The sequence below is a fragment of the Aplidium turbinatum genome, chromosome 1, assembly GCF_918807975.1.
Source record: "Aplidium turbinatum chromosome 1, kaAplTurb1.1, whole genome shotgun sequence".
Lineage (NCBI taxonomy): Eukaryota > Metazoa > Chordata > Ascidiacea > Aplousobranchia > Polyclinidae > Aplidium > Aplidium turbinatum.
In genome coordinates this window covers 36,562,377-36,634,465 of record NC_137472.1, presented here as the reverse complement: position 1 = coordinate 36,634,465, position 72,089 = coordinate 36,562,377, and the positions used below count along the sequence as shown (strand labels likewise).

Below are 72,089 nucleotides of genomic sequence, written 5' to 3'. Positions count from 1 at the left end.
AAAATAAAAATACGAAACGTTTGCAACTAAATGTGTTGTAGCTATCTAATTTCTGCTCGCATTTTAATTTTTACAATAAAAGTACCAATCTAACGCAACTGCAAAGAGTATGTCTTGCTTTATGCTCCTGAAAAGTTTCAGGTTTATATCTTATCTACAAAACGAGCAATCGTCGTTCAAACTTAACCGCCCAGGAAAGCTTTTTTCCAATGCACTGTAATGCGGGGTTCACACTGAGCTTGCCTAGCATTTAGCATATAGCGGGTGGGCGTGTTTTCATGTCTGGCGTGTTTCGGCTTTATGATTTGCGCTGACATGTTCACACTGGTTTCCATAGAAACAAGACGTTAAGCGTGTGGAAGCCATTGACTGAGTAAGCTTGTTCATATATCCGTTGACAAACTTTCAAAGTTATAACAAAACCCGACATTGCATTTATATCCACTCTGATGCTTCGTCAACAAGAAAACTTAGCATTTTTTTAAAAAGTAGCCTATGCAAGATTAGCCTACTTGCAAATAACAATAAAGTTTTTCTTCTGGCATAGACCTAGGCTACTTTTAAAAAAGTTTGTTTATTGTTCTTTACAAGTAGACCTAGTCTAAGCCTACTCCACTTCGTGGCTGATTAACCAACAAAACAAACTGAAGACGGTATTTATAATAACTTTTTCACAAAACATTTATATGGTTGGTGCGGACCAGATTTCAAAGAAGGGATGACCTGGGAGAACAAAATCTTGTGACATAATTGAGGAATGCTTCCATCGTTAGTTTAGAATGAGTAGTAGGCTAGTAGGTCTACCTTAGATGTTTTCTTGACAAAACGTGACAGATCCGCTTTGTCGCTTCTACCCTTTTTTAGACCTCTGCTATGTTTGCCATATATTATTTTTCGTTGTGATGGTCAGAACAAAAACAAACTGCAAGCGCAGGTTACTTTTATTTCAGCGATGTTGGGAAATACAATTGGTCATGAATTTAAGCGGCCCATTTGTGAAATTTCATTTGGAATCTTGTGTTAACTTCTCCGCTTCTCTTACAAGTTTTATGGTTTGCCCTTAATCAAGACGGTCTTGCCTTAACATATCTCCGCATCACGACTGTCCAAAAAGTATTGGCTGTGGCTGACATCAGATGCTCTGAAAACATCAACACTCAACAGTCATCATATAAGACTGGCAATATAGGCTACAGCTACACGCGTCGGGCTCTTCTTTGCTCTAAAAACTACCAAACCAAGCACGGATGTACCGAAGCAAGCAACTACGGGGTACCAGTAACTTATATTGTAAGGCTTCGAAGTTGAGGAAAACGAAAATTGACGATAACTACAACGTAACAAACGAAAAAATATGTAGTATGAGTCAAGCCGCAGATAGTGTAGCTACATTCGTATCTACACTGGGCAAATAGGCCTAGCATAAGGCTTAGGCAAGACCTAAGCCTTATGCATAAGCCTAAGCCTAAGCATGAAACCAAGACCTGAACATACACTGCAATATTGAATCCTTCGAAAAAGAACCTACACCAATCATCACTTAAACTCAGTCTACTCTAACGACCAGAAAGATTCATATGATAAGTGATATCAATCATACCAGTGGCAGTAAACGCTCTAAACACTGATTGAACCAAGTAACACAACGAATGATTACTATAGCCAGTAATAAGCTAATCTGGCATAAGCGTGAAAATGACGGTACAGACAGTGCATATACGTATATAAGTCCACAGATCATTGTGAATGCACATTGCACAGCCCACATATTAGCAGACAATAAGCACTTTTATCAGCCACACATATTAAAGTAAACTAGATACAGTATAAGTTACAAATTCAAATAATTGCCAACAATATACAGAACAACATATACTGTATACTGTAACCAGGGCTGTGGAGTCGGAGAAATTTTGCTGGCAAATGCTTGAATTGTTTGCGCCAGCATATGGTTAGGGATTGCGTTCATGCAAACAACTGTCGTCAATGTGGCCCTAACAACGATAGGAAGCACTATTTTCTTCTGCATGATTTTTATGTGACGTCACGTGATTCTCTGGATTTGGTCGGTAAAGATGATGTTGGTGCCAGAGTTCCTGTGCATAATGTTAAGATTGGAAATGTTAAAGCAGCCTTTAACCGCATTACTGCTGCTCGTGTTTTGAATCCAATGACTGGCAAATCGAAGTTGGTGTATTGTCAGCATGATCCTGGTTCGCAGTTGACTTTTGTTTCGAGTGATTTGGTCTGCGAACTTGACGTTAAACCGTATGACAAAGTGTCGTTTAAAATGGATACTCTGGCTGGTCAGAAACCTACTTGTGCTGACCTTGTTAAACTCAACATTCAGTCGTTAGAGACGAATGAACTGTTTCGTGATATAACTTCGGTGGTTAACCCAGCTTGGGCTGACAATGTTAAAACTTTACCACATAAGCAGGATTTAAGTAGTTTCCATCATTTTCATGACGTGAATATGTTTCATTTGAATGATTGTAGTACTGTAGATGTACTGATTGGAAACGACAACGCTTATTTGATGTGTGCTAAAGAAGAGCGTGTTGGTGAGAATCGTAGTGAACCACATGCTTTGCTCACTCCTCTCGGTTGGTTGGCTTGTGGTGGTAAGTCACCCTTAGATGAAAGCGTTGCTAACGTGTGCAGAGTGCAAACGTCTTCAGAGTCGGATGTCATCTCTAGCTTTCAGCGTAAAATTGAGTCTCGTGATATGGAAATAGCAGACCTGAATAAAGTCATTCAGGATTTGACCTTGCAAAATGAAACCTGTGAATTGTCTCGCACAACTGCGCATAGGAAACCCTTTTTTGATTGCGGCTTAGACTATCTTGGACCATTGACCTTTGTTAAAGGTAGGAGTCACAAAAAAGCTTGGGGACTCTTGTTCACATGTATGGCATCTCGCGCTATTCATGTTGAGCTGGTTACGTCATTGTCGCTGAGTGATTTTTTACTTGCCTTTACAAGATTTACAGATTTACGTGGGCAGGTTAATGCTATCTATTCCGATAATGGAAGCACCTTTCAGGCAGCATCTAAGAAGTTACCCGAGTTGATAGAATCAGCTGAATTTCACAACGCCCTGAGACAGAGAGAGATAAACTGGGAATTTATACCTCCGTATGCTCCGGCGCAAGGTGGCGCCTGGGAGGCAATGGTAAAACAATTTAAAATTGCATTTTTTCACATTTTGGACTCTTCAATACGTAAGCCCAATTTTATTGAACTGCTTACGTACACCAGCAGTGCCGTTCGGATCGTGAACGAACGCCCTTTGGTACCTTTGAGTGACGACCCTAGGGATTTTACTGTCATCACCCCTGCCTCACTTTTAACCCCATACTTAGACCCATACTGTGCTGTTGGGCAGCCACATGATCGTGACCAACTAAGGAGGGACTATCGGTTCAATTTGTCACTTTCTCAGCAGTTTTGGAGTAAATGGATCGATTTTTACCTGCCAGGGCTTCAGGGCCGGAAAAAATGGCTAAAAATGGCCGAGAATTTGGAGCCTGGTCAACTTGTAGTGGTGGGTTCTCTCCAAGACATTGGTAAACGTGGGAAGTATCAACTTTGGAGGGTGCATGAGGTAGTTCCACAAATTAGGAAAGGGAAGCCTGTGGTTCGTAGAGCTAAAGTTGCCGCCTGCAACTATGATGAGAGTACGGGGAAAGTGAAAGTAGACTACGTGTTGAGGGATATTTCATGCCTCGCCCCCGTAAAGAACACCTAAGTGTTATGGTTTGAGCCTGGTTTAGTCTGCGGTGGCCGACCCTTGTCTGAGCCCAGAACAGTCGGTTATTGTCGCAACCATTGTATATAGCGTTATTTTAGCGTGTACCTATGGTACCAATTTCATGTATCGTCGTGTATTATTCGTATTGTTGTTCATTCTTTGCATGCCCTTTGTATTTACGTGTTAACATAAACGTGAGTGATTCAAACAATTTGTGTATCGTGTGTTTTTATTCATTGGCTCACAATTGTCGTCAATTCTTTTTTAGTTATGCCATGTCAGACTGTCATAACTAGGGGCCGCTATGTTCCCGACAATTTTCACCAAATCAAACGTCATATAAAAACCGTTATGGTCTACTTAACCTAGCTGGCATCTTACGTCATGGAAATTGCTAGAAAATGTCCAAATATTGCACCATCGTTCGTAAGACCTTATGAAATATTGCATCAGCCGCTTTAAACAACTGTTTGAATGACTTCATAATTGTCTTTCATTATTGCGTCACAGTACTGCGTACGTGAGTTTGAGATATTGCAAATCATTCTGGTTATTCTTAAAATTGTTTGTTGGAAGTCAGTCGCATATTTAACTGTTTGCTTGGTGCTTACTAGCTAGACAAACTTTCCGTCTTTTATCTAAGTAATCTGTTCTGTAGTGACAAGTTTTAGTGGTGTACGGCGTTACATCCAATTTCGACAGCCAGGTGGCTAATTTTACAAAAATACAAATTTGAATAGACGTTTCGAAGGAGTGTTTCTTTTTCGGTCATTACATGCAGACGAACGGATTCGGAAATCTTACGTTACAATTTTCCCACGAAGAGATTATGGTTTACCGCTGTGACCAGCTGTCAATATATAAAATCATTTCAATAAGCAGATAAAGATTAAGGGTTGTCAACTAAGCTGCAAGCTCATTTGAAACTAAAATTTATAATAAAAGTTACTCACGAAAGGTTTCAGTTTATTTGTCATGCAACATAAACACAAGAATAATAAGAGATATGCTATAGACTGGTATGTGCCATAGGACATAGTCGGCAGCAGTGGCCTAGTGGTTAGCGCATTGGGCTCGCAGTCGAGAGCCTGCATGTTCGACTCCAGCCACCCGCACTTGCTGTTGTTTCTCTGGGCAAGAAACTTTACGATAATTGCCTCTACTCAGTGATCGATTTCGAGTAATGGGTAGTACCAAATTTAAGTCATAAGTAGAGTAGATAACCGGTGTAGCAGTCCAAGAGTTACTGCATGCCAAAAGTTACAAGAGTTGCCAAATATTTCATTTAAATTTTATTTAATTTTGTTTTGAAAAGTAATTAAATTTTTAACCTCTCAAAAGGTCAGATTAATAATTATAAGTATTTTGTAATGTTGATTGAAAAGCTTGCATTAGTTTGAGAGCAAGGAATTCATTACACTTAGTTAAAACAATTTTCGCTTTTCTATCGATTGCGAAAACGCCGGGCACCGCTGGTAACTTTTGGACTGGCAGTAACTTCCAGACTGCAACGCCGCAGAAGCAGTCCAAAAGTTACTGCTATTGTAAGTGGGTGTGCTTTTTTGAAATTCTTTTGGGAAAACTTGTAAATGGACTGAAACTTCACTTGGTCAGTAGATTAAACCCTCTGCAAGTGTGCGAAAGATGAATCCCAAGGATAAACATTCTCACCACGAAACCATAATTCTAGACTTTAAGTTTCGTGCCACGTGTTTTCGATGGGAGTCCAACAGAAATTCATTGGAATCTCAAAGTGTTCAGCACTTTCGTAAAAGCTAAAGCCTTCCCCGCGTGTGAGACTGTGATAGCCTACTCACTGAAGGTTGATGGCGTTTTGACTACCCGTTGGCCTACATGTAGCCTAAGTTACTTTATATTTCTTCAAAACGGTAGTTATGAAAAACCAGACCAAAAATAGGCTTAGTGCTTCATTCACATGAAAACTTTGGTTTTAACTTTCATGAAATAGGCCTACATAAAATTTAGTCAAAGACTATGTTCGTCAACTACAACTCAAGACCAGCGGCTAACAAGTCAGCCTTCAAATGCAAACTTTGCACGATATATTAAGGCCTGTAGCTTATTAAATGCCACCGATTCACGTATAGCCACGATTTAAACTTTGAAATGTTTGGAGCGATGATCAGTTAAATTATTTGTTTCAACAGAACCATATACAGTAGAATTCGCCTATAGTGACTTTGGCTGTAGTGACACTTCGCCTATAGTGACACCTGTTGCAAAGTCCCGTTTGCATACGCAACAGTTGAGTAGAATTCGGCTATAGTGACACTTCGGTTATGGTGACACTTTTTCCGCGGTCCCTTCAGGTGTCACTATAGGCGAATTGTACTGTAGCCTACAATGAGTCAATAAAACACTCATAATAGGCTACTAGCCTACATTGTGAATCGTAGCTTGCATTATAGCACAATCAGGATGACAGCAAAAGACTATAGGCTAAGTGGTCATCTAGTCAATCACCTCCCCATGCAAATTTATTTGCCAACGCACGTAAGGCACGGACACGACTTCAAATGGTATAATAAAAACAAATCAGGTTAAAATGATAGCCTACGTAAATTGTTAGGTTACAAATTCAAATTTCATTCCAATACAGCAAAAATTTCTGGTACAAAACTCATCTTTTAACTTTCATCTTATTTTCGCTTCATTTCCAATTACGTTTCTGCTGTAAATCATGCTGTTAAGATGCAATGGTGGACAAGTCTTCAAGTTCAACATGTTTCCAATGTTGAAATCATTTATACTAATCTGCTGCAGGCGTCAAATCTGAAAACCCTGTTTTAGTAACTTCTGGACTGGCAGTAACTTTCAGACCGCGTATACGCGGTCCAGAAGTTACGGTAACTTTCAGACCGCAGTAACTCCTGGACCGTTACACCGGAAACAGACATTGCCGTCGGCTGCAGCGTGGGTCAGGTGTACGTTGGAAGGCGTACACCGATGCATAGCGCTCAAGTCCGCTTTCCCGCAATCCAGGATAAAGATAATAAAACAAACAAACAAAACGAGGAAACAGCAAAAACACAAGTTGTTTATCGAGTCAGCTGCCACCTTATGATAAATGATAAAAATAACATACACATTAAATATGATTTATAAACACAAAAAAAAGAAAAAAAAACACAAAAAAGAAAAAATTTAAGATGACAATAATTGTATTGACAATAATTGTATTGACATTGTATTGACGATGTATTGACAATAATTGTAGCCTAATAGGTAAAAAATAATGCATTGGTCAGTATTAGAAATTGGGTGGTTTTTCTAAGTTTTTCTACCTGCCTTTATTTATAACTATTGTTGGCCTAAACATGGTTGAAATACTTCTGTTTTGTGAGACCCTGGCTAAAATTAGCGCTGACGCTGACGTCGTCAATTTCTTTAAGAGCTGACGCAGTAGGCTACTTTACGCCGTAAAGTTTTTAGGCAATTCGCGCCGACGCTGACGCCGTCAGTTTATTTCACTTACACGTACAACTCTGACTATAGGCCTATACAGTGGCGCTGGCAGGGGGGGGGCAGGCGGGGCAGCTGCCCCTCCCAATGTTTTGGGCAACATCTTTTTAATTTTTTTATTTTTTATTAATACGTTACATATTAATATTATTTTTTTAATATTTGGATCCCAACCTCAAGTACGTCAACTCAAGTTGCAAGGGGGGGGGGAGGGGGGGGAGGTAAAAGCTCTCTCTTTAAAAAAAAGTATGGAAAACCTTGATGACTAAATTGTACAGTAGATAAAAAGATTTTCTACAGAAGCAAAGATATAGACTTTTTAAAGTTTTAACTAACGTCACATTGATGTAGAAAAATAACAACCTGTTAAATTTTTGATACCTCACACTCCCATGACTTCTTCTGCGCGCATTTTGGCATTGGTTGCTTGCAGTGATTCTTTCACTTAAACAAAACGTTTTGTTTCAGCAGTTTTGAGTTGTTCGATTCTTAAGTTGTAAAGGAGACTCAATTTCTCCAATATTTATCATTTATGTTTCTTCTTTAATCTCAGCAGAGTATAAAACTTGTAAAAGTTTTTCATCCATACGACGTCATGCATGAAATTATATCTCAAATCGGCGTAATGACGTTGTAAGATTATGACGTCACACCAAATGTTTGTTGTGATTATTATTCATTGTGAAACCTCTTCGTGTCACTTAGCATTTGTGTAGTAAGGTCAAGATTATAGTTGAGCTTCGTTACTGCTGTTAGTTGATTGTCCTATCTGATTAGTCAAGTTCGTTCATTAATAAAAGTAACTACAGCTTAGGGCCAGTGGTTATCTTATATGGCGCTGCGAACAAACAATTTGAATTAGGCTACAGTTGTATTTGAAGCTGAAAGGTTGTAAATCATGCAAAGTCCCTTATGCTAGACACGTTCCTATCATTAATAAAAGTAACTACAGCTTAGGGCCAGTGGTTATCTTATATGGCGCTGCGAGCAAACAATTTGAATTAGGCTACAGTTGTATTTGAAGCTGAAAGGTTGTAAATCATGCAAAGTCCCTTATGCTAGACACGTTCCTATGGCTTACAAAGCAAAATTGAAAGACGAACTGGATGAATTAGTTAAGGAAGGTATCATTTCTCCAGTTACAAAGCCAACAGATTGGTGCAGCCCTATTGTCGTTACTACCAAAAAGAACTCGGACAAAATTCGTTTGTGTGTTGATTTTAGACAGCTAAATCAGCCAGTCTCACGAGAACTCTATCCAACAAAATCGGTTTTGGAAGCATGTCAGAGCATAGAACGAGAAGAATCGGGGATTTTTTCAAAATTCGATGCTGTAAAGGGGTACCATCAAATTCCGTTGGATGAAGAGAGCAAGGATTTAACCACGTTTATTACGCCATTCGGCAGATACAGATATGAGAGAGCTCCGATTGGCATCTGCAGTATTTCAGAGCACTACGAGCGTCGAATGGACGAGAGCCTAGAAAACTTGACTAACGTTGTAAAGTTGTAGACGACAATTGTATTTACTCAAAAAATATAAAGGATCACTTAAATCATGTTCGTTCGTTTTTGCAACGTTGCAGAGAAAAAGGAATTAGACTCTTAAAAGAAAAGTTTGTATTTGGTCAGAAAGAAATCGAGTTTGCTGGAGCAGTGTTATCAATAGATGGCTATAGCCAAAGATGCAGCCCAAAATTTATGAAGCCATTCAAAGTTACTCTTTTGCAAAAAATTTGACTGAAATGAGGTCATTTTACGGCATGGCAAATCAGCTTGCTCCATTTAATGAAGGTTTGACAAAAGCTCTTTTTCCGCTGAGACCATTGCTAAAAAATAGACGCTGACTATCTTATCGATGAGAAACGACAGCAAGCGTTTGACAACGCGAAGAAGATCCTGAGTTCTAATAAAACCCTTGTATTTTATTGTCAAGGCAGGCCACTAAGACTATTTACAGATGCTTCAAATATTCATGGATTAGGCTGTGTTTTGCAACAAATGCAAATCGATGAATCGTGGAAACCTATTCAGGTGGCATCTAGATCATTATTGGATGCAGAAACTCGCTACCACCCAATTGAGTTGAAGCTACAGTGTATCGCGTGGGCAACTAGAAAATGTCGCACATTTCTACTCGGAAATCGTTTCATTTGTTACACTGATTACCAACCTTTGATAAACATTTGGAATAAGAAAAGACTAGATGAGATGCTTAACAACAGAATTTTAAAATGCCTTATGAAGTTCTCAGATTATGACTTCAAGATGGAACGGATTCCTGGAGCAGAAAATAAAATTGCAGATGCATTAAATAGGAATCCATCCTCAAAGCCTGATGAGAACGAGATGCAGGAGTCTGAAGAAGATTCAAAACAACAGACTATTTTCTTTAATCAATGCTTGTGCTCAAGAAGCTGAATGCTCTTTCAGATTAGAAAAGGTTAAAATGGTTGCTGATGAAGATATTGAGTATCAATTGCTAAAGCAACAGATCCTTACTGGGTTCCCAAATGCGAAAAGTAAACTGAATGAAATACTTCAACCATTTTGGCAAGTCAGGAATAATCTCTCTATAAGTGATGACGGCTTTATTCTGTTTGGTTCACGACTATTCATTCCAAAATTTTTAAGGAAGCAAGTATTGGAAGATCTTCATTCGTCACATAGAGGGATCGAAGGAACACAAGCAAGAGCAAGGCTGATTGTTTATTGGCCATCTATTGATCGGCAAATTGCACAAAAATGTCAAAGCTGTCAAAAAGGTTGTCAAGAAGACAGACCATCCAATCCTAGAGAGCCCATGCGACATTTTCCGATTCCAACAAGAGCATTTGAAATTGTATCTGCTGATTGGTTTGAATTAAATGGTATGAAGTTTATTTGCTATACAGACTGGTACACTGGTTGGTTTACCACAGCTAAAACTGTAGCCTACATGCGGGTTCAAATTTTCTCAAAGATTTTCTTAGAGCAGTCTTTGTTGATACTGCTGTGCCCGATCAAATATGGAGTGATCAAGGTCCTCCATTCGGATCTGAAGATATGAAAGCGTTTTATGATTCTTGGTCCATTAAGTGGGTACCAAGTAGTCCGGAATATCCACAAGCGAACTGTTATGCTGAATTAGCAGTCAAAAACGCTAAACGTTTAGCTCGTAAATGCATGAATGGCAAAGTGATCGACATGAATGCATGGACCACAGGTCTATTGCAAATCAGAAACACCCCTCATAAAGCTACTGGGCTCAGCCCTTCCGTTTTACTCTACGGTCATCCGGTGCAAGACTGTGTCCCAGCACACCGAAAAAACTTTGAGCGGTGCTGGTACGACAAAGTGGGTGAATATGATCGAAAAATGTATGAGGCTAAGATTCGTAGTGAAAAATACTATAATACCTTGAAGCCCAAAGAGTTGTCTTCTGTTAGGGTCGGTGATGAAGTGGTTGTGCAAAACACAAAATCTAAGCGATTTGATCGTTGTGGTGTTATAAAAGAATGTGGTGATAACCGTCGCTATTTGGTGCAATTGCCTAGTGGTATGATTTTAGAGAGGAACAGGAGATTCCTCCGAGCTTTCAAAAAACCAATTGATGGTGGTGTCGAATCACCCAAAAACTTGTCGCAAAGTTATTTAAATGTCAGCTGTGATGAAGCACCACTCATATCAAAGAATGTTATTGATCTACCTGTTTTTGATCCATGTGATAATATGTTGAACAGTTCAAATAACAGTGATGTTGGAAATTCCGACATTGCTTGTAATCACATAAATGAACAAAACTCTTGTCTCCCTGAACTTATTCAGATAAACTTACGCAGAAGTTGTAAAACACGTAAACCACCTAACCGTCTTAATTTGTAAAAAGGGGATGTAAGATTATGACGTCACACCAAGTGTTTGTTGTGATTATTATTCATTGTGAAACCTTTTCGTGTCACTTAGCATTTGTGTAGTAAGGTCAAGATTATAGTTGAGCTTCGTTACTGCTGTTAGTTGATTGTCCTATCTGATTAGTCAAGTTCGTTCATTAATAAAAGTAACTACAGCTTAGGGCCAGTGGTTATCTTATAGACGTGACATCATCTAAACATTTTACCGAATAATAAATTAACAAATTCGATCGTCAAAAGTGGTTTGGTGGTGGTAAATATTACGTAATGAAAAAAATGTGATATGGTTGGAAGACATTACGTCATGTATTTTCAATACAAATATGAAGTTTAAAATTTATTCTGTTGTTCATAGTCGTAATCCACCTTCAAAGCGGTACTACAAAAAACAATTTTCGATAAGGGGGGCATCAAGAAGAAGTCGACATGACTTTTAACCCTTAGAAGGTTGTGCTCCTGGAGTTTTGCTCAGTTTGGGGGGGGGGCTGTCAATTCTTCTTATGCTTTAGGAGTGATATCTCTGTTATTTTGGCACGGTTTCAAAATTTGGGATTCACTTTGTAAAATTATTCACGCTGAGCATATCCGAAAATTAAAACTATGTGAATTTTAGAACTGCTCATATACGTTGAAATGTTGAGGTCACTTATGAGTGTAATTTGTAGCGTGAGTTCACACATTATTTTTTGGTAGAGTAATGAAGAACGTGCATAGTAATGTTGTGATTAATTTTTTTTACATTGTTTTACATACAGCCAATGCCCTTCACGCTGTGAAACAGTTAGGATTAACGAGACATGGGCCAAATTAATTACTTTCATCCAGCTGGTGGGAAAATGTTTCACAATAGAATATGAAATATTTCAGAGGATGTGCTGAGAAATGCCTTATATCTTTCAATTTATAACCTTTATTCGCTCAAAATTTCAGCTCAATAGAGGTGAATAAAAGTTAGGAAAAGTCAAGAAATCTCGTAGTCGCAGCCTCAGTGGTTTTAGAGATACAACTGTTGATACAAAAAAGTTGAATTGACAGCCCCCCCCCCCCCCCAACCTTTAAAAGGTTTGCATTGAGTCAACAGATCTATGCCTTAAGGTTTACGTCAGCTCCGGAGATCAGTAAAATATAAGGTTGTCATCTTCAGTGCAACAAGACCATTGATTGATTGGTTTAATGAGGATTCGTAGTCCCATTGCTTTCATTTTGAGTGATCATACTGATTTTCAATATATTCCTACAAGACGTTACGTAATGAAAAAATATATAACTAAGGTTGGAAGACATTACGTCATGTATTTTCATTTCAAAATGAAGTTTAAAATTTATTCTTTTGTTCATAGTCGTAACCCTCCTTCAAAGCGGTATTACAAAGAACAATTTTCGATAAGGGGGGCATCAAGAATATGTCGACATAACTTTTAAGGTTTACGTCAGCTCCGGAGATCAGTAAAATATAAGGTTCTCATTATCGTGATTGTAAGCCGCGGGAAATTTTTTTTCTAAAAACAGATTCCCGGGAAGCTAAACATTTTTTCCGGCCCTGGTAGAAAACAAGAGAAATTAAATAATATTCCACTGTCTTGCATGTTTTGCACCAGTGGCGTAGCCAAGGGAGGGGGGTTCGGGGGTTTCAACCTTTCAAATTGAATTTACGGATGTTAATACATTGTTTACAAAAAAAGGTTTAGCCTATGATGTAATTTTTCGTCAAACTGTGCAAGGATGCAAGCCATCTGCAACTGCTGAGATCGCTTGTTCGATCTAGATTAACATCTAAACATCTATTCGTTATACAAAACTTGAATATATCAGAAATACCCTAAAGTAACTTCATTGTCTCAAAGCTTTTTGTTTGACACTCATCAAGATGTATAACGTCTATCTATGACGTTACATTTTCTAAACTTTGGGTTGACTTCAGAGCATAAAAGTTAGTGACTTACCGGAATAAGATCGTTTTTTGAATCAACCAAGGAGAAAATTGATAAATAATAAAACTGTAATAATCTCGCAAAAAAAAGCAATCAACCTATGTCTCTAAAACAAAGTTGGCCTAATTTTAAACGAAACTGCATTAAAAGAGCGAGTTTTGCCAATACCAATATATCGGCAGCAGTGGCCGAGTGGTTGGCTCGTTGGGCTCGCAGTCGAGAGCTTGCATGTTCGACTCCAGCCACCCGCACTTGCTGTTGTTTCTTTGAGCAAGAAACTTTACGATAATTGCCTCTACCCAGTGATCGATTTCGAGTAATGGGTAGTACCAAATTTAAGTCATAAGTAGATAACCGGAAACAGACATATTGCAGTCGGCTGCAGCGTGGGTCAGGTGTACGTCGGAAGGCGTACACCGATGCACAGCGCTCAAGTCCGCTTTCCCGCAATGCAGGATAAAGATAACAAAACAAACAAAAACAAAACAAACCAAACATTCAAATATCTCAGTCTGGAATTAGCAACAAGAAAACATAGAGACTTAGCTTTATTTCTGAAAAATGCGGAAGAAAACATGATCTTATCCTTCTGCTATGCCAACGGACATCACCATTTTACAGAAATATTCATACCCACAATTTTGTTGAAAATGCTCTCATAGTGCACCAAACTAAAAGTAATTTTTCAAAATTTTCTGGGGGTGGCCCTCAGACCCCCCGCCGCTAAGTGTGGCCTTCGGCGAACACGCCATCGGGCTTCGCCCGCCGGCTGTCAACATCTCCCCTTTCAAAATTTTTGACTATGTTACTGTCTTGCACTGTCAATATTTTGCCCCCCATTGTTGAAGGTCTGGCGGCGCCACTGGGCCTATATCTCTTTCTCAAACAAGTGGGACGTTTATGTCATTTGAAGCAGTCGAGTTGCTTGTTGGCTTGAAAGAATCTGAATTCAGTAGCTCATGTGTCTTTTTATTTTCGAATATATTTCCGTGACAAAAGATAGGCTTTTGTAATTACGCCATCAACCGGGAAGTTGCATTCCCTGACTGCATCTCCAATGCTATAGCACACTCAGCAATTTTTCTAAATAATTGTTGCACGAAGACGAAATAGGCTACATTACAAAATAAGAGAAATATGCTACCTCTTACCCTGATGATGACCACCCTTTCTCTCACTAAACTTTTATTGAAAATAACAAAGATAAGATATCCTTTTTCACACGACCTTTGTTTGGCTTGGATGACGGAATACACAGAATTAGCTCAGTAAGATCAGTGGTTGCGCGCTCGCTCAATGGCACTGAGTGGAAGAAATAATTCCCCGACAACAAGATTTCAACAATCAAAAACTTCACTCTGTCAATCTCGGTGACCGGCTCTGTGTCAAAAGCCTTTACAAGTGTGCAAAACTACCAGGAATCCAATCAAAGGCTTTGTCAGTTCGAGAATAAAAATTCAAAAACTAAACCAAAAACCAAATCAATAGGCCTGGCCCTGGTTAAAAGGATACTAAAGGAAAAACCTGACTTGGTTATTTTCCACGTTCTTTCTGTTTAAAACATGCTACCATAAAACGATTTTCAATAAAATTTTGCCCCATTGCGATCTGACCACCATTGCGCGCGTGCTTTTGTCAGAGCTTTCAAAACGAGATTGGACTTGAGCAGCGAAGCGTGCGACTGTACAGTTTGCGTCACTAGAGACTAGCAATCAGCTGATCTCGCAATAATTGTTACTGCGGGTGATTTGACTGTAGGCTATGTATGTAGGCTACATGGCCACCTAAAGATACGGCCTGATTTGTCACAATTTGCAGAAATTTCCAAGTTTTTCTAGTTTTGGGCAAACGTTTAAATAAATTTTTCTAAAAATTAGATTTTTACGCTTTCTTTATTCTTTTCCCCAGATGACACAATAGGTTTTAACATTCTCACATGTTCAAAAACAAAGAAAATTTGATTTCGTAGATTTTAGTCAGACTGTTAATTTTCTTTTTGCGTTTTTCAACTTACTTTTTCTCATTTGCTACTACTTCCCCAAGGCAACAAAAAAGTTTTATGTCATTAGGAAACCGCAAAAAGTAAAAACATCTCAAAAAGTGTCAGTCAAGCACCAGCAGTAGCTGTAATCAAAACCTGCAAAATGTGACAAATCAGGCCACATCTCCAGGTGGCCATGGTATGTATGTACAATTGTACATCAAAACATCAGATTTCAAAATCAAAACATCAGACAGTTTGCTCAAAACATCAGATGTGGTAACATGGCTGTCTTTTGTGACGTATTCTCGAGCAGTGTTTGCACTTTTGGTTATTTTGAAAAAAAATTGAAAATAAATGAAACATTGGACTTTGGGCCTTGCCAGCGCCATTGAAAACATTTGTTTTTCGCTAAGTTTTCTTGAAATGTATTCTTGAATGTTCAGTTTACGCATTTTCATGCTTAATTTCCGTTCGAAATTTTCATTTAGTAGGCCTTTAAGCGCTTTGCTTGGGCGCAATTTCTCATTCTTTAGCTTTCTTTGAAGTGCATTCAACCAGCTAAAAATAATAGGCTAATAACGTTATGGTATATTTATTGTCGCTCTGCAACTGCTGAGGTCCTTTAAGGACAAGGTTTTCTTGGATTTTTTCATCACATTATTAGCCTACCCGACTTATTCTCACTGCGTTACGGTATGCAAGAAAGAATATAAACGGTAGGCCTACCGTTTTCAAAGTCTTCAGTTTGACCCGACTTGGAATCGATCTCAAGTCTACCAGCTCAAGAGCCGAAGAAAAAACCACTCGCCTGTTCTGGTCATATTCAGGAGCTGGTCATATTCAATCAACGAACGCTGTCACTGATCTAGAAGAAAATGAACGAGATTACGACACACAATCTCTGAATCTCATAAACGTAAAACGTGCTTCACTTTGGTAACGCCTAGAACATCACACGGCCAGGGCGAATAAGAAAATTGAATTGAGTCCTGTCTTTGTCATGAGTTACCATGGGGGGTGAGGGGGACAGGTTATACCAGGGACTGGTATATAAGTCCCCCCACCCCCTTGGTAACTCATGACACAGACAGGACTCAATTCAATTTTCTCTTTCGCCCTGACCGTGTGATGTTCTAGCTTTTTCCTTTCGCTTTAGGCACTGTTCGGGCAATCGAAAAAGTTTCCAGTCACAAGCCACAATGTAGAAAGACATTCAAAAGCACCTATATGCTGCAAGCTACAACCGACAATAACTATTTTTTTTTACCTGCTTGGTAACTCATGACAAAGACAGGACTCAATTCAATTTTCTCTTTCGCCCTGACCGTGTGATGTTCTAGCTTTTTCCCTTCACTTTAGGCACTGTTCGGGCAATCGAAAAAGTTTCCAGTCACAAGCCACAATGTAGAAAGACATTCAAAAGCACCTATATGCTGCAAGCTACAACCGACAATAACTAATTTTTTTACCTGCATTAGGCAATAGTTTAGTAATCAATGAGTCAAACAACCTCGTGAGAAGGTGGTTTGTGTTTTCAACGCTGTTTTTGATGGACACACGTCGCGCATTTGTCCAGGACACACCACAAGCATGATGTAGTCCGCCAGGTGCGTTTTTTTTCTTTTTGTAATATTTCAGGGCGATAAAAAGGTTTTATTGTAAACATTACTGAACTAAACGTGGTAGCGTACACTTAAGAGCGAGATGTAATAAACTAATCAGTTGACTGAATCCTTTTTTGTAATAAAGTGCCAAACCAAAGTCATAACTTTTTCAAACTTTGGAAATGTTGTTGTCTGCCAGCGGCAGCGCTTCCAGTCAGTGTTGTCAGATTGGGCGATTTATCTGCAATTGGGCTACTTTTAGTTGGGCTTGGCGCCAAAAAATGTTGGTTTGCGACTTGCGCTTTTTTGGGCTACTTTTAGTCTCTGATTTGGCGCGAGACGGCGCCTAAATTTGGCAGAATTTTAAGTTGTTTGACAGTGAATTTTGAGTTGGCAGTACTGAATAATTGGTAGAATCCGACCAGCCTTTGAAAATGTGGGTAAAGTTTCGGTTTATTACGGAAAAAATGACGTTATTTTTTTGATTCGGCATGAGGATTGATTTTACTGCTGACCATTAGCAGCTTTGACTGTTGTTACAGCAATGCTGTATTCATTTTCATCCGGGAGAATGGAAGGACTGACTGGCGAGTGGTGAAAGCGAAATTGCACTTGTATCGAATATCGGAAATTATAGGGTAGTTATGATCTTGGTTTAGTACGGTACCGTACCATAATTTTTGAAGCTTTTATTGGTGTCTAAGCTATAAATTAAAGTGGGAAAAATTGAATGTCAGTGGAGAAACTTACTGAATGTAAACTAGTCTTCCTTATATATATGATTGAAAAACAATGATAGATTCTTGTATTTTTTGTACCAAGGTGTACGAGTTTAGAAATGCTGCAGGGGAGTATAAATTTAGAGAAGTTGCTCAATTGGCACTAACAATGTAGCCTATACCAATCAGCAATGCATTACGGTAGTTGAGCGAGCCTTTTCGAGAGTTTCTGCAATCAAAACCAAACTGCGAAATGGTATCGGACTTCAATTTTTGTCAGCGATTGTGAGGATCAGAACTTTGCTGCAACAATTGGAAAAATGCTGTTTGATCCCCGGTCATCAATGCGGAAGCATGACAGCTCTATATATGAAAATGAAGCTTCAGCAGTTGATGATAGAATTTTGTTGGGTGTTGGTTTTTGGTAGTTCATCTGAGTTGACGGGCTTATGCTATGCATTAGCATCTACTATGGAACCATTTGTATCTTGAATTTGAAAATAGGAATTTGTATGAAGTTTGTATAGCATTGGCTCGTCTAAGTTTTTTTCTATTGAACAATGCTTGATTCAATATTGAACATTGTACTTATTGTATGTTGTATTAATGTATGTATTTTGTATCTACACAATCAGCATGATGGACAAAGATGTTGCTTTGTCCATGACTCTTGGGGGCATGCCCAAAAACCCCCCTAGAAAGCCTGCGCCTTCGTTGCTCAACCGTCGACGTCGCGACGGCAAATTGGGCTACTTTTAAGTTGCTTTGGCGCATTTTTGGGCTCTTTTTTAAAAAAAAATCTGGCAACACTGCTTCCAGTTCCACTGTAGTGTCTTGGTGGTAGTTACTGCAACTGTGGAATTTTTATCATGCTTGTGGTCGTCGTCGTCTGAGCTTCTGGGGCCGAGGGTCTATCCTTTTACCACCCCAGATTCACGATGTTCCCGGACTACACTGGAAGGCTGCTAGAGAGCAGCCAGTCTTTAGTTTCATCATCCATGACGCGCAGACCTTCCACTCCGTTAGGTGGCTTGAAGATGGTACAGTCATTGATGATGTGGTCTGCGGTCTGTTCCTCGGCACCACATTCACAGGAGGAGGAAGAAGCCATTCCCCATTGGTGCATGGTTGAGCGGAAAAGGCCGACACCCGTACGGAGACGGTTGAGGCGCACCCACGCCCGTCTCTGTAGTGTCAGGCCGATTGGGCGTGTGTCGGCGTCGGGGATGAATGAATGGAGTCTGGTGGTGTTTGGCCTCCATTCAGAATTCCATTTATGGTCCGCCCAACTTGAAGATGGTGAGTAATGCTTGTGGTAAAAATGTGGTAATGAAAAATTTTTGGTGGTTTAGTGGTAATATGGAAATTTTGTGTGGAAATGTTGCCAAGATGTGGAAATTATAAATTTTGAAAATTTGACATAAAATACTATCAATAAATAAGAGCATTTGAACTGCATGTTCCGCTGTTTTTGGTTTGATTTTGGAATGCGTCCTGACTTTTGACTTGAACGTAGGGTGACCATGTGATCATATTCATAGTCAAAATGTCTTTCAGATTCTAGCTGTGGTGTCAAGTACTTTGCTTACTTATTTTGGACGTTTTAATAACTGTTACGGTAATAACCGGTACATTATTTTACACTATATAGTGTAAATATAACCAAATAATAGCATTGCCATAAGGAATTCTGTCCTAATTTGAGAAAAGTTTAAAGCTGTTGAAAACAAAATCTTGCATTTTGGAATTTTTTTTTTAGTTCTGGGTAGAGATCAAAACCCTAACCTTATTCCTAAGTCTAACCCTTACCTTAACCCTTCCGAACTTTAATCCTAACTCTGGCAACACCTGATTGTAATCATGGCAACAAGTGGGTAAAAGTAGCCACTTTGTTAATGTAAAAGTAAGTCAAAATACGGTTAAAATCGGGAAGAAAATCACAGTAAAAAATGTGGTAATCTGAGGACAAATGTGGTACAGACGAAGTCGATTAATCAAATCACCTATTTGCCAGACGTTTTGATAGGATTACCATATACGATTGATTCGTTTAACCAATTTACTAAAAAAGGTTTATTGTGAATGGGCATAATTGTTGAGAAGATGTCTGTGCTGACTAGGCTGCAACGCACATTACAACTGATACTTCCTACAACTGTTTACAATTCTGGTTAAACTTTAAAGAGTTTACTAGTTTTGTGTTAAATTTCACTATGCTGTATGCCCTTTTTATATTGATTTATCGTCTGCAGACGTTGAAACAGTGTAAAGAAGACCAGCTTTGCTGACTGGGAGAGGATTTACAATCAAAGCATTTTTCTGCAAACTGTGGCAATCGGACTTCTTTTAATCTCACCAATCTTTGTGAGGTCACAACGCTAACTTTGAGGGCAACACTAAAATGCGGAAACGCGGAAATAAGCAGAAATAACTTTAGAATTAAAACAGTCATAGTATTTAATGACCTCACAATTGCTTCTAGGGTCATTCCATTATATTTCAGGTCAAAATTAGAGGAAATGCCACCCACCCTCTCCGATTTGGTTGATTTTGACATATGTGAGAGATGGCAACCCACTGAGCTCAACAAACAAAAAATTTTCAAAATTGGTCAAGGGGTTTTAAAGTTACACTATTTTCAATTTTAACCGCATGGTGGCAGTATTTCAGCTCCAAAGAGTAAAAATGCCCCAATATCTGTTATACCGAAGCTAAGAAGTTGATGAAAATATGTAGAATACCATTTTCGGGGATGAGGAATCCAAATTTGCAAACAGAATATAAGAAAAACATGTAGTTTTGGAGTAATTTGATTATAAATATTTTTTGAGGTATATATTTTGGGGAGAAATTTGCCCATGTAGCCGAAGAAAAAAAAAACATTTTTTTTGGAGGGGATGTTAAGTTGGACTTATATTTTGATAAACACACTCCAATTTTGTTGTTCCATATTGTTCCTTGCCTGGACTGGTGGTCAAAATTCTTTATAAAATTTTGCAAATTTTAAATGCCTTTTCAACATTGTACAGTGGGGCATTCCATTTATAATTATCAGATTTTTTCAAATTTTGTAACCACTAGTCACAAATTTTGCTTATTTTGACATATTTTGTACATACATACTAAAAAATGATGACAGTAGCAAAAAAAATTTTTGAAGTATCTTAATTGGGGGCCGAGATAGAGCACTTTGAATTTTTGGCCACTAGTAGGATTTTTGAAGCTGAGCACAGCCATTTTTTTGATTTTGCGCCTTCATTTTTTGACAATAACTTTACCTTGAACGACTTTCGCACTGAAAACATGCATTTTACCAATTTAAGATCCAAGGAATTCATTTAAATTGCAATTAAAAATATGCCAAGATGAACATATCAAATGATAATTTAGTTATTTAGGTTTAAAGTTTTTCTTAATTTATTTTTGATACGCTAAGTTTGGGGGAATATTTCAGAGCGTTGAGAAAAAGATCGCAAAAAAAATTTCTTTTTCTAACAAAGCAATTAAGTATAATATTTTCACGAAATTTGATTGATGTAAGTTTTGCATAAACCAAAATATTCAACTTAGAAATATCAACCCATATATATCGAAAAAATGAAAATAATTGAAAAATAACTGATGCTTTGTCACAATATTTGCAGGGTTCAGCCATATTATGGTCCATTTCTTTAAGAATTGTTTTATGTGTCAAACTACCAATGTTTTATTATTCAGCTGATATCACACAGCTAGTCTGATCAAGATTTTGCTACCGTTTCTTATCAAACCAGCACATGCACCCTTATCATTTCTGAACTAACTTTTCATTGAAGTAGAAAACTGCCTGGCTATGATGTTTTTATTATTCAGCAGGAAAGGAGTTGTTAAACAGTTTGGTTTGGAAAAGACGATATATGCTGGATGCCACCCACTTCTGCACTTTTGAAACTAACTCCACCTTCTACATCCAATGGTAGAAGTTACACTTTTAGCTCAGAACTGAACAAACTTGAAAAACTTTTTAACTAGACTGATGTGCAATTTGGTGTATTTTTTATAACTTGATGCTCACTCAATAATTTCTAAACTGTACCTATGGGATTTAATAATACTTTTAACTTTTTTGATCATATGGATTGAAACAAATCACTGTCAGATGACAGACATTGCAATTTGCTGTTTCAAAAATGCCAAAACTTCATGTCAAATAAATTGGAATTTTGCCAAACTGAGTATCAGTTTTAAACTGCAATTCCTCTCAAAAAACACATGGAACAACTAAAATAACTCATCATAAAGACATAACATGAACAGGTAAATAATTTCAGGGAAAAAAATTTTGAGTTTGGTCATGGCTACATGGCCAAAGCACCCCCCAAAGTTATCCCCCCCAAAATTTTTGAAACGTTGTTTTCATCTATAAATGATATCTTTTCACCAATTTTGACGGGAAATTCAGATTCCTTGCCTCCAAAAATGGTATTCTACATATTTTGGTTGTTTTTTTAGCTATAAATTACGAGATATTAGCAAAATTTGAATTTTGGGAGGGCACGATGCCCCGGTCGCGTGGTGAATTTCAAACTCCCACAACTTCTAAACCACTTGGTCAATTTCAAAAAATTTTTTTTGGTGTGCTCAGTTAATGATTGTGAACTAACTGCCAAAGTATGAAACATTTCCAAGAGTATTGGTTTTTTCATGACCTGAAATATAATGGAATGATAATATCTTTCAATGATATTTCAACATAAGAAAATGTTCGGTATTGAGTTGTTGCTAAAAATCGCATTTCCGCCTTTTTTCATGTTGTAACATTTCATTCTTTCATGATGAAGTTATCGCTATGTTAAACAATATGGACGCCAAGATCGTATTTCCGCGTTTTCTACATTGGCATTAAATCGCTCCTTCTGCGGACAATACGCCATTTCACGCCCGGCTTATTTCCGCGTTCCGCATTTCCGCCTTTTAGTGTTGCCCTAACTTTGACGTTTAAGTTTTTGATTTAAGCATGCTATTTTTAGCTTCGTACCAGCTGTGTAGTTTTGAGTATGGAACGTGGCTTACGAAAATAGTGGTATGGTAGAAAAACATGGCTCACACTTATTGTTTGTTTTGAAATCGCAGAAGTTTTTTTTTCAAGTCTTTTGCACTGTCTGGTAAAATAATTAATTTGCAATGTTCTTCAACTGAACAAAACTGCACAAATGAAATTATGCACTACATTTCACAACAGTAGGCTACTTTTTTTCAGCAATTTAAAAAAAAAATTCTCCAAAGTTTTCTGGTTTAAACTTTTAGACATGCTTTCCAACACTTCCCTCTCAAGCCGAAATAATTTGTCCATTCCTTGGAAGGCCAGTCGTCTACGGATGACATCAAAAGCAGTTAAACTTCTTTATTGGGAAGTGTGATTATTCCTTTTGTGTGCTCTTCTGTTTTAATGAAGCCCAGCTGTGCAAAAATTGGTTCTTTGTAGTGCGAAGTCTAGCACATAAGATTATTACAGACACTTGTCTTTGTTTTGATCGCATGCGTCTGTCTCACCTTTGCTTCATTTCGCCTTTGAACATTGCAGACAATTATGCGAAGCAAAAAAGAGACATTCTCTTTTCGCTACCAGGTACAATTATACAATTAAATGAATGAAGTATGCAAACTAGAAGCAAATCATGATGCTTTTATCCGACTTATTCTTTTAAGCGGTATACACTTAACCGATGTTTTTACTTAACATTAGATTGATTTTGGTTTGGGATTTCAGGTTTTGATTCAAATAAACGATTAATATGTTTAAGCAGTATACTATTAACCGATTTCGTCTGTAATACAAGGGGTAATTTAGCTTTGTAAAAGTGCAAGCACTGGCCAGCGCAGCCAGCCAAGCAAGCACAAGCTTTCTTGGAGGAGATGCTTTGTAGCCTAATAAGCAAAAGTGTTCAGGAGCTGAAGTCTAAATTTTGCGGCAAAAATAGGAGCCGGATTGAAGCAGGAGTCTGAATTTTTTCCTAGTTGATGCTTTTAGCATACAAATAGTCTACACTGATATGGATTTTGGTTTACATATAGTTTGCGTTCAGAATCGGAATGGAGTTTGAAGTCAATATTCCAAAATACTTGTAGTCAGAATGGAGTATTGGAGTAGGAGTCCAGAAAATCTGACTTCGTACACCTCTGCTGGTAAGTTGGTGGTTTTTGCACACTTGAGAAAAAATGATGCTTAATAAAAAATGTATAAAGTAATGATAAAACATAAACTAGGCCTATCAAATTTTTGTGATGGTAGAATTCTCCTTTTAGGCATAAAAATCTAATGTTGAGTCGATCACAAACCCTGATTTTTAAAGTTTTATTTTGATAACTAATAACTATTGATGAAACCTCAGAGGCCATGATTGTTGTAACAACACATTTTTTAGAATCAAAGTCTGCAAGTAAACAGCTTAGGCCTATCTATCTTGTGTGAATTGTAGTACCGGTATGAGTTAGGATATATTTTGTATTGTGTACAAAATTTCATCATTTGAACATTAGTGTCACAGGTGCTTACTAATTTTATATTTTTGTCACAAATTGCATATTGTTTGAACTTTCTCATTTGTCAGTTGTTTTGGATTGTTAGTTGGTTATTTTTATATTTTGTTCTACCCAGGCTTGAGTAGGTGGTTGAAGATTTAGATTAAGTTGACCGGAAGACAAGTAAGCCAAGTAATAGTTAAATTGGTAGTTAAATTATAATTAGTTAATGTAGACATTTTGTGTGGTGAGTGCTGGGTTTTTCACTGAGACTTTTTGGTCATTTGTCCGAAATGACTTGAAAAATTCGGTCAATATTATTTATTTCGGTCAATTTTAGTCATTTTTGGTCATATATAGTCAATTAACTACATCAAATCAAATAAATCAAATACAGTTATTACTATCTGAATTCTTAACAGCCTGTTTCACCTCAAACGGATCATCAGAAATAGTTTTCATTGTCAATTAACTATATATTTTTTCGGACATTTTGACCAAATTGACTATATTTTTTTCGGACATTTTGCTAAAAAATCGGTCAATGACCGATAAATGACCAAAAAAAAACCAGGGTGAGTGTGAAGTAATTCCGCAGTTAATGACAGTCAAGCCTAGTAGGAGTAGCTAGCTAAAATATTAAAAAAAAGTAATGAGGTCACGCAATGTAGCGCAATGTAGGTCACGCAAAAAATAATGAGACATAGCGCTCGAAGGTAGTGTATATTAAAGACATGTAGCTAGGAAGCTGATTTACTACGTCCCACGAATTACTTGAATTACCAATACACAGAATTACCATGCTGTCCATTTCTAATATTTGTCATAGTTTTGATAAGCAGTGTTTTAAAAAAAAATCCATGGTATTTAATTCTAAAAAACGTAGAATTCATGTGCGTATTTGTGACTATCGACGTAATTGCATCCACTTTACAAATTTGTAAATATTTTGCAATAAAAAACAATTTGACAGAAAAAATATTAACTGTTTATTTATCAATAATGTTATCACAACTTGTGTAAGTTTTATTTTATTATACCAACTGTGTGACTTTTTTTTGGTTGTCAAATTACTTTTTTAGAAAGATTCTATGTTTTATAAAAATACATAAAAAAATGGCATCTTGACTTTCATGTAGCATAAAAATAAATAAGTTAACGAAAAGTGCTGACATTAGGGTCTGTGTGTTGTTGCTGTCATCGCTTTCTTTACGATGCTTTATAAGGCGGAATGCTCAGAATTATTTTGCTAGAATGCCAATAACAGTGGATGCATTTCGGAATTAGAACAGCAACCACACGCTATTGTAATTTTAATACACACAACAATACCACCAAATTATTTCATGCTTAAAAGTATGAAAATATCTTTCTAATGAAAAAAGTATAACTGTTTGAGTTAACAAATACGATTTTCAGATGTCCTTGAATAAAATAGTCACAAATACACACATGGACTGATGCCCTGTAAAATTTAAAACTTGATCATAGCAACCCTAACTTTTTTTGGAAGTGAGGCTTGGTGTACAAAGCTTAAATATGAAGTTTCAGCAAAATTAAATAAGGTCTAGGGCAGTGGTTCCCAACCTGGGGGTCGCGACCCCCAAGGGGGTTGCAGAGCATTTTATAGGGGGTCTCGAAGCTGTTGCTCATGCAACAACAAAAGTGAATGTAAGTAGGACGAGGGACCGGTCCGCTAGTAGTATGTGCCTTAGGCTACGTTTACACGACGTTTCATTGCGCCTGAAGTGAGATTCGTGGCGGTCTGGATTTCATGTCGGTAGTTTCAACAGAAGTAAAACCGAAATGAAGCGGTTGCGGGTGATGTAAACACACCGCAATGAGATCCTAGCAACGAGATTAGCCCTAGTGCTAGTAGTTTGTGGTCTGTTTAAGTATTTATTTGTAGTGTAGTAGGAAGGGAGAACTTCCGTTTCTATGGATGCAAGTGGCATTCCTGATGAAATACAAGATCAATATTTTGATCTTAAGAATGCCTCATCTGTTCGCATTCTCTACCATGAAAAGTCACTCTCTCAGTTTTGGTGTGAAATGTATGATTCATACCCACAGATTTCTAAGCTGGCTTTTCAAGTATTACTGCCCTTCGCTACGACGTATCTAAGTGAGAGTAGTTTTTCAGCTCTTCTGCATATGAAAACGAAGGAAAGAAATAGAATGGATGTGGAAGACGACATGAGACTGGCTCTGTCTAGCACGCAACCTCGAATTTCATGGTTAGCTGCAGACCTACAAGGTCAACCATCGCATTGATTTGTCAATAAATGCAAGAAAAACATTTTTAGTGCTGCCTTTTGTTGTATTATTTGTTAATAGTATACTTGCATTTAGGAAAGAATATAAGTGGGGGTCGCGGTATCTACGAAATTTTTTAAAGGGGGTCACCAAGACAAAAAGGTTGGGAACCACTGGTCTAGGGGGTCCAGATTGCAATCAAACTTTTATAGGATTATCGATTTTTTCAAATTTCAATTTTGACAATAAATTAAGTGATTTATGTTGAAAAAAATGTGAGTGATTTTTATATGCTCATGTGATACCAGCTAATTTTTGTAAATCATTGCAAATTATAGTTTTTATGCTGTGAACAGCAACTTAGGTTTCACTTAGAACCAGTGTGTCAATTTAGGGGTAATTTTGCATACTTTGTGCCACGGAATTTCTGAAATTTTGCAGAATTATGGCAAACTCTCCGAGTTTAGGCAAAATCTGTGGAGCGTACTTTGCAAAAAATTTCAAAAATGGTGTCTTCGGATTGCAGATTCTTTGAATGAATAGCCTACCCTGTTCAGAACATATCATGACACTTCAAAATCAGTGTTTTATACTTTTAATGCCATTTACCACAGCGCTGTGTAGGCTTTAGCCATAATAAATTTAATTTAAGCACTCCTTTGTTGCTTTTAAGTTAAAATTACAAAGTGATATTCTAACATTTGTGTTTTAGTACTCTATGATACATAATTACATATCATTTCACCACAGGTTTTCATCCTAAAAAGAATTACTTCACCCACATGGTGCCTACACGCAGCCTAAAGAAAAGAGCGACCTATATCTTCTTGAAGTTGTATACAAGCACCAGTTTTATGCCCTGTATTACAGGTTGTTGTGTCAAAAATAAGAGATGTAACAAAATCTTTGCAATGCCAGTCTTCAAGCAACTGCGTAGTAACTTTGGACACAAGTGCTCCAGTTGTTTCTGTTGAATGGGTTGGAATTATTGGAACACCCAACAATTTAATGCCACCGATGCCAGATATCAAAACTCGGAGCCTTTCATCTTACTTCTACTTGCTGGTTAAAGTCTCCAGAAGCTTTCCATCCCAATGTAAAGCACCAGCAGCAGGTGGTGACCAGATGGAAAGAATATTTTCTAAAATATGTTGCACTGTTTCAACTCTGTATCTGTGTGATTGAGATGGATGGAGATTTAGCTTCGAAGCATCTCCAGAACAGGCTTGAATAGAATGGAGAGTAACAGATAAGGCAGTTGGTGGAATGCTGTTTCTGATTGCTGCAGAGACGAATCCTGGAGATTTCATTACGTCATGAGGATTGAGGAATGAAGATGGCTGTTCCTGTTTTTGATCTTCTTTCATGAGAGCGTTTTTGCTCTATCTCACAAATCATTGAAGATGTACATGGCTCATTGTCCACGTCATCCTTAGCTTTTATATCAATAGCATTGTCTATGTCATTAACTCGGGCCTCCTCCTTTTCTACTGGTCTATCTTGCTGTTGTCGCCTGGTACTGATCTTTTTAACTTTTGCTTCTAACACTTTACCTTCTCCAGTCATACTTGCTTCCTGGTTGCCTTGTATCCTGATAAGGAATAGCATGTCTTCTTCATTGTGATTTGTTTCCATTACATTGCGTGGCCAGAAAGAAAAGGTTTCGCTAAGCTTTTTCTGAAATTCCTTTATACTTTTTAGTGGTTTGCCTTTGTCACGTAATCTTCATTTGAAATTCTTGCTGGTAAAAAGAAATTATTTTTTCTGTTATTTTTTGCTTTGTAACTGTAGAAATGATAGCCCACAAGTAAAACGTAAAAACTTGCTCAACTGTACTGTAATTACCTGCCTTCCTGATAACCTTGTTTGAATTAATTTGAAAATCACTTGCTTGTAGGTTGGCAACTTGCTACGTTTGATATCTTGATCTGCTTTTGTGGGAACCATAGCAAGTAGAACATACCGAGGGTCATGTTCCATTGTGCGTAAGAAGACATAGCCTAGCTAACTTTTTTCGATTAAATAGCCTACTAACTGAATACAAACTACACGTCTTGATTCTGATTTGCAATCAATAAATACGATTCTATGAATGTTTTATCACATAGCATACTAAATGTCTAAGGTAATTCACCATTTCAATTGTCTAAGTTGTCACAATTAAAATGGTTAGGAGCTTTGTCTTGATATAGGAGAAGTGCTCTGTAACGACTCCTTACACTTAACCTTATTCTGAACCTGGGAACAATGCTTTAGAAATGATCTGCACTTACTAGACTGAAACTGGAGGTATTTGACTGAGCTAAATAGTGGAAATTCATTTTGAAGGTATTATGACATCACAGAGGCATGTTTTCACTTTTAGCGATTCTCAAGGTAAAGCTGACAAGTTGTGACCAGGAAGATTTCAGTCACTCACATTTAATAAAAGACAAGTTGTGTGTTATACTGGTTAATACACAGACTATGTTGTTCTACTGCTTAATACTTGCATTTTCCAGCAATTACATCAAGCATATTTTGCAATAGGTTGTCACATTACTTCTCAAAATAGTGTTTGCTTGCAAAATCCTACTTGTTAAAAAATAGTATGGAACATAATAATGTGTCAAACATTGCAACTGTGGAGCCTAGATGACCTTAAATACAGAGTTTACCATGATAAATGAAGGATTATGTAGCACTGTAAAACTACTCGATTAAGCACCAAATTTCTCAATTTTTAATTCAAGTCTGGACCTCCTAAACATTAATAGATTGGTCTTAAACTTCATAAATATTGTTTTTCTACCAAGTGTCACCTATAAAAAAGTTAGGGTGTTTTGCTTCAGGTCGGGGCATCAGCCGCACCCTAATGGACTATAGCCTACTGATTTTGGAAACAGCATATTTTCGCTATAAAGCAGGAGCCACTGGCATAAAGCTCGGCAGCTCTAGAGGTAGACTCCTGAGCCACTGATGCAAAATCTGACAGCTCCAGAGCCACTTGTGAAAACCATGACAGCTGGAGTCAGATCTCTTATACCGGTATATCAGCTTTGCAGCCCTGGTAATGAGTGCTTGTAATTATGTACCAACAACTTATTGGTTGGCATTGGGCTGTTGAATATCAGTTTTATAAAAGGCATATTATCCCAGCCAAAAGCTCTGCCTGGAGTTACAACTTTGTAGTTGTAACATTTTGCTTCCGGCCAATAGGCTAGCTTATCATCATTACAACTAAAGATTAACAAGTAAAGAATGCTCAGGATTTCATATACTGATCACATCACAAACGCAGAAGTTTTAAACCAGGTACATCAAGATAAGGAACTATTGAACGACATAACTCAAAGTCAACTCAAATTTCTCGGTAAACATCATCAGAAAAGAAGAATTCGAAATGCTTTGTCTAAGCGGCCGCCTTCTCAGGAGATGTGCTCGTGGCAGGCAACGAACAACATTTGTATCTAATTTTCCACGAAATACATCAATCAGCCAACCAAGAACACTTTGGGACACTGCACGACACAGGAAACGTTGGAAGAATTTACAAACTGAGCATCTAGTTCATCAAAGGCCGCATCGGCTATGATACTGTAGTAGTAGTTTCACTATATAACAGCAAGTCCTAAAAGTGTCATTTTTATTCACATGTTCTTGTTTATGCAAAAGAATCGTTTGCATAGGCTAATGCTTATCTGTTTCGAAATCAAAAGTCGGCAGCAGTGGCCGAGTGGTTAGCGCGTTGGGCTCGCAGTCGAGAGCCTGCATGTTCGACTCCAGCCACCCGCACTTGCTGTTGTTTCTCTGAGCAAGAAACTTTACGATAATTGCCTCTACCCAGTGATCGATTTCGAGTAATGGGTAGTACCAAATTTAGTCATAAGTAGAGTAGACAACCGGAAACAGACTTTGCCGTCGGCTGCAGCGTGGGTCAGGTGTACGTCGGAAGGCGTACACCGATGCATAGCGCTCAAGTCCGCTTTCCCGCAATGCAGGATAAATATATGAAAAACAAACAAACAAAACAGAAAAAACAAAATGATCATACTTTGGAAGTTTACATTCGATATGTTCGGTGGGTAAAATTGGTTTTTGGTTTAGTTTTTGAATCTTTATTCTCGAACTGACAAAGCCTTTGATAGGATTCCTGGTAGTTTTGCACGCTTGTAAAGGCTTATGATGCAGAGCCGGTCACCGAGATTTTGATGGTACAGTAGTGTTTATATACTGTACCATCACATGTATTAGTTTATCATAAAATACTTTAGAGCAGAGGTGGGCCACATGCGGCCCTTTTCCATTTTTTGTGCAGCCCTTCGTCTTCTTCCAGCTGTTTCTCCCCAAATAAGGCTATTTTCATCTCCATTTACATAATTTTTAAGCTTAAGAAGTGATATGACCGTCTTTTCACTCCCCTGCACCTGTGAAATAAATTTTGCGCCTGTAGAAATCCAGCTTGAATTGAATTCACTGCCGGAGGATGACTTTCTTAAGTACAAAATTTCAATAAGATAAACTCCATTGCTGAAAATATGAGTTAGTGTTTATTTGATTTTCGGGCTCCTGTAAGCATTACATTTTCCTAACTGGCCCTTGTGTTAAAAAGGTTTTCCACCCCTGCTTTAGAGCAATCAAAATTATACTTAATTTGCAGCTTTGCGTTTAGTGCATTTGGATTATTTAATCATTGCTTATCATTTATATTTATTTTAGTTCTAATATTATGTAGGTTTAATTTATGTTCTGTAACTGTACAAGCATGTCTGATTATATGGAAGAAAACAGCATTCAACAAAAAAGCGAAAATTTTTCTGAAACTGAAGAAGATATTTCAACGAAAATCTATGAAGATGGCGGTGTGTGACTGGTGTTATTAATACTTCTTTATTTGTTATCTTTGTGATTTAACATATTTGTAATGCATGTAAATAAATACTATGTCTTGATGGTACTGGACTACTGGAGATTCAGGGTTAAAGAAATGTTTTCAAGAATTTTCGAAAGTGTAATTTTACAGATGGTTTGGTTTGGAATCTTTATCCTCTGACTGACAAAGCTTTGACAGAATATTCCTGGTAGATTCGCATACTTGTAGAGATTTTTGACGCAGAACTGTTTACCGAGATAGACAGAATGAAGTTTTCCGATTGTTGAAGTGATGTTCCTGGGGAATTATTTCATCCATTAGGTGCCGCTGAATGAATAGCAGTCCTGAGAATGCGTTGCTCAAGGGCACACTCCGATAGTCGAACTTGCGCCGCTTAATCTTGAAGCTTCTTCGTTCACCAAGCCATGCGTTAACCGACTGAGCTATTGGATGTATTGTATATATTCAGTTTAAGCCGTTGTTTTTCAACCTCCTTTTTTATTAGTTTATCTCACCACGTTGCTTTTACTCTCTAAATAGCAGGCCTCGAAATTCGTTTTTGTTGACAGCGGACAAGCGTGTCCGGTCTGTGCAGCTATCTTTGCAGACAAATTAGGTCTCACGGCGGACACACCAGTTTTAATGTCAATCGTCATGCTTAATCACTTTGATAATTATCAAAGTGGTGAAGAATTATGATTCTTCACCATTTGAGAACTATACCTACGGTTTAGAAATCACTGTGAAAGGCTTTCATGGGACCAACGACGTGCGCTTGAAGAGTCAAAGCGCCGTGTAGCTGCTTAATACGCCGCAAAGCTGATTAACATCCACTGAACGAGGCGTGTGGCTTCTTGCGTCACAATGCTCTGGGTACGAGTCGGAAAACTTCTACACTAACGCTACTATTTTTTGCTGTGCAAAGTTTCACTAGGCTTTTTTCTTTAGATTTATTTTTACGTGTCATGTGACTGTGAAGGCTTATTTTTGTGTGTCATGTGACTGTGAGCGAAAGTGAGTTTTTTCTGGGACTTCTCTTTCTTACTGCAATACCAAAACTTAACAAATTTTGTAACCAACCTTGCCTTATCAATATTACTTGGAGATCAAAGCCAGACATTGTGACGTAAGACCTGAATTAAGCTGTACGTGATTAGTGTAGAAGTACCGGTGCTCCCATCGATTCTTAGCGAAGAATTCACCTTTGTTACGCTGATGCAATGTCATCAATCGTTGAAGCAACATAAAAATCGAAAGTTTTTCTGCTTGAATGGATGCTAAGGCATACAGTATTCACACTTTTTAGATGCGCGCTAGAATGCGCTGGAAATTATATTTTCGCAACAATTGTTCGACTGTTCGTGCTATGCAATGACGATTTGTATCGGTAGTTCAGCTGTGTTATTTCTCAGGGACAAAATAATGACCGATCTAGATGGTACTTCCCTCGGACATCACATGCTGTGACGGCGGTGAATTTCGAGGCCTGAAATAGATTTATTATTTTGTACTAGTACTCAGTAGGTTGCCCTTCTTGTGGAAGGGTAAAAGCATTTTTCACAGAGTGTGAAGGTCTTCTTTAACCAATGCTTGGAAAAGGATGTAATCTGTATTGAATTATAATCACACTATACTAGTTCATGTTTATCAACTATCTGGTACTAAACTATATCCAAAAAATATTTTTAGAAATCCACTAAGATATGTTAGGGTCTATTTTTCTAAACTTCAAGTTCTATATCTGTAAGCTTCAAATAACTGGTCATTATTAAGTGGAACATGAAGGTTATCAAGATGTAGAAAAACTTCTCTAAGTGCTAATATCACAGTCTTTGTACCGCTACAATAATATTTTGACCCACAGCCTCCAAATCTGCACTTTACTTTCAATGAACATTATTTTGTACAATGATTTTTCAGGAGTTGATGACTTTAACCCTACTCCTATTCAGCTGCATGAAAAATATCAACAATTTCTGAAAGACAATGGGTAAAATACAATATTCTAATAAAATGAGTTTTTTTTTTCTTTTTTTGTATCTCTGAATAGTTATGCAAAATAACAGCATATTTCACAATTTTACATATTTGATAAATTAAGTCAACAATGCAATTGGACCAAATTGCAACAAGGTTCAATCAAAAACATCTAATAATATGCTTTTTTGTAATTGCTGCAATATTTTTCTATGGGGCCACAGCACTAACCAGACTTATACTGTATTAACTTTAAATATTCCAAGTACCCACCGCACTTATCAAACTCTATGGTTTTGACCTCTCATTAAGTAAAGTATGCTGTAACGCTGTTAGCTGATTGCTGATATTGATGCAGTCAACCTTGCTTTGGATTTTTGTATAATATTTTAATTTGTATTATTTCCTAAGGTTTAAATCTATTAATTTTTGTAGATCAAAAAACACAAGTCAAGATCTTGATGCAGGTAAATCGCAAAGGCAAAAATACTAGTGTGGTTATTCAAACCTAAACATGCCTTACACCTGCCTTGCAGACTGCAGAGCAGTAGGCCTCCTGGATCCAGGGGAACTTAGTGACGTGCCACTGCCCCACGTGCCCCTTTCATGTTGCGAATTTTGTTTATTTGAAATATCTGGTGGCCCCTCCCATTTTTTTCTAGATCCGCTACTGTTGCAGAGTGACACGTTTGGTGAAATAGTCAGAAATAGAACCCGCCATAGAAGTCTATGATGTTGCATATTTGAAGATAGCTTTGCTGCGTCTTACACATTGTTGTTAATTTTGTAGATGAAATTGGTGATTCCAATTTGAATTCAAGTTTTGGATCTGAACCGGCTGCTCCAAGTTTTGGAGATAAGTATGAAGTTAAAGCCAACACATTACATTTGTTTTCCTGTATTTTGTGTCGTCCTTGTGTTGAATTCACAGGCATTTCTTAGTTAATTTTTGCTTTGGTTTGTTCAGCAAACTTGATGAATTGATCCACTGCAATAAGACGTTGCGACAGCGAAATGATGAACTGCAAGAAAAAAATAAAATCTTAATCCATCAGTTGGAATCTGTTGAAGATCAAAATGAACAATACAAAAAAGAAATAAACACAATTGAAAAAGAGTTAAAATGGTAAATATTTCATTGATTTGTTGCATTGTTAATAACCAGTTTCAAGTTTGTAAAACATAAAGAATTTTTGATACCAGGTATTACGTATTTTGGTGGAAGAAAAAAAAGCAACCATAGACAAAATAAGTCCTTGCCCTTAAACACTAAACTATCGGTAGGCTATTGTTACAACAGATTTTTGCATCTAACGCATGACTCGCTATTTAGTTGCCATGATATGCTAAGAGATCGAGATACTTTGGAAAACGAGATGGAAAATGTTCAAAAAGAACTAGTCGATGTTTGTGAAAGCAAAGTGAAATTGGAAAGTCACATGAAGCGACTAAAATGTGACAAAGATGAACTGATAACTACAATAAATAATCAACAAGAGCAGGTATGATAACGACTTTTTGGCATTCAAACAACAATGACTTTGTCAGAGGAACTTGATTTTTTTTCTGATGTAAGGTTCCATATTTTTGCAGTCAGTGGTGAAACAAAATATTAATACCTTTCTCACTTTATCGATTGCCGAACCGATATTGGTTACTTTACTGTACATACATTTAACTTAGTTTTCTTTTTCACCTTTAGTAGGGTGGTTGAAAAATATTTTTTTTACAATTTTAATGTGGGGGGGGAGGGGTTCTGAAAACCTGGCAAACCCTTAAAAAATAATATTTACACAATTTTTTATGGTAGGCCCCAAAACCCAGCCACCTACCCCCCAATAAAGATCACGAAAGGTCAAATTTAGTAAAAAAAAATCCTCTAACTTGCTAACCACTCATAGTAGAAAGTCAGTTTTGGTGTCAAAAGATGCAGAATACCTATGTTTTTATGTGTCATAAAAGGAACTTTTCTCTAAATGCAATATTTTTTATGATAATAAAAAAATGCATTTTTTAGAGTATTTGGGTTATTCCATGCCAAACGTCCTGAAAAGTTATAAAGTTTATGTTTGGTAAAATGGTTCACTTTTAACTATATTACAGGATTGCATTGTCAAAATGCAATTAACTTGCAGCATAGTGAAGTAATCAAGCCTCAAAGTAGGCCTTTTCTTCACCAAAGACAAATTTTATGCCATATTTGGAAGTCTGTAACTTTTTTATGAAAAGTAGGATGGTTATTATATTTATCATGAATGTTCTTCCCCTACCAGATAACAACTTCACCAAGTCCGTAATTTTACGTTAGCAATTATTTTTGCCGCAGTAAAACTATGCCAAGTTCGAAGGCTGAACACATAGGCCTAGCGAATACCCTTGAATGCTTACGTAGTACTCAGTTAAATACAACGCAGTGAATGTCGTTCGTTCAGGATTGAATTCGTCAGGCCATCAAACAAAACTATCACCACAAAACAAATAAGTAAATGAAAAAAAAAACATAACAGTTTTTGTTATCTAACTATTGTTGGCGATTTTCATTTCACACACGATCTTGATAAATAGCTTGAACAGTTTTCGCGAAATTGAACTTTTTTTGCTAGCCTGTTAGACTACATATTGCCAAAAGTCGTAACAGACTTTCCAGACAAGCTCGTCACTCAACGTTAAATGGACGAGCTAAAATTGCCACAGCACGATCAGACTCGCAACTTTTGTTGCAAGACATTTGGTGAAGCCGACTTTTTGGAATTTGCATTCGCGTAAACAGCGTAACACCGGCAGTTTTTTTACAAAGTTGTTAGTATTAACAAAAAACCAAGGGGTCAGACATATCTCGACCCTTTATGTCTCAGACCCGAGGGGGCACCGCCCCCTGCCTCCGCATAATCGACGCATAAGTAGATGACTAAAATTTATTTGCATGGTCGGACCCAACTAATGGTTGACGAAGCTACATAAATAGAAAGCTTAAACCAACTACTTAATGTCAGCGGTTAATGTTAGTAGTTGTGTGGTGCACTGATAATACGTAAATGGCCGAAATGGTGCTGGTTCGACCCTCGGGACGTGCGGTTGAGCAAAGCATTTTAGGACTGCTCTTCATTCAGTGGCACATAGTGAATGGAACAATTCCTTGACAACAACATTACAACAATCGGAAAACTTCACTCTGCCAATCTCGATAACCAGTCCCGCGTCAAAAGCCTCTGCAAGTATGCGAAACTACCAAGAATAACCCATCGAGGCTTTGTCAGTCCGAGGATAAAGATTCAAAACCAACCGACCAAACTGATCTTATATTATCTTCATCCTAAATTGCCGTCGTATCCAGACTTACAGTACGACCGGTGGTTGAAGATTTAGATTTAGATTAAGATGACGGGAAGGCAAGGAAGCCAAATTTCGTGTCCACCTTAAGGCATGCCTTTAATTGTCCTGCCTAAGACACAGCTACATGCTCATGGACGGTGTCAAACCGGCTCCCTTTCGAGTCACTCGGCTATCCAGCTAACAATGATCGATGTTCCATTAAGGTGGAGCGGCTATCCGATGACTTGAGGTCCCAAGTGGTCAAATCTAAAACTTTCTATGATGAAAACGTTTCTTTAAAAGTAAGATCTTGTTTTTCTTGTTAACTTTGCAATACTTAATATGCTCATTTTATTATTTCAATTAATCGCATTTATTTAGTTCCTACCATAGTTGAAAAGCAATTTTGCCACTGGTGTAACTCACTTTGTGCAGATTGGCTCAAAATCCTAGAAATATTCTCCTCATGTAATATGTATGTTCTTTTAGGATCGATGTGAAAGTTTAAAAATGGATATTGAAGTGAAAGACAAAGATCTTGAGGAGGTATGAATAGTTATTGACAGACAGGCATTGCATTGTTAGAACCTATTAATTACGAAGACTATGAAAGAAAATATAGAAGAATAGTACGAAAATATAGAAGCATATGAGTTTTTGCTGTCACTGATACCTATCGCTATTTTTTAATCTCCTGCTGGTGAAGACTTCTATTTTTTTTAAATCTTTTTTGTAGTCAGTTATTCTGTATTTAACATTTAAGCAGATTCTGTGCAGGGATTTCTAGAAGTACGGATACGAAACTCGCCGCTCTAAGTGGGTTAGTAACACAAGAGTATTGCCGAAGGGTGTTTAAATATTCAGTCAAAATCCAATTTTAATATTGCGCAAAACTTGTGTAGCCGCACGAAGTAAATGCAAAGGGATTGTTCAAATGTTCGATTTATTACTATTTGTAAATTTATTTACAGAACTTTTAACCTAAAAATTTAAAAGCTTGTAATGGCCCTTTTAAAAAAATTTACAGAAGTATGAATACGTCTAAGAGAGATATTATGCCTTTAATGCTCAGTGCAATGTTTGACTGGGTCGGGTCGTTAATGTTTGGAATTGTTTGATTACAGAAAATGCAGTTGTATCAAGAGATTAGAGAAGAGGTAGAGAGCTTGAAGGGAGCAAACCAGGTAAATTTTACTTATGATATTATTTTTCCATGTTTGGAATACTACGTATGTGTACTATTGTGTAGCACTTATATGATTTTTGCGTCTATCTACTAATTTTATATTTGTGATGTGAACTACATAGTGTTATCAACGGTCTATCATATCTCGGAAGAAATTCTTAAGTAGATATAATAGCTACAGATAGCTGATCCATATTCACCTTGAAGTTAGACGTAATTTCAACTTTTGTTGTTAATGTGTCAGAAAGGATACGCAACTCGATGCCTGCTGCAGGTCAGACGGTCTTGAATTAAACAGCTCAGAATCGTATTTGTTACAACAATAAACCAGTCGCATGCTACCAGCCTCGATGTCCTGACCTCCGGTAGCGTATATGCAATCTGCAAGTCGCTGCACCAGATCAGGTTTATTAACCAATCAAAAGGCAGGATTTAACTCAGCTGATTGCAGTCATGCGACTCATGCACGTTAGAAATTAAAAGAACGTTTTTTGGTCGCTATCGTAGCCCAGAGGGTTAGGAAATAGTTATTTCAATGAACTAGGAAATAGTCATTTCAATGACGATTCCTACTTCTGCCATTATTTTTCTACCAAACAAAGTTCAAAGCAGAAAAATCAGTTCTCTGACTGAGTGCTAGAAGGCTTACAATGTTGCAGTCAGCTGGTTCATAAAGAAAACATTCCTATGTTAAAGTGTCTTCCAGTCAAAATACCCCATCTGCTGCAGCGACCTACAGATTACTAATACCCCTCTGTTACGAGCTGTTCCTCACTGGCAACAGAAAAAAATAAATTTTATAATTTTGATAGAATTTACTTGAGGAGAAAGGTGCATTAGTAATGCGACTAAGAGAAGTCCAACTGGAAGTGTCATGGTGAGAAGCAAGAAAAAATGTTGATATCTTTGGCTATGTTGTTATTTGTGTGATAAAATCACATGGGCACATGTTTGGGGTGCATATTAAACTGCGCACTGTGCCTTTCCACTTTGCAAACACCATTTTTGCATCAAATTAACCTTTTACCTTTTTTTGTTTGCTAACCTAGGGATAATTTCAATATTAATCCAACAACCTGGTACATTTTACGAATGTCTGTTTTTATATTGTCAGTTATCAGACCGGACATAGAACACCAGACGAAATGCACCTCTCGTCGATGCCAAACACACCCAGGCAACTCTATAGCTTGCACTCGGAAATCGCTGAAGCAGAACAGGTGGGGAAGTGATATTTGGGCCATGAAGCAATTCTTTAAGTGCTATTCGAGTCCATGCAAGCAAAAGCACAGCTCTTTGTTATGAAGTTTACTGATTGAACCTAAACCGGTTTTGGCCTGTTTGAACTTGATACAGTATATTTAATAATCTAACTAATTCAATGTTTGATCACATCCAGTTCCCAACCAAGCCTAAGATGATGCTCTCCCTACGGATGACGTAGCATGACAGTATGACCATGAACTTTAGCCCAAGTTGTAATTTTAGTACCCCATTGTAACTTGTTGTTGATGTTCAGTATTGTCTCAAGTACAGTATTAAAATTATTAATTGGGAACGATAAGAAGCCAAGTACTAGACTGTTTTGCACGCGCAGGAGAATCAACGCAGCTCGTTTCGTTGCTCCAGTCCTGTCGGTTACAGCAACTCAAATGGTAAACTTCTGTTTTCTGACGTCTCCGCGCATTCAAACAAGGTAAATTGTTCGTGTATCCACTGATTGTCTAGACTCAATGTTTTCGAATTACAAAATAAACAAATCTTCCTTGTGTGGACACATTCTCATTTTGCTTAATTTCCCTGTTACGTCACGAGCATTTGAATTGAACAGTGAAACTATAGTTGTTTGATTCCAAAAATTTATCAGGGTAAGCAGCGCAGTTTAAGCCTAGGGTCTCAAACACGCGGCCGGCATGCGGTCCACGAGATACCAGTTTGACAAAAAATGTCTGCTGACATTTATGGAAATTTGCATTGTTCGTAACAGGGCAGCTTTTGTATAAATACTCATGCCATATAGTAGGGTTTCCATCTTTATAAACTGTTTTAAAACCATACAGTTTTCCTGGGTTGCTTCAGGATGGGATGTGTATTTTTATGTGTCTTTTGTCAAACTCTTCAAGATACGTAACTGCTACAATATCTCACTAGATAGCTACTCAGTGTGTAGCTCTCAATATGAATGAAATCAACAAAAATAAAAATTAATTCTATGTTTTGTGTTAATGCATATTGCATATCCTGGGCATTTCTTTGATAAAGCTCTACAGTCTTCAACTTCAAATGACGTCATAGATTTCCATAATTCAATATCCATACCTTTCCTAGGAATGTAATAACTCGTTTATGCTAAACAAACTATATCGACATTTTGTAAGCGCAAGTTGGATATCAGGATTGTCTCGCTATGAAACCGATTGAATTTAGTACAGAGCAGTTCTAGCAGCTTTTGCAGAGATTATTTTCCTTATGAGGGCATATAGTTTTGCCGAAAACGTTTGAATGTAACATGTATGTTAGTTTACTGTATTCTTTGAATAGCATTAATGATCCCATTAATTCTCTGGCTGTTATTATCTTAGGTATATATTGCAAAATTACCTCTCTACCAAACCTATATACAATTCTACATGGGGTAACTTACTCCGTATCATTATGCAGTAGGTCCTTCGTCTAAAATATTCTTGCTCAAGCCTTTTAAATTGCTGGCAATGAAGACTTGTTTGTGCCACCGGTTTGACAATTTCAAAAATGTCGAATTTAAATCTTCAGAAAATCTATCAAGATTCGTTCATCCAAACTGAAGAATGCGGCGGCTTGGAGCAATGTCCGGGTTTTGAGGCGCTGAAAGAACAGTGCCGTGTGCTACAAGGTAATCCTTGCTTGTTGCTGCGCCTTTGACAATTTTGCAGAAAATCTAAAGCCTCTGTGGTTTCCAGATAACTTGCAGTCTTCAGAAAAACGTGCTTTTGACCTGAGCGAAGCTTTGAATCAGCATAAGATCAAAGGACAATATCTTTCAAGACAAGTAATCTTTTCATTTTATATGTAGGGGAGACCGGGGTATTATGAACCACGGGGTATTATGAACCAGGCCATTTTCTGGAAAACTGTTGGAAATTCTAAGATCTCACTTGCATATTTTAGTCACAGGATCATCATGCTTTTTTTGGTACCATCATTTTTAGTCAGCAGTTCTTTGTTCTCAGTAGAACTGGAAAAATGTAGTTTAAGAGGTCAAAAGTAAATTCAGTTTTCCATTTTGGTAAGCCCGGCATGCTTAGTACAAGGACTCTAGAAATCTATATTTTTATTTAGGGATAGGTTATATGTATGAAATACTGATGCAAACTGATTTTAAGCTTTATGTTGATTTCATTTTGTTAGGCAATAGCTTGAATAAGAACACTCTAGCTGGGGTATTATGAACCAGATGGTTTCTACCGCAAAAGTGAAAATTCACTATTCAAGAAGCCCCCATCTGATGATGTGAAATGTAGGATCTGGCCAAATCGAGCAGATTCTCCCTTATCCCACTTACACAGGGCAGACAACCAGAACATTTGGCTCAATCCGATTTCAATGCCACTTCAACACTGAACATGAAGTTAACTGATTAAATAAACTGAACAATGAACATTAACCTATGTGACTGAGTGAACTGTTATGATTTCATAATCTGCATCTCTTTGAAAAATGTAAAAATAAATTTTGTGTGCTAGCTCTCTTTACCAGTGATTGGTCATGAGTTGTTTGTCTGAATCAATTTCTAAGTTTGCACGCAAACCACACAACCGTCGTTGTTAAGAGACCAGTCGTGTAGATTACTACGCAAGTGAAGACTTGCTGACTGCAATAACTGGATTTGGAACCTCAACTTCGGCTTTTCCTATTCAAATAATGCAAATAGTCAGACTTGAAAGGCAAGAAGTTGCTAAAAATCTTCTTAACCCCAATCTACAAATTTTTGCGTTGATAATCACTGCTTTGAAGCATTTTATGGAAAGTTGTTTATATTGGTTCATAATACCCCGGCAAGGTTCGTAATACCCCAGGCCAATTTTTCATGAAAAACTGCAATAATTCAAATTCTTGAGAAGCTAGTGAATTGTGCTTGTGATATGTTATAGGCAATATTAAAGACTATGCAACCAGAAAATTTCATAACTTTAGATCAATTAGGGAGCGAAAGAGAGCATCCCAAATTTTTGTGGTTTATATTGCCCCGATCTCCCCTACATTGTACAACAGTTGTCATCAATATTGAGCTGATTTCATAACGAACTTCAACAATGTTCTTCACCCGTCGTCTTTAATTTTAACTGTCACGATGCAACACGTTTTTTTATGGTAGAAGTTTTTCCCTTTTTTCAGCTCGTTCTCTTGCGTTTCTGATTCAGTTTTGCAACATAAACGTGCATGTGGTGTCGAGTGATGTTTGGTTCCCAAAGAAGTTGCAACATGGTGTCTTTTGATAACTTCGAGTTAAGGCCATGTTTGGAGATAATGCGATGTCGAAAAGTCATTTTTATAGTTCACACTTGTTAAAACCGGTTTGATTTTACACGGCTTCAAATTTACTCAAATACTCTACCGAAGATTGGGATGAACTCGAGTAAAACAAGAGAACTGCTTCTCCAAAACCAAAAGCAGGCGGACGACATTCGACATCTTTCTGAAATCAACAGCAGGTTGTGCTCGGGGAAGCTAAGTGCTTGGTAAGAGTTGGTTGTCTTCAAATTTTCTCTTCCTTTCATAGTGTGGTTCACTTTGTACCAGACATGTTGCCAATCAACAAGCATTTGTCTTGCATTTGGTTGTTTAAGCTTAGTCATTTAACGTTGTTTTTACGTACTGTGACTCTTAATCAATGCAGTTCTGGATGGGGTGGTCAGAAGTTATTTATTAGTGACTTTATGATTTTTCTACCAAAGACAGGCAAGACACAACAATAACACAGGGTTGAGCATTACAACAGTATATTACATATTTACAAATAGTTCAACATATCAAACGTTTTCGACTTAACTTAAGTCCTCATCAGGAATCTGTAAATAATTATAAACTACAATAAATTTCACTTCTTGACAGTGACTACCGTAACTAACTAAAAGCATCGAGAAACACGCACGATTAAAAGCAATAGAGTGGAAAACATACAGACAGACGAAAAAGGCAACTGCATGATTAAGTTACAAACGAATTTGCACCACGGAGTACGTGATACAACTAGGCTAATAAATATTGAGGAGAATGGAGGCGCCACTGGCAAATAATTGTTTGTTTAGATTTGGATTGTAGCGTTTGATTAACAACGCTTCCTGAATTTTTGTGTCAAATTGGGATTTGCCTTTGCGTAAAATTTTAAATGAGTCAGCAGAGAATTTTTGATCTGTGCAAAAAGAACAATCCATGATATGGTCCTTGATGGCACTTTTCTTTAAGTCTCCAAAGTTCAGATGCTCCCGTACTCTCGTGGTCAAATGTCTGGTGGACATACCGATGTACGTCAATGCCGAATGCCGAATGACGTACATCGGTATGTCCACCAGACATTTGACCACGAGAGTACGGGAGCATCTGAACTTTGGAGACTTAAAGAAAAGTGCCATCAAGGACCATATCATGGATTGTTCTTTTTGCACAGATCAAAAATTCTCTGCTGACTCATTTAAAATTTTACGCAAAGGCAAATCCCAATTTGACACAAAAATTCAGGAAGCGTTGTTAATCAAACGCTACAATCCAAATCTAAACAAACAATTATTTGCCAGTGGCGCCTCCATTCTCCTCAATATTTATTAGCCTAGTTGTATCACGTACTCCGTGGTGCAAATTCGTTTGTAACTTAATCATGCAGTTGCCTTTTCTTAATGTAATTTTTCGTCTGTCTGTATGTTTTCCACTCCAGTGCTTTTAATCGTGCGTGTTTCTCGATGCTTTTAGTTAGTTACGGTAGTCACTGTCAAGAAGTGAAATTTATTGTAGTTTATAATTATTTACAGATTCCTGATGAGGACTTAAGTTAAGTCGAAAACGTTTGATATGTTGAACTATTTGTAAATATGTAATATACTGTTGTAATGCTCAACCCTGTGTTATTGTTGTGTCTTGCCTGTCTTTGGTATAAAAAAGCAAACTCTCTCCCGAAACTATATTATGATTTTTCACCTTGAATGTTGGAAACCTGGTTACGTTGTTTCGATGTTCTTTGTGGCTAACATAAATTATGATTCTTTGATATGATTTAAAAATTCAAACACGAACAAGGTTCAACGCCTGATGAATATTTAAGAACAAACAATGAACTAACAGCATTCCACATGCTCTTTAAACAAATCAATGTTGGAAATCTATTACAGTCTCTTATTTTCACGCAGGTTGGACGAGAACGAGACGACAGATTCCAGATGTTCAGGTAGTTTTTCTATTAACCTTGTCCGAATACTTCTGTACGTCAGTTGCAACTGTCATTTTTGATTCAGGTAAAGATGACGCTGGTGAAGGAAACAGCGACGAACACTCCCTTCACATGGTGAGTTGAAAATGTTGAAATTTCAATTGCTGTACAAGTACATGCGATGTCATGGCGAAACTCCACTCCACACGCTGTGAAGCCAAACCTGCTTTAAAATTAAGCTTCTGTGTATTGACTGGATAGGTTTTTTTCACTTTTTCAGCAAAATATGTGTTTGAACGTACAGTCTAGATATGATTCGATTGTCCAGCACGGAAACACTGGAAACTGTCTGTAGCTTAGGACAAATATACTTGTTAGGCTATTCACCTAAAAGCCTTTGAATAAGAACTTTTTGGTAATCTCAATAATTAGGATGAAACAGGCGTTGAAGGTGAGTATGCGTTTTGTCGCTTCTATCGTTTTTTAGACCTCTGCTATGTTTGGATTGTTTTTCGTTGTGATGGACAGAAATAATAACAAACTGAACCAATGATTTTTAGGTGAATAGGAACTATATTTGACATAATTCGCTCTGCGCTGCATGGAGCACTTTTTACAGTGTTAATAGTGTTTTTGTTTACGAACTACGTTTCATAGCTTACGGAATATACAACTTGAAAAAATTGTCTTCTGTTTTACTGCACAGGTTGATGCTTCTCTCTCGAAGCTAGCTGGTGAGTGTTCTGTTTCAAATTGAATGAAGGAGAATATTTCTTCATGAATCTTGTTTGTATTAGACACAACAAATAGGTTTTAATGTTTCTCGGCTTGCCACAAGGGTATTCGACCGCCGCTTTACCAGTCCGTTTAACTCTTATCTTTGTGGAAAGAAAAGAGCCAACAAAACCAGCAAGATAGGTTGTGTTGCTGACAATAGTGATATTTTTTTACAGATGCGCTTGCTCTTGAAGACCGTTCTGCTTATGAGATGACCAAGCAAGATCCAAGGATTGCGCTGTGTACTGGCTCCGTAAGTGATTTAAACCATGTTTTGTTCTCAATTGATCTCCAATGGATTTCTTGCATCAGTGCAACAGAACATGATAGGCTACTGCTCGGCATCGACATTTTGTTTGGTTAATTTTGTGTCATTCAACATCTATTTAACAAAATGGACTTCCTAATTGTAACTGTAGAAAACAGAGGATTTGGAAAACTTTGTCAGCAAAGTGAAATACTTGCTCAAGCATGACATGTCTTCAGCCAACGCTCGGCTACATGTTTTGAACAAGTCCACTCGCGTAATGGAGGAAGCCATTACAAAGGTACGTTGCGAAAAGGTTGATGAATCATCGAAATATACAGATCTACCAGTCGCTTTTGACTGCTTGTGATATGTTAAACTAACGCTTTTCTTTTACGTTTTTTTGCGTTTATACAGCGTTTTTCAATTTTTTTGTTGTTACTACTTTTTCTTGCGATCCAACGTTTTTGGTGTGATTTTAATACATTTTTTACTGCGTTTTAACTGTTAATTTGTTTATTGATTTTTTTATTGTGTAAGCCTGTTGCGGCCCTCGTGTTAGTTTACAAGTGTTCTTATAGCCCTCAGAGCAATTTGAGTTTGAGACCCTTGTTGTAGACTGGCTTTCATTGCTTTGCAGAAAATTGATTTGATTCGAAGTTTATTGAGGGACGTCTTCCAGTGGCGACAATTTGGCTCTTCAGCTGATGAGAATCAACTTCAATGTGTCCCCTTGACACTGTCGCAAGATATCAAGGGATACTTACAATCCGCTCACTTCCTAATGCGACAATTGGGAAAATATTCGAAGCCCATCGGTGCACTCGAAGTAGAAAGGCGCTACAATTATATTTTTGAGGTTTGCAATGATTTCTTTATTCCTCCTCGTGCCATATTTGTTCCAGGCCTGGACCGGCTTTCACTGATCTTACAATTTAATTACTTTGATATTTTCTTCGGTTTTAAACTAAAGTACTCAATATTTTCTAAAATCAGGCTTTTGGATTTAACGTTGACTCACAGAGTATGGTTTATTACCCATTACTTACACCCAAAGGCTAGTCGAACTGGTATTGGTCCGTTGACCATAGTTTTTGTGTGGTTTCATAGCTTGACCTAAACGTGAGCTCCGAATTACTGTACCCCAGGTCCCCAGGTATCCTGTAGCAGGGTGGTTGACCTTGCTCGCTGACAGATACGCCTCTTGTAAAGATATTTTTTCATGGAAATAGTGATTGAACTTTGCTACAATCTACTCAGCTGCGCTTTTGTGCGGCTGCCCCGAAGCTGTTGCTCTACAAAGCCCTGAGAGCGACTCGTTTCGGCACAGCGCTTATAAAAACATATTATTTACTGTATATTTCAGGTTTTTATTAAGCACATCGACAGTTTGAAAACGAGAAGTTGCAACTTAGAAAGAAAATTGATGCATTCGAAACAAAATCTTGACCGTTATTGGGTCGAAGATCAAGCAAAGGCAGTTAGTACCGACCATTTATTTTCCAATTCGCCATTTTTCTGAAATCTTCCGTTGTCTTGTTCTTTTTTGCATTGATTTCCCATCACGTAGTGTCAGGCTCGTTGTATTTTATATAGAGTTTTAGACAGTTCTTTAGAAACTAAGCTTAGAACAAGTTAGCTACATGCCCTGATAAGGTCGACGCTATAGTGTGCAGGTGTTTTCAAGGCAGGTAAAAGATTCAATTTCTTTTAAATTCAGATGTGCAGTTACAATAGTCCAAGCGTGGTGGATGACAGTCGTATTGTTGAGATTTCACCCAATCTGTTGCGCACCATCACTGCGCCACAACCGAAATGGATCGAAGTGAGTTGTGTTTTTCAGACCGCAGAATTAAGTTTTTGAGCATACTATTAAGTGTTAGAGAAAATAAGCTGGCGAATTGGTGAGGATTTTCAGTTTATTTATCTCATAACTTTGTTTAATGAAGTTCAGTCAGGTTTACCCTTATTGATATTCTCACAAGGCAAGGCGTATTTTCACCGTGTCTGTAGCGTTAGGTCAGGTTCGATTTTACAGACAAATTTGAAGAGTTACACAGTACGCACGGCATCCTTGGTTACATGAAATCCACAGAAATCGGCTTTCCGAATTGTAGATATGTTCATTGTTCATTGATTGGTTTATCAATTTAAATTATTGTATCTTCAAGGTGTCCCGAATTCTGTCCATAAAATATTTTTTCAGTAGAACTATGATGTTCAAAGTCTCTCAAACAATCTCGGCTTTTAATGGAAGCATCTACAGATGTTTCCAGGGAGCACTTATCTCAAAATACTTGGCTTTTACTTTATTGCAAGCCTACTCTTAATACAAATAACTTTTTGCATGTTTTTTTATACAATCAATTTATTGAAAAACCTTACTAAAAATTGCTATATATTTTCTTTGTCTTCCTACGTCAAAAGTGATAAAAGTAATTTAATTTGCAACTCAGCCAATGCGATATTGCAAACTTTTGCAAACATTTTCCTGTATCATCTCAGTTCCCTAGAAACTGTTCGTTTTTGTTATCTTGCTTTAATTTTGGTATAAGAACCAGCTTACTCAGCTTTCTCCTTGTTTAGGTGCTTTCGAGAAACAGACATTTTGGCGGTTTGTTTGAAGCATTTATGGGTATGAGGTAAGTCGAAATCCTCCACGATAAATTCAACTTGTCTTTAGTTAACTTCCACAGAATAATAATGAAAATCTCAAAAGACTTTCTCATCGCCCAAGTTCAACACCAGAATAACAGCAGACCTGCGAAACAGATCACTGTATACCACCAACGCAAGTATTGACCTGGGTCTACCAAATGAAGCAGAAGGATTGACTGCCTTGCTGTTGCCTTCCAGGAAATAGTCACCAACATGGGTGGTGAAAAGGATATCCTCTCGGATCAAGAAGCTCAAGCAAAAACAACAACCATGGTATTTTTTAAATAACGCGTTTTAAATCTAGTATGTTTTGTTTTCAGTTATAAAGTCCACACGTCCTTCCCTAACCTGAGCCGGACGTCCTACCTCCTTTTGACTTTGCTGTTATGTTGTTATTTCACCTTCTCCTGGGTAGATTACAAGGTGGATCCTGTGTTTTAAACCGAAAGGTAACGAGATCATTTCAATATGACCCGTATGAAAGGACTTTAATGTTACATCAGTTATTTTTATATTAATTTAACGTCTGCAAACGAAAGGTTAATAGTTTGTACAAGAAAGGAATTTGCTTGTTGAGTTTGTCTAAATGCGTTATCCAACCAAGAAAACGTCTGCAGACGTTGAATCAATGTAAAAATGACTTGAAATTGACTAAAAATGTGCTGTCTGGGATGGCTTGCATATTTAAACTATAGTAACTTAAATGTTTGTACTATGTTTGCAAATTATTTAGCAACATACAATTGACGCGTGTTGGACTTTCTTTGTAACAATAAAGCATTTCGTCAATTTTCAACTTACCACAGAAAGACATCGATTGTAAAATTCGTGCGACGACAATTAAGTATCAATATTGAATGTAAAATCAACATCGTATCAGTGGGTTCAAGTATCATAAATTCAAGTAATGCCACAAGCTTAAGCCTTACTCGATTGCATCTCAAAATATACAAAGATATAAGCTGACTAAACACTTGCAGCTTCCAGTCTTTCTATTTTTATGAATTAAAATAAAGTGAAACTTTTTGTTGATTTATTGTAATTTATTTCAGATAAAAATGAACTTTGAAAATCTGCAAGTGGGTTCGACCATTACCCGTTTGCAAGTTTATAAGCTTCAACAAATGCAACGTTGGGCGATGTTGAAGCAATGTTCGTGATACGAGAGCTTGAATTTATCTTCCCATCACATGCAAAGTTATTTTTAGACACATTTTTATTTCAACATAATTATTTCTTTTCTCTCTTCAAACTGGCTGCACCCAAGCTCGCAATCTTGAAGAAGACTTGTGTCTCAAAAACCCTGGTACATTGCCAACCTTAAATGAAATTATCTATACCAGATTTTCTTGACTTCTGGGTCAAAGCAAGCTTAAGTTTGTTCCCGAATGTTTTCAATTCCTTTAGCGTCGTTCTGCCGGACAAGTTATATATTTTTTTAATCAATGGTGTGAGGCTAATGCTTTTGTTTCAACGATGAGTGAGATATGAACGTTCGTCAGGCGACATTTCGACACTTCCATCAACACATCGCTTTCAATTTATTGTCTTTGTAAGTCTCATACCACAACTACGTTTGTGTTATCGGTTCTGTTTCTAAGTTGTAGGGTAGATTTTGAAGAAAAAAACACCCTAATTGTTCTTAAATTCGATATTTTTTTGTTCATGAAGCACATCTCGATGTTTTTTCTTCATGGCTAGGCTGTCAAAACTTCCATCGCTGTTTTAATGTCATATGACGTTTTTGGGTAGCAGTCATACTCGTACTGTAAGTTGGCAATAAATGTCGTATTTGGAGAGAGAAAAAGCGAGGAGAATGGTGTCATGCAATATTTGAACAGGTTCAGCTTACATGCATGTCCTGTTTAATTGTTTTTCAACAATAAATCTTCCTACACGAGCTAAAATATCTTCAGTGTTTATAATGGTATGGTACTGAAATTGTATGTTTGATCAATTCACTTGATTTTTTCGACGTTTGAGCAATTTCATTCTTCATTTCTATTATTTCATTGCATGTTTTTCTCAAGGTGCTGCTTGCCAAAATCCACTTACTGTATTGTATTACATTGTTGCTGCTACTGCCATATCTTTATTATGCAAAATAATTTATTTCAGTTCAAACATGCTGCTCATGCGGACATGTTAAAGGAAAGTTAGGTACGAAAATGCCTTCCAGTTTTTCAGATTTTTCTTACTGCCGTACCGAAATCATTAGACAATGCGGTAATGTTGGAGGGAATAGCCTACTATTTTAAGCTATTTGAGTTTGTGCTGAATGCTGAAAAAATGCAGAAAGATGATGAAAGACTTCTACAGGTGGTAGCCTACTCAATAGCGCAAATGCAGGTTTCATGTCGGTAGCAAACTATTGTTGTCCTAACTGTGTCGCTCGCAATTTGTTTCTATTTTGTTATTTAAAAAGATTTATATTTTGTTGCGTTTATTACCCAGTCTTAGCCTACTCTTGAAAGTTGCGTTGAAATTTAGTATTACTGTTGTTGGTTAAAACGTTTGTTGCTTTGCTTGCTATTTCTATTAAAGAAGAATCTTGCTGTGCTCCAGTGTTGCTGATAGAGGAGTTTATATTCATTTATTTTTTTGGAGCCATGAATCGAAATCTGTTTACTATTAGCATAACTTCTGTGCATAAAGCTAAAGAATGTGTTTTTTTTGCAATTTTTTCGTGTTAACAAGGGAACCTTTTCACTTAGGCTACTCATGGCTCATGTAGCTCGGCAGAGACAATGACCCGTCTAAACGCCGGGGCATGTAGGCTATGGAGTAGCCATTGTGTTTTATTCGGTTTTGCGTTCTATAAATGAATCAAAATTTTTTTTCCGTAATGAAATGAATTCGGCTGCTGAGGTTAGAAAAAGATATCTAAGTTAGGCCTATAGTAAGTAGCTTTGACAGGGAGGGACTCAAACCGATGGCTCTTTTGGTGATAGCATCTGACTCGCAGAAATTTTTACTTTAACTTTTCATTACAATTTAGAGCTGAAAATACGCTCAGAATGCACCGAATTAAATGTAATTTTTCAAGTTTTGTGGAGGAAACCCCAACCTCCCGCTGTTTTTCTCGTCTTCAGCGAACACGCGGACCCACTTTTACAACTCACCAGCTGCCACTACATGTTAGTTGTTTTAAGTGTTAAAGCATTATATGGCTTTCACGAAAATACAGTTCCAAAAATGTAACTTTCGTGACTTTTTTACTTATAAAGGTACCCAACCCCTGCTAGCCTGTCGAATATGACACCCAAAAGAATCTGTCATTTTTACATTGAGTTAACGTTTGCAGACGTTAACAACAATTTTTGATTTGAGGCTGGTAGCCTAAGCCTAATTATTACATTGAACTGGTACAGTATTTGCGAAAGGCTCAAGTCAACTCTGATTGACAACTTTTTAGTTGTTTGAAAGGAGCGATCTTCCTGGCGTCAGCACAAGGTTGACACTATAGAACAGCAAGCATTGCGTTTCATTAACCATACCCCATCGGTGTGGCCTTAGCGCTAGCCATCACGACTTTCCCAAAAACAGATCGCTCTTATTCTGAACGGTGCTCGCTGCTCATCCTTGGCGACAGCTTGTTTGGTTGTTTTCTTTCCATAAAGTCATAACCCAATTGGCTGGTAAAAGCAACGGTTGAGGACACTATTTAGCGTGAACTAGTGGCGCGATACTGATGAGCCCAACCGAATGGACGAAACACTTGTTTATTGCTGTCAATTGTTGCTGCACTCCACTGCTGAGAAACATTTTTAGTTGTTGTGCGTAGAGAATTAAAGTAGGCCAATCGTGAAAAGAGAGCACACGGCGGCACAGCAGAGCAACATGCAGTAGTAATTGAATGGTGATAGGCCGATATGTAGCCCTACCGTGCTTTAGCAAAGTTCGGTTTAGGCTCCATTATTTTATTCGGGTGCTTCATATTCCACAAGTAGTCCGTGGCTCGTGATGTTTTTAAACTATTCATGTCGAACAGCCGTCAGGAGGTATACTGCAGCCTATAGGTCTACTACAGCGTTGCGAAGTCTTTGGCTTGTGCATTGAACAGTTTCAATTTTGTTAGCAAGTTTACGATAAATTGTAGCCTATGGGCCATAAAAAAGCTGGAAGCCTATATTTAATCCGCTGGTGGATGGAATGAAACAGGATATTTGTGCTGCCTTGTTGATCCCATAATGTTTCATGTTAAAGGGGAACCAGCTCAGTGGCCGAGTGGTTTCGGCTCTGGTGCTGGTAGATCTGAGGTCGATTCCAGGTAGGGTCAAACCAACGGCGAATAAACACTATTTAGCTAAGCTACTATTAGTCCATTGGTTTAATTTATTTGTAACTTTAAACTTTTTTTGCACTGCTAAACAGCTGTGGTAATAATTTAATAGATTTGTAAATTTGACTAGCCCAGTAAAATCAAATTGGTTCAAAGGTTGATTTCGTCTCAAGAACTCAACTTCAAAATGAAATATACTGATGATTGTCATTGGCTACGTAGTCTACAGTTGGGTAAAACTCGCTAATGGTGACACCTGAAGGGACCTTCGAAAAAGTGTCACTAATTATAGCGATATGTCACCATAGGGAACGTTCAAATATTACGTAACGCTTTTTTTCCGAATTTTTGACCCCCCCCTCCCCCATGTAACGCCAACGTAACGCTTTTTTCAATCCCCCCTCCCCCATGTAACGCTTTTTCAGTACGAATTCAGCACAAAAAACTACTATTCCGTACTCGAAAGCGTTACGTAACGTTTTGCTTGAACCCCCTCCCCCCCCAATGTGACGCTAACGTAACGCTTTGCATAAACCCCCCCCCCTCCCCCTCGAAGGCGTTACGTAATATTTGAACGTTCCCAATTATCTGAACTCCACTGTATTTTATTATGGTCATGTGCTTAAAATTACCCTATTTGCTGATCAAGGGACAATTCAATTTATTTTTAATCGCTGGCGAGAAAATGAAAAGAACGATAAAGTAAACACACGAAATTGGCACCACCAAAAGGGCAAAACCAAAAGATTTAAAATATTTATCGCTAAAACAGTGTTTGAAAATTAATGTTTTTACTTTGCACAGCCATCAAGCCTACTTCATTGTTAGGAATTAAAAGTTACAATGCAATGGACAAGAACAGTCACTCCCATAAAATAAAAACAATAAAAGACAACTTATTAGGATGCTGAAGTTATAGTGAGCGGTCGTTACAACTGCAGAGAGAAAAACAAAACAAGCAACAACAACAGAAAAACAATAGGTCTAAGTAATAACGTAATAAAGTAACATCACGCGAATGGTTGGTTTTAAATATTTATCCTCGGACTGGACAAAGCCTTAAAATGTGTTGCTCAAGCGCACACTCCGAAAACCGAACCGACGCCGCTTGATCTTGAGGCTGACACGTAACCACTGACCTAAGGGTAGCATTCAAAGAGCTTGAAGGTGCAATGTAGAATTGCTTTAAAAATTAACATTATACTCAGCCACTTTTTGAATACAAACTTATTGCAAGTTCCAATGTTTATTATAGCACAGTAGGCCTACACTCGTACCTACAATATGGAATCATTAACTGGGGGTGCGGACCCACAAAATACTTGAATAGAATCCAAGTCATACAAAACAAGATAATTAAAATTGTTACAGGAGCATTTCAAATGAAAACAAAATTACTGCCACTCTACCAAAATAATGATATACTAAATGTGAATTGCACTACTATAAAAATTGCTATAAACCATGAAATATAAGAAAATTTATGTTCAAATTTTATAATAACAAACTTCCGGAAATCTTCAAAACTTTCTTCACACATGTATCAGCTATAGCAGTGTTTCTCAACCTTTTTTGGCCCAACGCCCCCTTCATGGACCGGCAAAATTTTACCGCTCCCGAACAAAAACGATTAATTACGAAAAGCGAATATAAAACAATAAACACTATTAATACTACAAAAAGTGCTCGATGCCAAGCAAAAAGCCAAGCAGAGCAAAATACATCAAATATAGGCTCGTTACCAGTCTCTAAAACCCTTACAGCCTATTTTACCTTAAAAGGTGGATCATCAGAAGGTCCTTATTCAAATAGAATTATATTTCTATTAGAATAAGGACCTTCTGATGATCCCCCTGTTAGGGTGAAACAGGCTGTAAGAGTTTTAGAGACTAGTAATTATATTTGATGAAAAGCAAATATATATTTGCGAGCATGAAAACAGTATAGGCCTACTGGTAGTCAGAGTGAACCTTGGGCTTGGTGAGAAAGTGCCAGTTTCTTCACATCCGGTGTAAAGCCAGTGAGAAACGTTCGAAGATCACCTCTTGTGGATATGTCAAGGGGTTTCGCTGTTTGGTATGTAGCAGAACAACACAGCTGAATCCCTTTTCCACCAGGTATGAGGTAGGAAATGCTACCACCAAGATACGAGCTGTTTGACGAAATCGTTACGCTGGGCGGTAGATGGGTTAAACCAGAATGCTCCCTAATAATGAAAATGCCCCCCTTAAGCCGAGGTAATCATACCGCCCCCCTTAAGCCGAGGTAATCATACCGCCCCCCTGCAAAATCAAAACGCCCCCTGGGGGGCGGTACCGCCCCCGTTGAGAACCACTGAGCTATAGGTTACAGGGTCATCAATAATTAACGTTATAACTTCAAACAACTGTATTTAACAAATGGTAGACAATTTTTGAGTACATCTTTGTACATATAATATTATTGTCAAATTAATAAATATTTAGGAAAAACGAGTTTTACACAATGTGTCCCCCATTTGCATCAATAAAAAGTCGGAGACGCTTCGAAAAGGACCTGCAAGAGTCACGAGGTATTGAGGGTATTTTGACTTATTCTTTTTTCAGATTAGCCTTCAGCGCTTTTAAACTTTGGTGGTGTTTAGTCGAAACCCTGCTCTCTCCAGGTAAGACCAGACGCCAAAGTCTAGGGGTTCAGGTCTATGGATGCAGGATGCCATTCTTCTTTAGAAATGAAGAACGACGCATTAGCTGAAAGCCAGTTTTGCGTTCTCTTAGCTCCATGTCAAGAGGAAGAATCTTGTTGGAATGACCAATTACGTTTTTTGAAGTGTTTCTTTGACCAAGGCAACAATGAAGCCTCAAGAATATCATTTCGGTAGTTTTCTTGGTTCAATTTCGCTCCTTAAGGTAGCTCAGCCTAAGTCGAATATCTTTGCACGTGGACGATGGATCGCCGTATTAATAAACGATGAACCGCCGTGTTAGTAGGGAGGGTGGATAGTACCCCTATGAGCTATGGCCCTATTCAGGGGCGGATTTACCTATGGTGCCGGGGCGCCGTGGCACCCCCTAAAATTCTAATTTATTTTTTTATGTCTGCATGCAAATTTCCTTTTTATGCTATACTTTAACTTGTAAATTTCCATTTTACTAACGTAAAACAATGCGTGATGTTTTGTCTCGGCAAGTAGACCTAGGCTACTAACCGCTAATAACCGCTGTTAACGGCACAAGAGACAATGGACATTATATAAAATATTAATAACTAATAAAGAAACTTTTTTTAACTCAAGTTTAAATAATATAATGCATGGTAGAAATCCAGATTTTATGGCAGTTTAGGCAGATAGGATGGAATGCCATACATCAACCATTTGGACAGTACCTAAAGCTGGATCTGATCTTGAACACATCTCTGCTAAATTTATTACGTATTTTATTCAAAACATGTTTGTGATCGAATTACTTGTCTGAGGAAATCTAATGTCATTTTTATGCGTTGTTACAAATTACAATTACGTATTGAGACGTTTTTGCAACATTATCAGCATGAGTAGTTTAATCGTATTGTTCTTTTGCTCAATTGCATCATTGTCAGTTCAGAATATTTTGTTTTGCTGATAGGGCATAGGCCCGATTTCGCATATTCTACAAAATAGAAATAGTAGACTCTTATTGCTGCAAGCGCTTTGTTCATATTTGAATTATTTTTTATTCACAATGTCTTAACAGAGTAGCCTACCACTCACTCACTTGTATTAAGTACACCTAGGCCTCACCCTTTGAATGTTTTTTATAATGCATTTTTTGGGCTATGCACCAGTGAGCTTCAGGCACTCTGGGTTGGTGATTTATTGAAATGGATTTTGGTAGTTACCCCTTTTCATTCACTTGGAGCAATCACTGTAGTAGCCTATAGCCTAAAGTTTTAGTGGAAAATACCTAAATTATCATTTCACGTTGTTCCCGACAATGGTTCACCAAATCAAACGTCGTATAAAACCGTTCAGGTCTACTGAATCTTAGCGTATTACGTCATGGAAATTTTCCTAAAAATGAGCCAAGATTGCACCATCGTTCGTAAGACTTGTATCACACCTGTTGAGAATTACTTCACAATGTTTCACTATGACGTCACAGTAACTGAATACGTGAGTTTGAGATATAGCAATGTATTCTAGTCATTCGTGAAATGGTTGCTTGAAAGTTGGTCGCATATTTATTTGTTTGCTTAGTGCTTGCTAGCTGGACGAAAGTTCCGTCTTTATCTAAGTAGTTTGGATTGTAGTGACAGGTTTTTAATGGTGTATCGCGTTGCATCCCATTTTCGATAGCCGCGGGCTAATTTTACAGGAATACACTTTTTGAATAGACGTTTCAAAAGAGTGTTTCTTTTCGGTCATTACATACAGACGAACGGATCCGGGAATTTTATGTTACAATTTTCCCACGAAGAGATTATGGTTTACCGCTGTGACCACACTTCGTTATTGCTTTTAATTGCCACGAGCGGCATTATGGCATTGGCTCAACTTTACAACTGATTGTCACTTGTGGTGTTGATTTGTGATGTGGGAATGACTGGTAGCCTACCAGACTTAGATAGGCAATTTTATTGATAAAAACGCAAAATATTTTCCCAAGCCATTTGCGGCGAGGTTGTTCCATACTTCTTTGGCGCCCCCTAAAATTTTGCCCTAAATCCGCCACTGGCCCTATTGCGAGGTAGGCTATAGCTCCCTGTGATTGACGACTCTTCATTGCGAATGATTAGCGCGACCACACGTAACAGGAACTCGATTCATCGTAGAAATTATTGTTCGAATAATTTTCTGAAAATATGTTAGCCTATGTAGCCTACCTTAAATTGTCAGAATTTTCTAGGGGTCTAAAGCAATTATAAAAAAAATTCCAGGGGCTGAATTATCTCTAGGGGGGCTACAGCCCCTTGAACACCCCTATAATTCCCGCGCCCCTGGAATTCATCCAATTAGTCTGAAAATGAGATGATAGGTAGGCTACCTGCCGACTTGAAATTGGATACACATAATTCACGAAGGTTTTATAATTTGGCCTGCAACGGTTCACTTCATACTAGGTTAGTTACAGAGTTGATTTCGCTCGGGTTGGTTCTTTAGCTCAGTGGTTCTTAACCGCCGGTCCTCGGACCGGTGCCGGTCCGTGTAATTTTTTGCCTGTCCGCAAAAGATCTTACTTTTTGCAAAGCTTGTTTTAATGTGGAGTCATTAGCATATTGTAAAATTGTGATCGCACTGTGAAACATGCACAGCTGTAAAACTGACATATCTCCACGTAAAATTGTTTGATAATAAAGGTGAACTTTTTGATGACCTAATTCTGTGCCGTTGATAATGTTTTTGTGACAAATTGCATAATAGTTTTCAAAAAGTTTTGCAACACAGAAATACATAAACAAATGGGGAATTTTGTCCTTGATTTTGAAAAATCTCAAAGTCGTTGGAGACGAAAATTTGGAATTAGATAAGTTTGAAGTTCCGGGATAAAGTCAGGCTTGCAATGGAATTTGCCAGCACCGGAGTTTGAGAAAGCAAAGATCTTGTTTTTCAAAGAATGGAATGAAGACAAGCCGATTTGCTGTGGAAAATGCTTGTGAAATGGAGTGGTGAAAAAACTAAAAAGAGGTGCTAAGAGTTGTGAGTCAACAATTGAAAGAGTTGGCTAACAATTTTAACGATTCATTTTGCGTAACATGAAGATCCTCGACATGGAAACTTTTGAATAAACAATCCATGCATCGATGATGTCAACACATGCGACCTTAATCTTCATGAAAAAGAAAGTCTGATTGAATTACAATATTTTATGCTTCTACTTTGCAGTCCAGATTCGAAAAACATCATCGTCACACTTCTGGTTATCTCTTGCAAACGAATTCGTGCCTAACTTTCAAAACCATCGATTTGATGGTAATTGTTTCAACCAGCTATTTAGAAACGACAGTTCTTTTTCATGTCTGGCTTTTACAAAGCAAAGAAATCGCCTGGATGCCGAAATAGAGCTACGTGTTTTAGAAACTTCTTTGATATCTCGTTTTCCTTACATAAGCTACTGGCAGCGTAACAGTAGCAAATTTCCCACTGATATTGATTTTGTATGGAAATGGATTGACATTTTTCTGTTTGAGTTGATTTGATTGCCGTTTTATTCTAATTTTCCTCCTGAATACAAATCATATGCTAAAACCTTGCATTATGGTGCGAAACGACAACTTTGGTTAACAAAACGTTACAAATATTCATTCTATTCACTACGATCTTTGGTTGCCGGTTCGTGAACATTTTTAAAAATTTTGCCGGTCCCCCACTGTTAAAAGGTTAAGAACCACTGCTTTAGCTTGTCACTTATTTAACTTCATGAGCATTAAACGATCAGTGATAGCCGGTAGGTGACCTGATGAACTTTATTTTTGCATTGTGGTTTTTCATCGCCCTATTAAATATTTCAACAAATGTTTGTTTTTGTTTGCTGAGTGACTGCGCCTTGCCAGGTTTGTGTCTGGTTCGCATGATCAGTCCCTTCGCATTTATATATAAATAAGCGATCAACACTCTGCCTTCTCAGTTCACAGACAAGAATGGTGTCGCTTGACTCGAATGCTTGATTTTTATTTCCTTGGCAACGAAGACACCAGCAAGAATTGCTTTGCTGCAGAAATGCGGATTTATGTGGAGCTTTTGCTGATACTTGAGTGTCAGTGAGTGAAGTAGACGATCTATATCGTAGCAGTACATAACTTTTGGGATATCTCATCACATTATTGTTGTTTATCTGATGAACAGTGTAGTTACGGTATGATCCACTGCACAACTGCCAGATATTAGTAAATTTAAGTGTTGATGCAGACAGACTAGGTGTGTTTTGTGAAGGTTTTGCAAATTGTAGCTACGATTGAAATCAAATTTAATGAGAAATTGTATGGTGGGCAGTCTAAATGAAATATAAGTTTTGTTAAATGCTTACCGGTACTTTGTTTCGGATTGGTTTAATCTTGTTTCAACTAAAACTTTGGTTGATTAGGCTACTATTTCAATCAACAACAAAAAAACTTAACACCAAAAAGATATGATTGATTGAGCTTTTATTTGAATTCTTTATTTAGCCATGAAATCCATGATTTAAGTTAGTAAAAAAATTGAATTTTTCTCATCGCAAGACAACTTGATACAAATTCTGCTTTATCCATTGAGCGTATCTTACTCTGTAAGCTTACGGATAACTTTGTTTACTTTGTTTAATTCTTACACAATTGTTTTCACTGGACACTGGCTGAGTGGCTGTGACTCAAAAGTTGTCCAACGTATCTTTGAAACAAGAAAACACAAGCTACATTTTCAATGAATTCAATTGTGGCTTGAATGTAGGCCTATTTTAAATTTAAAGTACCTTTATTGTATATTATAATATAAGGTACGATAGCTTTTTAAATCAAATTGATTTTACCATTCACTTTCCAGTTTGAACGTGAAAAGTAACACAATGATAATTGCATAACTTTAGCATTATAAAAAGTGTCTTTCGAAAATGTTTTTCATTGAAACTCAACATTTTTTTAAACAGAAATATTTGTACAATGCAAGATAGAATAGAGTTTGCATCACATATTTTCATGGTGAGATATGCCCTGTGATGTCTCCATAACGTTAGCACAATGGTATGTCCTGATCCCATATTAGCTACCATATTATATTTTCTTTATTTGTAAATGGTTTGGGCTGAGCTATGAAGTGTTAGTGTTTCATAATATAGAGCAGTGGTTCTTAACTGGGAGTCTGCGGACCCCAAAGGGTCCACAAAGCAATTTCAGGGGGTTTGTGAATTTTTTCAAGTTTACATCACAATTGAAAAATTGGCTGTGCTTCATTTGTGTATTACAGTGATTCTCAAACTGTGCGTCGCAACGCGCTGGTGCTTTGAAATTTTACAGGACATCGCACAAAGTTTGGTTTTCTAACTCAAAAAAAACAAAAACATAATGAGTTAAATCTTTTAATATGGCTATGTTCAACTTACTTCTTTTGAGACAGTAGATTGTTGATCAAGTGTTGACAGTTTTGCCATGACTGCGTTTACAACAAAGTATTGACTAAAGGGAGAAATTCTTTGTAACAGTCACAAAAATTCTATTAATTTTTGATAAAATTTATAGAACAACATTAAATCAGGATATATATAGAGTGCTGATTTTTGATCCTGTGTGCCAACATATATAAGTCATAAGTCATAACATAACTTCATCAATGTCATTAATCATCATAAGTGCATTGTGTGTTCAGCAAATTCTTCTTGGTGTGTCGCTTCAAATCTTATGAAACCTTCTATTCTATTAGAAGACACGATATGCCAAAGTTTCAGATAATACTTTATTAGGGGTCCGCAACCGCTTTGAAGGCACCAAAAGGGGTCCGCCAATACAAAAAGGTGGAGAACCACTGATATAGGCTATTGTAGCATAGTCAAACTTGAAATTAAACATTTTAATTGTCAACAAAATCTTTTTACTATGAATATGTCAAAATATAAATGACAGTGTATGCTTTGTAATCACTATTTGTAGACTATTTAAGAAAAACCTCCATCAAAAAATTACTACTGTTTCCTGCAACGTATTCATCAACATGGATCTTGAGAAATTTTTATTAACATTAAAGTGTATTCCATTTTTTATCTTATTTTTAGTTGTTTTATGTATTTCTAATGCAAAGAGACATTGCCTTTTTATTTCAAAAAATTCTGAATATATTCCTCTGGTAGACCCTGTTGAATTTGAAAATGTTAAGGTTAGTTTTTCCCACGATTTATGGGTCCACATCTTTTAGGCGCAGACAGTTAGGCGCCTGTTAAATAGGCGCGCACACTGTGGCGTCAGGATATTTAGGTGCGGAGCACTGTGGCGCCCGTTTATTTAGGTGCTATTCGTAGTAAAGTCTGCAGATTGTATCAGCTCAGTTTTAGCAAAACCTAGTCAGGGTTTTGACGGAAAACTAAGTTACTCTTCACTCAAGCCACCCGCTTGAATATAGGCTACACTACAGTATATTTTTTACTGATGCTTAGTGCAATTATTATTTGACTTCTAAAAGTGAACTCAGTCATGTTCGGAAACTTGAATATTATATTGAAAAAGCTTTCGCCGACGCAAACCTGGACTAACAACAAATAAATGCCGAACACGCCTATTAAAAAAACAATGTATTTTTCTGTTGAATGTAACATTTTGTGTGAAAAGCATTGCCGATTTACGCAACTTCACTCACGGAAGCCATAACATATTTTTCTGTTCAATACAACATTTTGTGTGAAAAGCATTGCCAGATAAAGCAGCTTCACCCACTGAAGCCATGACTAACAACAAATAAATGCACCCGCATTAACAAAACAACATATTTTTCTGTTCAATATAACATTTTGTGTGAAAAGCATTACCCTACCTTCCAAGCTGATACAATCTGCAGACTTTACTAGAAATAGCACCTAAATGAACAGGCGCCACAGTGCTCCGATCCTAAATATCCTGACGCCACAGTGTGCGCGCCTATTTGACAGGCACCTAACTGTCTGCGCCTAAAAGACTTGCTCCCCGATTTATGGCTTCTTGGACTTCCAAACTTGAATTAACTTTCTGTAAGTGTGATCCATCAATCATGCTTCTCAAAACTAACTCAGCAATTGATTTCATCTTGCTGGTGTTTTCTTTCATTGTGAATTTGAATAAGGTGAGTTTTCATGCCTCGTTTACCTCAAAGTGTGGTCACCTGAACTGCAAAAACTAGACAATGCAACAATCACCTTGTAGAATAAACATTCACTTATTGCCGCCAAAGCCTAACTTGGAATTAACTAACATAAGTTGTTTGATCTTTTAATGATCCGTTGTTGGTGCATCCAACCCTCAGTTCAAAGTACAGTAGTGAGTTTTAATTAAGAATAATCTTGGTTTATGAGGTATCTTCAATGAACGTCTTCACAATTTGAAGCATTTGAGACAACGTTGGGCTTCTGGGCCCGGCGTTGGAGCCAAACCACCTTCTTCACCGTGAAGTTTCTTCTTCAAACGAGCATCCTGGTCTACTGAAATCAAAACACCTATTTATGCCAGCCGCTCAACTACTGCTTAATGAAGCTGACAAACGAAACACCTCTGTGGCTATTAGGACAAACCATAAATGGAAGTCAAATGTGGCCTCTTTGATGTGATTGGTTCAATCATATAGTTCAACAATGATTCACCATCAATCACACTTTTCAAAGCTGTAAACTTACCCGAAACAACTAACTTAATTTTTCTTGTTGTTTTCTGTAATTGTGGATTTGAAAAAGGTGGATAATTTGCATGCTCCATTTACCACCTCCTTTAGTACAGATCAGCCTATTTTGTTCAATTTCTCACGGCTCGGTGCCGGTCCGTGAGTAATTTGTTACCGGGCCTCGCAAAACCAAGGCCAAATTTGCTACAAAAATTGCAATGTTTTTTAATCAAGTGAGCATGTGCCAAAATAAAAATTTTATTTTTAATAATTAGCAAACATTTGCTACAAAAAATACTCAAAAAAAAACAAGAATTTTATAAAGTTTCCTTCACAAACAGAAGAACAACAGGGTGAGCTACAAGACAAAATTACAAAGTAGGCTGGGCATAGCGAACACACTGCGGGTGTCATTTACTCATTGACTATCATAATCCCTGTCGGTCAGAGCAGCTTATTGCTGCAAAACAAGCCCAGGGCTTTCAGCTTTACGATGATTAAATGAGTTGTCATATACAGTATGTACATTGTACAATTGTGCATACACCAAACATAATGTGTTGTGTTTTATTGATGGTCGGTTCGCAAACTGATGCTTGCCTAAACAGGTCCGTAGTGTGAAAAAGGTTTCCGGCCCCTGTTGTAAACGATTAGTCTAACATTTTAAAGATGAATCTTGAAGATAAGTCTGTACAAGGTATCTTTAACAAAAGCATTCGCACTTTAAAGCTTTTGATTTGATTGAGTCTTTATCCTCGGACTGGGAAAGCTTCTTGCAGAGCTTAATTCTGGCAGTTTCGCATACTTGTAGACTAGAGGCTTTGAACCACTGACGCAGACCCGGTCACTGAGATTGACAGAGTGAAGTTTCCAATTGTTGAAGTCTTGTTGCCGGGGAATTATTTCATCCATTAGATGCCGCTGAATGGAGAGCAGTCTTTAACGTGCGTTGCTCACGCGCACACTAGGGTGGATCAAAAAAAACGAATTTTTAGGTTCAGCTTAGTGCATCTGCCAAAAGATGCAGTTTGGGCTATCTTTTACATTGGTACATGAAAAAACATTTTTTGACCCCGTTTGACCCCTATCCAAGAGCTCTCTAGTGACCGCCGAGGCAAAATTCCTTAAATTGACTATAATTTTTTTTCTAGTGGGTGCAGGCTAGTGGTTTTGGTGTCTATCCCCACTAAATCAAGTCTTGGGAAGTCATTTCTGCAGTTTAAAATCATCTATGGGCTAGCAAAATGACATCAGAGCCTTTATTCAGCAAAAATGCTTGAAAAAGTTGGAAATTTATTGTTTTTTCAAAAAAAAGGGTAAAGAAAAACAAATTCATAATGCTTGTAAAGGTACTGCTGTTAATACACTGAAGCAAACATATAAAAGCAAACAATTACCGTATGAAGTTAATTGCAAAAATGCTGCCTTTAATTTGTGCATCCAATTATCCATAGCATTACAGTAATGGACAAAATGCATGACAACGGGTTCAGGCGAAATCAGTATGTTAGTGTTTTGTTGAGGAGCTTATATCAAATCCTGCAGACATATCTTTCTTAAAAGGAATGATGACAGACAGGACAGCCACAATAGCCGGATTTGACTCTATTTTATTCGCACGAGTCAGAAAGAAAGAAAGTAGGATTCTTAGTGCAGAAAAACGACAAAAACACTCTAAAAAAGAAACGCAAAAACTGCTACTGTAGCTCTTAAGATAAGGAACTTCTCTGGTCAGGTTGTTTACATCACATCGGTGAAATCGTTGTGTCATGTATTTTTGAAGATTTGAAGCTAGAGGCTTCAAAATAACCAGAAATGAGCATCTTCGTGAGACTCCGCAATAACTGGGATTCTATTCCACAGTGGCCAACTGCTAAGTACACTGGATATCAACAGCTTTCCAGTAACAACACATGATCTCATTCAGAACCTCAAAGATGACGTTGTTCAACTTGCACAAAGCAAATATATACAAGTTCATTTGAGGCGACTATAAATAACTTATGAACTTGTGCATTGCGTATATCAGTCCTGGTCTACAAAATGTGAAATTCTACCGTTTTGGGGCCACACACAAGGCCAGATGGATGGCCAAATTGATTCATTCCTATTAATTGGTGCTACTGGAAAAGCAAATAGCTAAGTTACCTAAAGGAACTATCACATCAGTTTCACAAGTGGCTAAATTAAAAGATCTCATGAATTTTATTTCACTCGTCTACTGTATATATTGGTTTCGGTGTAGTGTTGCTGTAGATGCTCCTTGGAACTGTTTGACTATGTACAAGAACATTCTCAGATATGGAGCAGTGCATAAGTTGATATTAGATGCTGCTGAATGTAGCTTCAAACGTCAATTTTGGTATCTCTCTGCTGAGATGGTACCACTGGACTGGCACTGTTCAGCTCTGAAGTTCGAGATGAGAAAAACATCAGATGGCTGATGAACTTATACAGGTAAAACCTACAGATCCTGTTTTTACACCAGCAGATCGGTTTGGCACTGCCTAGCTACGGACCACGTTTTCCATCCGAAATCAATCTGGAATCAAAACTGACAGATTTTATCACAAAAGACTCTCGGTTCTTTTTCTCTGTTTTAGAGATAAATGATGATTTTCTTCCTTTATCAGTATAGAAATGATCTGAATCAGAGTCGTACCAGAAAGCTGTTTACAATGTGGCTGAACATGGAGTTAAACTGAGCACCGATTACCTACATTGTGCCAGAAACAAGGAACACTATCAAAACACTTTACAAATAGTGGAAGCTAACAGAAAAGACGCACCTAATTTGAGAAAGAGAAAAAACTAATATCCTCTTGCACAGATTAGACTAGTCGATTATGTTGCCTTCTGTGACAAAATGTGTTAGTAAAAGTTTACAGTTACTGTATACATACAGATTCAATACCTAGCCTATTGGTAACTTTCTATGTGTATTTGATCTATTTCCAGTGCGAAATTAGAATCTTAGACCACTTCCGCTCACTGGAGTTGTATTTTTAGCTATTCCAACGCGTAAAAAATGTGAATTCACAGACAACTCGTATAGACAAGCATATTCTTTTAATTCCCTGTATGATAGATAGTCGAACAGGCAAAAGTTTTATGCATATTATTTTGTTGAAACATACAACTTCTGTTGAGAAACGTGAAAATACCGGTAATTAAATATTTACTTAATGGCAAACCTGAAAATTTGAATGGGGTGGTGGCCCACATAAACGTGCCCCAATTCTACTGATTTTTGGACCAGCAAAGATTCTTGGCTAGTGGAACAATTTCACAAATCTACAAGTCAATAAGTACAAAAAAAAGTAAAAAACAAGGGGGTTGTGTGCACACTACCCAGGATGTGTTCAATGTGATGCTTATTCAGAAGCCAAATGCAAGTTTTGCCTCTATTAAACATCATATAAACTCAATTAAGTTAAGTGTGATCAGATATTTACAAACATTGAAATAAACAATATCTAAAGCTGTAATAAATGCAATAGTTAAGTTTACACTATCAAATAAATATATATGCGGCATGCAGCTGCACTATCGTATGCTTCTGTAGTCTATTGGACCTCATATCACCTCACCACCTCACCACCTCATTGGACTAGAGGCCAGTTTGCACACAAATGGTCACACCCTAGTGTGTTTTACCTAGGTAACACTTTTTTTACTATTTCATCCATAAAACTGTCCAAGTTATCTAAAAATGCCATTTTTTCCCCATAAAATGCCTTTTTTAGAGCAAAAATGTCATTGTGCGATTTTGGCTGCCCATGCATCATTTTAGACTGCAGAAGTGACTTCCTAAGACTTGATTTAGTGGGGTTAGACACCAAAATCATTAGCCTACACCCACTAGAAAAGGTATTATGGCTAATTTAAGTAATTTTGGGTCAGCGGCCACTAGAGCGCTCTTGGATAGGGGTCAAACGGGGTCAAAAAATGTTTTTTCAAGTACCAATGTAAAAGATAGCCCAAACTGCATCTTTTGGCAAATGCACTAAGCTGAACTCAAAAATTCGATTTTTTTGATCCACCCTAGCGCACACCCCGAGAGTCGAACCAGCGCCGCTTGATCTTGAACATTTTGCCAATGCTACCTCCGTAGGAAGTTTGCAGTGGCGCTGAGGTTGCTAAACATTAATACCTGCAGGAGTGTGTAAACGAGAACTAAAATTGTACTTTCCTTTAACAAGCCAGTCTTGTTTGATATCTGTACTGGTAGATTTATAAATGCATTTGCACGCAGTTTCCTTGCTTTAAATTTAGTTGGTGTTATTGTTATTATTTAAAGCACAGATAAGCTTGTTGCAATTTTGCAGCTTTTATCCGCTTTATTGTCATGAAATTAAGTTTTGAAAAAAGATGGAATATCAGTTTGCAGTCGTGGATATTTTCACTTTTTTTTTGAACGAGTTGTTTTAAATTTGCATCTTTGCTTTCTTGTTGCAGGATTAAGGCGCTCAATCTCACGGTTGGGAAGGTGCTCAGTATGGTCGTGGTTACAGACTGTGAATTTTTCAAACCACGAATAGAAACTTGCCTAAAAAAAATTTTTTCATGCAAACGCCGAAATTTTTTTAACCAGTTTCCCACGTGTTTTAAAATCAACTCTACTTGAAAACCTAACCTTCGTTTTAAATCTGTTGCGGTATGTTTTTAAGTTAAATGGTCGGTGAATCTATTTCCAGACAGCGAATCAACCGTTTTTTTACATTGATTCAACGTCTGAAAACGTTGTAAAAACGATTGATTTGCTGTCTGGGATTTTATGTTGCCATTGCAGTGTGTAGTGGTAACAACGTTCTTTTACCCCACAAATTACAAGAAACTTTTTTTCTTTTTAAAAAACTTTGCATTTAAACAACCGCGCAGAAGCTTTTTGAACATCATCATCATCATAATTGTTTGACGAGATGAAACTGTATACAACAATAAGTAAAGTTTATTTTTTTATCTAGAAGTGTCAATAAAATCACAGATTATAAGAGAACAAATAACAAACGACTTTTATAGAATGCATACCTATACTATTTTAGATTAAAGTTACAAAAAATGGAAAATCATAGAAATCTAGGCAGTGTTGGTTAGCGGAGATGATTACGCACTACCCGTTGATTGATTGAAGGAGTAGTATTGTCTGCTGTGTGGCTACTGGCCGTGGTGTTTGAAAGGACGTCCGTTCGACACCGCTCCAGAGAACGCGATTGTGTCTCGGCAAAGACATTTAATGACATGTCAAATTGAAAGTGAAATTATGACCTGTTACACATAGACTTGACGTACTGTTTGTCCCAGCTAATTAAATTTTTTTTAAATGTAAATTTAAATTTTGTGTTTAGCAATTGATATTTATATGTTTAAAGTGCAGTAGATGTAAAGTTAAAGGCATTGGAAGCCATGACTTTGTTGAAAAAGCATGCGGCGCGGTCCCTATGGAGCAAAGCTTTTCCATTGCTTGTGAGAAGAGAAGGAAGCACATCTACTGCAAAGATTTTAGATGAATCTGTAAGCACTCCATTGCTGCATTATCGTTCTTCTTCTTTCCGCATTAACATTCATTTATCAGTCTCAGGGGCTTATTGACAGTGCCTTGGTTAAGACGTCGGGCATCATGCATCCCTTATCATATAGTTATGAAAAACAATAATGCAACATACAGTCATACACCATAAACTCATCTCAAAACTTATCGACGCATCTACCCAGAAAAGTGCGATGTTATTTGCCCAGCATCATTGTGTTTCTTTGTAATGACGATATACATTGTAGGCGAATCGAATGTTATGCTGGCAATCTGTGACAGTTTTGTTTTAATTGTATATTTTTTAGAAATGTTTTATGTGACCGTTAAATGAAACCCATTTGAACGTGCCCAGACTAACACTCCCAGTTTCGATAACTACAACCAAGATATTCTTAGCTCGTTGGCATTGCAAATCAACAGATTTGCTACAATGACGGCGTATGAGTCGTTGCAAAATCAAAGTTTTACTTTGAGTCTTTTGATAAGTTGGAATTATTTTAACTTTTCCAGCCAGACAATCTTCAAACGTTGAATCAATTTAAACAATGGCTAATTTACCGCCTGGTCTTTACAAGTTTACGCAAGCTGCCTGGGACGCCGATGTGCACAGCTGGCAAGGCAGATCATGTCCTAATGTCCTATCCCAGACGGCAAATCAGCCGTTTTTTTACATATAATAAAACTGCTGTCTGCTTTGCTGTTTGGAATATACGTATTCAAAGTAACAATGTTTGTAGGGAAACATACTGTACAAAATGAAACAAAGTAGCATGCTGCAAGCTAATCAGTAAGGGCACCAGGAATTCTCTTTACGGTTCCTAGAAATATTTTTTTGATATTTATTTTATGTATTTTTCTAGAGATATTTTTTTAGTAATATTTTCCTTGTAACAGATATTTTGATATTTTCTGTTATATATTTCTGTCTAGATATTTTCCTACTAATCCTAGAGATATTTTTGATGTACAAATTCAATGATTAAAAGTGACAACCGATGACAAGAGAACGACTTACACTCTACATCTATTTTTGATTGAGACCTGTTTTCCTAATCTCAAAATTTGTTTTGATTTTGTGCTCAATTGTGAAAAAAAATAACTATTTATATTATTTATTGGAAAATGCGTGACTCAATGCTTTTCTTCAGATAGCCGGTGCGAAAAAGTTTGCCTTTTTAATAAGCTTCGTTGTTTCCACTATGTGTTTCTCACATATCTTAAATTTTAAAGCACTATTCATTGTGACTATCTTTAAAGTGTGCATACAATTGATAACTCATTGCACTTCCTTGACACACTGTTAAGCAGATGAAGGAGAAGCCTTTTATGGAACTTTGTGTACGTGATTATTATCTTTATACCATCAAATTCCTGTCGAAAACTGAACAAAGTCGCTAACCTTGAACAAGAAAAGTTGAAGTTTTAAATAAACATGATTTTGCTATTGTGAAGCGGTTTAATAAAAAAAAAACTTTTTGTTAACTGTTTTTTTAGAAACGTTCGCTTTTGTTTCAAAGATTTTTTTTTATGCGATCATAGGTGATGTTTTAAGTTAGCTTCCTATTGAATCAACTCAGCACTTCGCTATCTTGGCATGCCGTGTGGGCGTATCATGGCCACGTCGCATTTCGCTTCGTTTTTATCGCATTTATCTTTTTGCTACTCCTTTTTTCTAAGTAAGCGTAAGCCTGGATACGACAAATTGCTACCTGATTGGGTTGCCACAATAATTGATAATATCTCCATAGTTTTCTAGCTTTCTGGTAGCATCTAGCATGTCTGTTTGTCAGAGTATGTTCACCTGACTTTGGGTGTTTGATTTCGTCGATTCCTTTGCCCAATCCCATGTCGGGCTTGTGAAAGTAACATACTTACGTTGTCATTTTATTATATTGTAGATCGAGTCAGAGGAAATTTTATACAAGACGGAAAAAATGAAAACTTTCAAAAAGAAATTGAACGAAAACTATTTACCGCTTTCTCATTTTCTAATGGACAACTTCAACAGGCATCACAACTATCTGCGAATATCTTTGACTGAAAAATGCAATTTAAGATGTATGTTTATATTTTTACAATGATAACTGCAACTCAACAGTCAACATATTTTATTTAAAAAAAGTTTTGTTCTTTAAATTCTAGCCTGAACTTTTATAACGGAATAACATCTGAAATTATATCTCTTCTAAATTTTTAAATATTTTAATAAAAAAAAAGTATTTTATTTACATATTGCATCGAGATCAGTAGACCTGCTGCGTCTGTAAGCTTACATTTTTTTACTTTGAACTACTTTAGTAAAAAAATGTCAATATATTGTTTATAGGTCAATACTGCATGCCTAACGATGGTGTCCAATTGACTCCCAGCGAACGGTTGCTGTCGGCGGAAGAAATCGTCAAAGTCGCTCGTTTGTTTGTGAGACAAGGCGTCACAAAGATTCGGCTGACTGGAGGAGAACCGTTGGTGCGGAGGGATCTTCCCGATATTGTCGGTGAGTGATAAGCAACTCGTCTATCATTGTGAACTTGCACCGGTCTAAGAAAGGTACAGGGTACAGTGCGCAATATCCGAACACGACAATGAGCCGGAAAAGAAAAGCTTTTGAGGTTTTAAACAAACGTGTTTGGGACTTTGATAGTAAAGTTTATGTCCGTAGCTAGAATGGCTGCAAAACCTGAAAAGTGAAAAAAACTAATAAACGGTTGATAATAAAAACGACATGTCTGCTTGAAAACGTGTACACCCATCGTATTCTACAGATTACATTTCAAATTTTGTTCTCAGCCAACCTCAACAAATTGAGATCTTCCAAAGAGACTGGAAGTCCTCACACTTTAAAAACAATCGGACTAACCACCAACGGAATTGTACTGGCGAAGAGGTTGCCTCTTCTAAAGGAAGCCGGTCTGGATTCCATCAATATCAGTCTGGACACTCTCAGCCCGATTCGATTCCAGCTGATCACACGAAGAAATGGGTGGGATAAAGTGATGAATGGAATCAAAACTGCCATAAACATGGGCTTTGCTCCTGTGAAGGTATTTTTTGAGGAACTTAAGTTGACGGCCAATGTACTTTTTACGCTATTTTGTTCGTTAGCTTTTCTATAACATAAAGCGTGTTTACATTTCTAATATAACCAGAAAAAAAGAATTTTGAAAGACATAATTTGAAAAATTATAACAGTATACTTTGTCTATGTGTAATGAGAGTATTTTACGTTTTTGCTTCATAAAAAAATCTAACATTGTTCCTTGTGTCACAATTCACCAACGCGTAATATTCGAGACGCTTTTTATGCCACTCATTATCTTACAACGTTTCCACTATCTTCCAAAAAATATTGTCATGTTTTTCTAGAGCCGTGTATATTCACCAACATTGTAGGTCATCACGTCCTTTTAATGATTGCACGTTTTTAGTGTGACGGATTGAGTTTCAGAAAATCTTTCTGTCCTTGATTTTCATCCTTTTGTTGCATGTTTCGTGTCTTCAGGAGAAGATAATAATGCTTAGTGCTAGAATAAATTATTTCATAACTAGCTTGTGATTGGTCCAGTATCTGTCGGTTTTGAAGCAATTGAAATTCATTACACAGCGTAACACTAACAGCTTGAAAAAAATCACCTATGCAATATTGAAAAAGCGTCTATTAAGTGATCAAGTGGAGATAGCTTCGACTTCAAGAACAAATCACTGAATGCATGAAATTGCAATTTTTTCGATGTTAATCCAGATCGGTGCAACAGTGTACTGTATATCATGGAACGTTTGCTTCCACTTATTTAACAGAAAGATTTTGCTTGATAGGTCAATTGCGTCATCATGAATGGAATGAATGAAGACGAGATATGCGATTTTGTTCAACTCACCGCTAAGTTACCGGTGGATGTCCGTTTCATTGAGTACATGCCTTTTGATGGTAATTGCCAGTGTTATACTGCCAAGTTTTCTTGTGTAAAGTGTGAGGCAATTGATTGTAGTAAACTGGGCGAGTTATTTCCGCACTGTGACATTGAGACTTACATTATTCAATTAAGGTTTTTCGGACGGATATTTTTTAGTTTCTTAACATTCTCTATATTATTCGTGGTTGGCAGAGAACACTAGATTCAGCCCAAACGTTCTCAACAAGACTTTTTCTAATTACCTTGTTTGGTTTTGTAATTTTACTCTGTGAAGTTGTGTTTCGTGCACTTCCTTGCAATGCTTCAAACCTAGGTTTGCGGTTTGTCCGATGCATCGCACGACGTTGAGTGTTTTCAGCTTGACGATTGCAATAGTTGTTGATGTCTAATCGGCACAGGCGTTGTCTTCTTCGACCACATTTTCTTGAACATATTTCCGTAAGTTGTGCCAAATCTTTATTCCGCCATATTACTAGGAAATAAATGGAACGAAAAGAAAATGGTTTCGTACGAGAGCATGCTTGACACTATAAAAAGTTCCTTTCCGACGGTGGAGCGTCTT

At 37.3% G+C, this 72,089-nt stretch overlaps 2 protein-coding genes across 2 annotated transcripts in view; both read left to right on the top strand.

Moving 5' to 3' along the window:
* The first annotated feature begins 30,825 nt into the window (after positions 1–30,825).
* LOC145779696 (uncharacterized) lies at positions 30,826–50,093 on the top strand. Its single transcript, XM_082591336.1, has 26 exons — positions 30,826–30,966; positions 32,898–32,967; positions 33,390–33,421; positions 33,745–33,814; positions 33,922–34,080; positions 34,288–34,456; positions 36,491–36,568; positions 36,756–36,812; positions 37,391–37,450; positions 38,265–38,329; positions 38,567–38,672; positions 39,050–39,148; positions 40,225–40,324; positions 40,392–40,480; positions 42,052–42,170; positions 43,833–43,870; positions 43,938–43,987; positions 44,559–44,586; positions 44,806–44,882; positions 45,049–45,177; positions 45,517–45,735; positions 46,243–46,356; positions 46,597–46,701; positions 47,463–47,518; positions 47,855–47,983; positions 48,587–50,093. The coding sequence occupies exons 1-25, from the start codon at positions 30,849–30,851 to the stop codon at positions 47,973–47,975; spliced, it is 2,328 nt and encodes a 775-aa protein (XP_082447462.1). The 5' UTR covers positions 30,826–30,848; the 3' UTR covers positions 47,976–47,983; positions 48,587–50,093.
* A 16,996-nt stretch (positions 50,094–67,089) lies between these two features.
* The window catches only part of LOC145777020 (molybdenum cofactor biosynthesis protein 1-like), a 23,285-nt gene continuing 18,285 nt past the window's right edge, over positions 67,090–72,089 (top strand). Inside the window, exons 1-6 of the mRNA XM_082588290.1 lie at positions 67,090–67,597; positions 69,515–69,674; positions 69,943–70,110; positions 70,404–70,657; positions 71,430–71,541; positions 72,004–72,089. The exon at positions 72,004–72,089 is cut by the window's right edge and continues 27 nt beyond it. Coding sequence (XP_082444416.1) covers positions 67,490–67,597; positions 69,515–69,674; positions 69,943–70,110; positions 70,404–70,657; positions 71,430–71,541; positions 72,004–72,089 — 888 coding nt within the window. The 5' untranslated portion in view covers positions 67,090–67,489. The remainder of the gene's footprint in view (positions 67,598–69,514; positions 69,675–69,942; positions 70,111–70,403; positions 70,658–71,429; positions 71,542–72,003) is intronic.

Excerpts from the sequence above, each read along its gene's own strand:
- LOC145779696 (XM_082591336.1), top strand. The coding sequence starts at position 30,849 with ATGTTCTGTAACTGTACAAGCATGTCTGATTATATGGAAGAAAACAGC. Across the intron at positions 38,330-38,566 it reads GTCCAACTGGAAGTGTCATG|TTATCAGACCGGACATAGAA; the intron begins GTGAGAAGCAAG and ends TTATATTGTCAG. Across the intron at positions 39,149-40,224 it reads TCTCCGCGCATTCAAACAAG|AAAATCTATCAAGATTCGTT; the intron begins GTAAATTGTTCG and ends TTAAATCTTCAG.